Source organism: Pelodiscus sinensis, chromosome 1 (genome assembly GCF_052426305.1).
Source record: "Pelodiscus sinensis isolate ZL-2025 chromosome 1, ASM5242630v1, whole genome shotgun sequence".
In the NCBI taxonomy this organism is placed as follows: Eukaryota; Metazoa; Chordata; order Testudines; family Trionychidae; genus Pelodiscus; species Pelodiscus sinensis.
In genome coordinates this window covers 317,555,631-317,617,500 of record NC_143052.1, presented here as the reverse complement: position 1 = coordinate 317,617,500, position 61,870 = coordinate 317,555,631, and the positions used below count along the sequence as shown (strand labels likewise).

Below are 61,870 nucleotides of genomic sequence, written 5' to 3'. Positions count from 1 at the left end.
CCTGAGCTAAAGTTAACAGGGGCTGTTTAGTGAGCAAGGTTAAACACGGAGATTATAAAACTGTCCAGTGTACAAAAGGAAATTACTGCAAAAGAAAACTACAGTGATGCATTTCAGCAGTGTAAGCCAATCATGCATACATTCATTGGTAAGGTATTCTATCTAGAACTGATGAAAGGAAAGGGTTCTGAAAAATAAAAGGAAACACAGGAGATGAAGGTGTCATGCCTTTCATTAGAACATCTGAGTATGTTAAATCACAATTCTCTGTGGTTGAGAATATGAGTGATTTTTACTAATACACACTCTAGATATAAATCTCTGGAGTTTGGAGACAAGCTCTTTGAGGTCTTAAACTCAATACCTCTACTGGATTGTCTGAGTCTGCTGACTTTCAGGACACAGTGTTTAAATCAGACTCTTGCCTGATTGGCTATGGAAAGGATGGAAAGAGAGTTATTACTTGAAGGAGATAGAAATATTTGACAAAGGGAGCATCTATCCATTGAGTAGTTCTTATACATCTTGGCTGCGTCTAGACTGGCAAGCTTTTCTGCAAAAGCGTCCGCTTATGTGCAAAAACTTGCCAGCTGTCTACGCTGGCCGCTTGATTTTGCACAAAAGCACTGATGTTCTACTGTCCGAAATCAGTGCTTTTTGCACAAATGCTTTGACGTTCCTGTTTGGGAAAAAGCCTTTTTCCGGAAATATTTTTGCGCAAGAGGGCCAGTGTAGACAGCTAAAAACTGTTTTGCACAAAAAAGCCCCGATGGCGAAAATGGTGATCAGGGCTTTCTTGCGCAAAACCGTGTCTAGATTGGCATGGATGCTTTTCCACAAAAAGTGCTTTTGCGGAAAAGCGTCTGTGCCAATCTAGACGCTCTTTTCCACAAATGCTTTTAACGGAAAAACTTTTCCATTATAAGCATTTGCCGAAAATCATGCCAGTCTAGACATAGCCCTTAGGTGGTCAAATAGTTCATATTGGAATGCACACTGATACAAGTTAATAATTATACAATACCAAAACATGGCTCTCATGAGACATCATAGTTCCAGAGGGCAGTGATCTGTCTGCTAAACTGCAAGGTGGTTTTTTTTCAGTACATTAGTTCACATCTATAATTCCTATATTTAAACACATCATACAGAGCTGTAAATACTCCAGGAATGTTAGGATTGGAGTACAGATGACACCCACATCCCCATCCAGGCCCTCGACCACTGGGCTTCTGTGTATATTAACCAGAAGGGGTACTTCTCGATGGTCCTGCAGGCTGTCATGGACCACTGAGGCTAGTTCACAGACATATATGTCGGGTGGTCGAGGAAGGCGCACAACTCTGGCATCTTCTGCAACTGGAGTGTCTTGAAGTACCTACCCACCGGAACTTTTTTCCCCGACTGCACCATCAGGGTTGGGGACATGGACATGCCCATGTGCATGGTGGGAGACATAGCCTGCTCTCTCTTGCCCTGGCTCATGAAGCCCAATACTGGCCAGCTTGACCACTCTAGGGAACAGTACAACTACAGGATCAGCAGAGCTCACATGGTTGCTGAGGGTACCTTCAGGCATCTGGAGGTGCAGTTCAGATGCTTCCTCACCCTGCTGAACATCAGGGAGTGGAACATCACACATGTGGCGATGTTGTGTCCTTCAAAATATTTGTGAACTGAACGGGGAGGCATTCTTGCCAGGGTGAGGGGCAGAGCCTGACCCAATGAGCAGGCCTTCAAGTAGCTGTACAAAGCTGCCATCCAGCAGGCCCATCAAAGGGTCATGCACATCCGGGAGGCCCTAAGGGAGAGTTTCTCACAAGAACCCCAGTGACATTCTCCCCTGGGCCTCCCTACCAGAGGCTTGTGCATCACTCCTCTCTGCCTTTCCTCCCACAGCCCTCCCTTCATCCCCTTCCACCCTTCCCCTACAGAGACAATAAAAAAACTGTTTGGGGAAAAAAACGTTGTGTGTTTTTTATTTGGGGTAGAAGTAACTGGGAGGGACTGGGGAAAGTACATGGGTGAGAAGAGAAGAGAGAGGGATGGGGAAGGTGGGGGATGAGAACCTTGGAGGAGGAGGAGGGAACTGGAAGGGGGAAGAAAGGGGAGGAGAGGCTCAGATTTGGAGTTGGGAGTGGCGCTTGGCTCTGGTGATCCCGAGGTCAGGGAGTGGGGGTTAGGGGAAAAGAGGGAGGAGCAGGTGCAGGAAACATGCTGGTGACTAGGGACTGCACAGCTGTGCACATGGTGTGGCCCTGATCCAGCATCTCCCACCAGGTGTCTCACCACAGCTAGATATCTTTCTGCAGTCTGCAGTCCAGGGTCAGCTCCGTGCATCAGAGTGCACAAGGTGTTCCCTCTGGAACTCATCAATGGGTCTCCGGTGCCTGCGGGTCCCTCAGGTTCAGGAAGTTGCCCCGGGTAGTGTTGACTGCCCCTCTCTCACAGCTGGTCTGTGGTGGAGAATAAAAAGAGACGGTCACTCATCGGAGGAGACACTGTGCCTGAAGCCTTGCCCTCACCTCTGAGCCGAGAGCGACAGTTCTAAGCTCAGACGAAGGTGATGAGCTTGGAGCAAGACCGTGTGCAGTCTAGCCAGTGGGCCCTTCTTTGCAGGTGCACAGATGTCCAAGGTGGGGGAGCCTCACTACCTCCATATCCTGGGGATAAGCAGGCATGTGAAGGTGCCGGCCAGACTGGGATCCTGTGGTTAGGAGGGGGGCTATGGAGTGGCTGGGCTTCCCTCCGTGCCATGCACATGCCAGGTCCAGCAGTGGCGACATCCCACTGGGAGAGGACTTGTATCCCTGCCCAGTGAAGGAGGGGAGGACATTGTGTTGGGGGAGGTGTGTGTGAGTGGCAAATGTTCCTGTGCCTCGCTGCACTGTCCCCAGGAGTGGATGCTGCCCCGTCAGTGTGGGCATGTCCATGTGCAGGACTGCTGAGAGAGTGTAGGTGTGTGTGTGTGTCCATGTCCTCAGCCTCCTTCTAGTGGTGGCTGGTGGAGGGAGGGTGTCCCACCCCAGTGTCATGAGTATGGAACATCCTCTCCAGACACCCTGTGGCCAATAGCACAAGGGTCCTCTGGTGCAGCCTGCTGGGGCTGTGTGCCCTAGAGTGATGCTGCACCTGCTCCCACACACACAGGCTGCTGTGCGATCCTCTGGCCACAGAGGCCAAGCGACAAGTGCGCCCCAGCCCCTCGCTGCCCACCACCTCCATCCTGTGTGTGTGGGGAATGTGATGGTAGTCACCTGGTGTGGCTTCCCTGGCCTCAGACATGCCTGAGACACATCTGGGGTGTAAGGTAGTGGCTCCAGAGTCTGCATGGTCATGATGCTGGACTCGTCCGGCTCCTCCTCTTCCTCCTCTTCACTGGCTCTGTCCCCAGGAGGAGGATGATAGGCGACTTGAGCCCCAAGTCCACTACCGGGGGAGAAGGGACTGCTCCACACCCCCAGGATGTGGTCCACGTCCTCATAGTAGGGGCAGGTATGGGGTTCTGCCCTGGAGTGGGAGCTGTCCTCTCAGGACCTAGCATATCCCTGGCAGAGTGCCTTTACTTTCATCCACACCTGCTCCTGAGTGTGGAGCGATCTCATTTGCATATTTTCTGCTGATCTGTTTTGCGCTAGGGGTTTTTGCGCAAAAACAAGCAGTGTGGATGTTTTCTTTTTGCGCAAAACCCGCATTTTCCACAAGATTGGTATACCTCCGCACATAAGGATCTTGTGGGAAAAGGGGGTTTTGCACAAAAAGAAAATGTCCACACTGCTTGTTTTTTGCACAAAAACCCCTAGCGCAAAAACGGATCGGGAAAATATGCAAATGAGATTGCTAGTCATGGAAATGAATCCCTAATTAGCATATTTTTTGCTGAGACAACTCGCAGTGTAGATGTAGCCTCAGTTGCCCATGTAGACAAAGTCTAAGAGACAGAGAGGTGACATAAGAAGCACCCCAAGGAATCAATAACGGGTTGAAACTGACCAGACCGGGATTACTAGTTTTAGGATCCCTGGGCTGGAACCCAGAGTTACCTGCAGGCCCTACCAGCTACTGGAAAGTGACACAGAACCTAGAGGTAGACAGGCAGACTATCTGAGGCAACATTTGGACTGCTTGTCTGGTAGGACTTTGCTGCTCCAGAAGTGAAGACTGTACAAGAAGAGCAAGTTAGAAAGAGGGAGCCCTTCACTTTGCGAAAAGAGAGGGAGACCACAGTGCAGACAATGTAAGAGGGGGAGGGGTGCCATAGGGTGACATCTAATATTCAGGAAGGTGTAGCTGCTATGAGTGGAGCCCTTTACACCTGCACTGCTTAGCACAAATTGACAATTTTACTGTTTAAAAGTTTCAGTGGCACAGTGAGGAAGCAGAAACAACAGCATGTGACTTCACTAGAAAACCACACATCATAAATGCAAATTAGTCAAAGCGAACTATTCAGGAATAGCTCATGGGTTGATGTGTTTGCATTAGCTGTATGAAGAGTGAAGATATAAGAAATCAAAAGTCTATTGGTGAGTTATGAGCAATTTAAGATTCTGTAAGATGAACACATCTTACAGGGTCTTAGGACCCCTGGCCTGTGTATATCTGGGTAACCCTAGGCATATCTAAACTGGAAAAATTAGACTTGAGAATATGGCTAAGATTTATTGTGGGAAATGCACAGTCTAAGGGCCTCAGCTGCTCCCAAGAGCAGTTCAGGTGCCTTTTACAATTGGCTCCTAATTGGGGAAATGGCTGTTGCCTAATTTGTTATAACACAGTTGCACACCCATTGAAAACTGAGGGCTGGATTTTAATTATATTGAAAAGAATTGTTCATTTGCAAGGAGTTTCTAGTCCACTCTTTTGTTTCATCTTTGGTTTGTGCCTGTGAGGAGCTGTGATTATGTGCTTTAATCTTTCAATTAAAAAACACCAAACTGGTGTGTCCTATTTTCTTTGAATTATTTTTTTCTGGGGACATTCCAGTCACAGTGTAGAATCACATTGATCTGATTCTATTAAGGGTGACATTAGAACAAAAGCACTTAGGCAGCTGCAGGCTACATTTTATGCGATTCAGAAGCACAGCGGATAGAATGCATGTAAATGCAAATAAGTTTCCACAAATTGCTCCACTACAGACAGCAGGACACATCTTTGAATATTGACAAAATGCACAGGCAACAAATAAGGGGCCAGTACGAGAGGTGACTTAAATTTGTCCTTTGGATAGTCTTGGTCCTGCATATGCCATCCTCCCTGCACTTTTCAGCACTGCCTGAAATACCATTATATATGCCAGACTAGAATGGCCATAAGGAACTATAAACATTGCCCATGAGGGATATGGCTTAACCGTATCTCAGTTGCACCATTTTTTCTCCAACCACACCCCTGTTCCAGAAAGGGCATAAGACACAGAACTCCTGAGTTGACACTATGTCACTATAGGATCCTTCTTGTCCAGGATTGATCCCCCCGCCACAAGTCAGCTTTTACTGCCAAAGTACCCCAGGATCTGGACCAGTGCTTTTTACCTAATCACATTTTCACAGACAGGTATTCTCTGATTTTATAGTTAGAAAATGTTTTAAAGAGCATACACATTCACTCTGAACTGCATGAAAAAAATGCTCCTAACGAGCCCAACCATTTGGTATTTTTGCAAAGCCAGACCAATGCCTTGAAGCTCATGTGAACCAAAACCAGTGTTTCAAACAGCAGTTACACCCCTCCTCATCTCTTGTGACAGACCCCCTGGGATTCAGGACCCCCAGTTCTATCTTTGCTATCCCAAGGACATCACTCAGTCAGGAACTTACCTTTGTTTAGTTTATAAGCCCTGATGTGTTTATAAGCAGAGGAAGTGGATGAAAAGAACTTTAATTACAATTCTCAGAGAGGTAGCTGTGTTAGTCTATAACTAAAAAAAACCTTAAAACACAACAATGGTCCTGTAGGATATTTGAGACTAACAAAAATATATAAATAGTATCATGAGCTTTTGTGGGCACAACCCACTTCTTCAAATGACTCGTGACACTATTTATATATTCTTGTTAGCCTCTAAGGTGCTAAAGGACCATTGCTGGTTTTTTTAAGTTTTTCCATTACAATGTATTTTGGGATCCACCAACTCTTTCCTCTTACACATTGCACTATGTTCACTAGATTTCTCAATGTGCCCAAATTAACTGTAATAACCTTGTTCTGCTGTCTTCTGTGAACTCATCCCTCATTATGTTGAATTCAAGTTGTTCAGAGTCACTGATACCAGACTTCCCCATTAGTCACATGTTTTCAGTAGCGACTTCTTTCTCAGGGTTAAACAGATGCAAAGGACAGCTGCTCTAATACATGACTGATAAGTTTTCCTCTATCACTTTGGGTTCCATTCATTATGGTTATAATAATATTACTTTGCATGTTAATAGGCATTTAGGTACAGATACTGACTAATTCATTCTCACATCTCCCCCTTTGAGTTGGATAAAGAGATATTTCGAAATAACGCTGTAGTGTAAACATACCCTGAGAGAAATGACACACTGGGCCAACCCCAGTTTTGGGGTTAAAACACTCAAATCGCTAAAGATATTCAGGAGATTAATTTGGCCTGCTGAGATGTACTGATTTTCAGACACTTCACATTCTTCAGCTATGCTCATACCTTATCATGACTGACTAAAAGATGTGTCAATTATGTTGTGAGCAAATCCTTTGCTCAAACTGCCTACTACTTATGTAATTTCAACTATTAGTGTTTTGCTATTCTCTGAAAGTACTATTCTGTTTTATTGCTTATTGGATTAATTTCCTCCTTGCTAATCTCATGAAAAAGTGGCCTGAAATTCTACCTTCCATTGTGTGGTGTATTTACATCACATATTAACATTCCTAGATTTCTTCTATGTCCACTTGTCTGCCTGAGCTCTGCTGTTACTGGTTTGACAAAATGTTTCTTTCCACATGTTTTTTTAATATCTATTTTTTCACCAACTAAAATACAAATATTGCACTACTGTAAACTGTAGAAAAATCTATAATGCAGCATAATAGTCTGTCCATATATTGTAGGGTTTTTTTTAAATAAACATTTCTCTGACATTCTACTTGATTTAACTCAGTGTAGTTTATGTAAAGGATATTAAAATGTCAAGATACAATGCATAAAATCAGTATACGTTTATGGAGACAAGAAGGAACTATTGTAGGAAATCTCTGACAAAATTAAGGTCCAAATGCTGCAGTCATGTCAATAGTGGGTAAATTATACATTGGGACAAATCATTGCTCTTGATATGTAAAGCTGCCAACTTGTGCAGGCTGGAATTCTAAGACTAACTTCTGATTACTTGTTTTATACAGAATTTAAATATTTAACTCTGGATTGTATTTGCATATAATAACATCCAAAAATGTAGCTCAATCAGCTCTCTAACAGCAAATTGAGTGTGTGGCTACGGAGCTGCTTCTGAAGCTGTTTTCTGGCCAGTTTGATTCTGAAAAATCTTGTTATTGTTCATGAAAAATATCCTCAGTAGATCACCACTTCACCAACCAGATATGACAGAATTCTGGGTCAGTGTTTTACAAAATGTTTTCTCTTGGGGCTAAATTGTGGCTACATTATTCATGCAATGAATGTTGCTGACATCCCTTGTGAAATCATTAGAGCCTCGATGAGGATACATTTAGTCTAATAGGGTTACTTTAGTGATTAAGACAAGGAGAGTTGGCACTTTGTTGATTACATTTGCTAATTCTTTGGAGTTCTAGGTGTAGTGATACATTTCACTCCTTTTAGGTCATGATACCATTGTCTGTGCTAGCTTATGGGAAGAACTGATCTTGCTTAAGGAAAATGTTTTATATTATCAAGGTGTTTGTTCTTGCTTAGTCTAAGTAGTCAAAGTGTATCCATGACCCACAACTTAACACACTATGACTAGCCAGTAGAGTCCACTGGCCTCTATTACACAACATATTATGCACAATAAATTTATTGAATGTCATGGAGTTGCACCAAGGTGAATTTAGAACTATATTTTAACAACATAATTAAAATAGAATTAAAGTATTTTAAATAATTTGTTCTTTTGAACCTTGTGTGGTCATTTACACCTGTGCAAATTGAATGCACTACCATATCAGAGGTACACTCACATTTTGCACAGGTGTAAATGACCACATAAAATACAGGAAGTCTCCAACTTACAAACAGGGTGGTTTGGAACTTGGAAGTTGGTTTGGAACTTGGAATGCATTCTCCCATAGGATAGTTAGGTTCCCAGGCTAGCCCACAAAAGCCTATTTAACCCATACTGTAGCTGAAATACTATATATTTACAATGAAAAATAGTAGAAATAGTTTTTCATTTAAGCTTGAATGATGGAGCTTGAGGAAAGGCAAGTTTAATTAGAGGCAGTTAAGGAGGTAGGTGGAGATTCTGAAGGGGACTTCTGGGCATCCCTTGGCTGATATCCTCCTTCATGAGCTCTGTTCCATCTTCGGCCACCAGCCTTGCCAGACCTATCTCCCAGCCACCCTCCTTCCCCCATCCCCTGCAGGCTGCACCCAGATGTTGTTCACCAGGAGCATAGGCCTGAGGACTCCGGAAAAGCAGGGGAGGAGGCGTCATGCAGCCATCAGCTGCAAAGAAGCACTGGTTTCACCTTCAATGCACTGTTCCTCTCCAGTCATTGGCTTCACAACCATCGTCTGCTCCTCTGGAGTCTTCTGGCCAGCGCTTGTGCTGCCCACCACCACGTGTGTCTCTCTGCCTGTTCTCCAAGGCTACAAGTGAGCTCTTGTTTGTATGGATGGATGTTTTTAAGCCAGATGTTTATAACTCAGGGATTGCCTGAACGCAGCCCGGTGACATCAGGTAACAGTCTGTCATAGATTACATCCATACACACAGTGATGAAAAATATATTCATTACAAATGTAAAGGAAAATTAATGTATAGGAAAACTTGAGTATTGAAATTTCTCTGGTAGTTTGCCATTCATTGATCTTTCTAGTCAAACAGGGCTTGTTCTCTAATAGTTATGTAAGAATGCAAATAATGAAGTCACAGGGAAACAAAATGGGCCATGTTGCAAAGGCTGGGGAAAAGCTGGGGATGATCGGCGAATATCCTGCTTCCTGTATTAAACATTAATGCAGAGATCCAAACATAACTAAAGTGCAGTTGTTCCTGGTTTGTGGTCAGGGAAAAATAATCATCTTCAGAACCAATAGATGGCATAAAGATGGCCCATGGCGAGTAGATTACAAGCCAGCACAGCCGCGCAGCGCGGTCTGCACATGCGCAGTGTGCCGAACCGCACAGCTGGCGAGCGGGACTTGCTGCCACTTGGCGAGTCCCTGATTATGGTCCTCACTGTAACATTCATTTTCCTCACAGAGACAGTATAGGACCAGAAGCTCAATAGAATGTGTCATAGCAACATGCCTTACCTTACCTGGTGCCTTCTATGATATATGGTTTTGTCTGCCAGGTTGCTTTAGCCCACAGAAACAGAAGCCACAAAGGACATTAGAATGTATACCTCTTCCCAGCAAACCACATTCCACCCATGTTGAAGATAAAGAACCTTGCCTTATGAGACCCAACATACCATCATTCATTTGCCTGAGGCAGAGACGAGGAAAGAAAAATCTCCCATAGCCAATATGAAGACACAGAGGGTATGTCTAGACTACATGGCTGTTTGGCGGCACAGCATGGTAGTCTGGACACTCCGCAGTCGACAATGGAAGCCTTTGTCGACCACTCCGGTAAACCTCATTCCACGAGGCATAAAGGAGCAGTCAGCAAAGGCTTCCATTGTCGATTGCGGAGCGTCCAGACTACTGCGCTGTGCCACCAAACAGCTGATGGGCACAGCACGGCAGCTATTTTGATGTAAATGAAGCGGCAATTATTTAAATTGCTGCTTCATTTTCCTATGTCTAGTAAACTCATCAACATGGCTCCATTGACGAAGACATGTAGTCAAGACATACCCAGACTCTGAACACGCTGGTGATATTATGGAGTAATTATATGAATTGTGTGGCATGGCTCCAGGTGTATAGTTTACTGAGATAACTGACATTACAATCTGACCCAAATGTGTTAATTTTTGTAACTGATTCCACAGAAAGACCAACTATTCAAACGTCCCTTTCACTGACTTCTTTTCCATTAAAATTAGAACTTTTCATAGAACAATAGCTTCACAGTTGTGAATTATAGCCCAGTGCATTGTTATGTAGCCAAAGAAACATCCCTATTACTGAAGTGTTGCTGGAAGTGGTTTAATTGCAAGTGTAGACAAGATCTGTATTCTTGTGTGTATATTAATTAATTCTGTTAGCATCCAATTAAACATTCGGGTTTATTTTCAGCTCACTTCCATTGCTGCTTAAGCTGATTCTCTAGCAATCTTAAAACATCATGTAGGAGAGGTACCCTATAATATCTATTATTTGTGTTACTCTAGTGCCTAGAAACCAGTCACCCTGCAGGACTCCACTCTGCTACGTGTAGTATACAAAGATTGAGCTTGCCCCAAAGACCTTACCACATAAAAGGAAAGTTATAGAAGAACTCCCTTGTTGTTATGGCAATTAGCCACTTTGGTTGTATATGGATGCTTCTGCTCTGATTTTCTGAAATTTCATCTCCTTTTTTTTGTGACTACTTGATTTCTTTAGGGCCTGATAGTGTGGCCCTTGGACATGCTAGTGAGCAGTTACATACTCAGTACCATTGAAGTTAGTCAGACAGTCATGAATTACTGATAGAAATGTAGCCGTGTTAGTCTGGTGCAGCTGAAGCAAAATACAGGACTTTGTAGCACTTTAAAGACTAACAAGATGGTTTATTAGATGATGAGCTTTCGTGGGCCAGACCCACTTTTTTTTTTATCTGAGGAAATGGGTCTGGCCCACGAAAGCTCATAATCTAATAAACCATCTTGTTAGTCTTTAAAGTGCTACATAGTCCTGAGTATGAATTACTGTTTACTGTTATAGGGGCAAGTTGCACAACTACTCCCCAACTACAGTAGTTTAAAACTATGGCTCCAGGTAGTATTCCCTGGCCCACCCTTATAGAGAACAATGTGCCATCCAGAACTTCAGTGAAGAGAAGAGTCACTCTGAGTCGAGTTCATTTGGAGGGTTTTCTTCTTCATGCTCCTCTGCTCTCTCTAGAAATTCGGGAGTGAGATCTAGGAATCTTTCATTGGATGCTGATCAAATTAATGAAGCTGAATTTAGTTTTAGCTCCTCAATTTTCTAAAAATAAAAGCCCCATAGAATTTTTCAGAATAAATTTCACAACATGGTTGCCAATCAGGATAGTAGGATTAAAATAATAAATTAAAATAGTGTAACCAGATCTCCGAATGAAAAATCCTGCAGCCACATACTAAAAGTTCCATAGCACTGTCAATATTCACCTCAGCAAACCACACACTTCGTCTCTCAATAGTCAAGCCCAGATCCTCTAGGGTAGGAGTTAGGCCCCTACAGAACTTTCAGGCTTTGGGCCTCTGTGGCTGATTCTGACTATTCCGTATTTGCCAGAGTCTATAATTTATTTTTGCATTATTATTAATGGTATTGCGGTCATGCCTACAGCCCCAGCCTTAGCCCCCACTGTACTAAGCACTGTATAGACACAGAATCAAAAGGGTGCTCATGAGCCAAATAACATAGGGTATGTCTACACTACCCCCCTAGTTCGAACTAGGGGGGTAATGTATGCATACCGAACTTGCTAATGAAGCCCGGGATTTGAATTTCCCGGGCTTCATTAGCATAAAGCCGGCTCCACCATTTTTAAAAGCCGGCTTGTTCGAACCCCGTGCCGCGCGGCTACACGTGGCATGGGCTAGATAGTTCAAACTATGTAGCCATTCCGATCTATCTGTACACCTCGTTCCACGAGGCGTACAGATAGTTCGGAATAACTACGTAGTTCGAACTATCTAGCCCATGCCGCGTGTAGCCGCGCGGCACGGGGTTCGAACAAGCCGGCTTTAAAAATGGCGGAGCCGGCTTTATGCTAATGAAGCCCGGGAAATTCAAATCCCGGGCTTCATTAGCAAGTTCGGTATGCATACATTACCCCCCTAGTTCGAACTAGGGGGGTAGTGTAGACATACCCATACTGTCTTTATTTTAGACGAACAGATTTATTTGGACATATGTTTTCGTGGGCAAAGACCCACATCTGATGAAGTGGGTCTTTGCCCACGAAAGTGTATGCCCAAATAAATGTTAGTTTGTGAGGTGCCACAAGACTCCTTGTTGTTTCTGCAGCTACAGACTAACATAGTTACCCCTCTGAATCTTTATTTTGTAATTTATTTTTAATTACATTGGTGAAATTCCTAATGTGACTCTATAAAGACTAAGAAAATGCTTGCAACTTTTAAAATATGCCAGTTACTTGCTGTTTGATGCACAAAGCTATTTTTAAAAAATTCCAGTATGTAATAGGTACTTTCCAGGCAGAAAAGAAAGAATCATCCCTGCTCCAAACAGCTAACAGTCTAAGCTTAGGTTGATGGACAAATAGACATTGAATTATAGATTCTTTACCATTCCTGCCAATCCTTTTTTGTGTGGCTATTCTTTCTGCTTCCAAATCAAATTTAATACAACAAAAATTGCTTTCCAGAAAAAAAAATCTTATATAACGCTGGTATGGGTCTGTCACCATGAAATAAAGAGATTAGAAGTCTATGTAGATCAGGGTCTTGCCTTGATCTGGCTCCAAGGCTCAGGGTTCCCATCTTCCTTTTTTTTTTTTTTTTTTTTTTTTTTGCTTCTCTCTTGTGTGTAGTTCCCAGCTGGCTTTTCTGTGGGTCAATGGCCCCAACCCAACTGTAGATGATCAAGGAAGTACAAAATGAAATAGATAAAATATCAGATCTAGGTATAACGTAGGTAACATTTTCAGGAATGCACATCCTGTTGTGGTTTATTGCTTAATTTGATTATTGCAAAAAGATACTGCTGTATTTAGGCATTTTGTTTTATAGACAAAACTCACTTGCACTGCCATACCTCCATTAACAACAAATGACTGCAAATACGATAAGAAGATTGTGAATCCATAGGGTGAAAGACATTCTGCCCTCTTGCTTAATTAGTGAGGGCTCAAGTGTTTCTCCAGTGTCATAGTAACAGGAATGGTCTCAGAGAAGATTTTGGGGCCTTATTGCAATAGAATGTGCAGAAAGAGGATTTAGGGGAGGCTAGAGGATTTAGGGGAGAAGGCCTCCTTACTAGCCCCTAAACTAGGCAAAGGACAAGCACACTGGCCCATATTCTCAAGATATTTAGGCACCTAATTCCCATTGAAATCCAAGGGGAGTTTGGCACTTAAATATCTTACACAAGCTGGGACAGTGCCTCCAAGCCTTCTTGAGGGAAGGTGACTACTAAACACCTTTCTAGAAGATAAGGCATGTAATGTAGTAAATAATGATGGTGAGAGACCAGCATTGCACAACATCTTGGCTGCGTCTAGACTGGAAAGTTTTTCCACAAAACCATGCGCTTTTGTGCAAAAACTTGCCAGCTGTCTACACTGGCCGCTTGATTTTGTGCAAAAGCACTGACGTCCTACTGTCCGAAATCAGTGCTTCTTGCACAAAATCTTTGACGTTCCCTTTTGGGCAAAAGCCCTTTTCCGGAAATGTTTTTGCGCAAGAGGGCCAGTGTAGACAGCTAAAAACTGTTTTGTGCAATAAAGCCCCGATGGCGAAAATGGCGATCGGGGCTTTCTTGCACAAATCCGCATCTAGATTGGTACGGATGCTTTTCCGCAAAAAGTGCTTTTGTGGAAAAGCGTCCATGCCAATCTAGATGCTCTTTTCCACAAATGCTTTTAACGGAAAAACTTTTCCGTTAAAAGCATTTGCGGAAAATCATGCCAGTCTAGACGTAGCCCTTCAGCAAAGGATTCAAATCAGTCTTGAGCTTAATTTAGTTAGAGCACAATGACACTCTCTGGTTCTGCTGGCAAAACAGACTATAAAGTTGACACCCTGTTGTAACTGTTACTTGTCACCTACAGAATCGAACAACAGTAGAACCTCAGAGTTACGGGCACAGTCTGGGAATGGAGATTATAACTGAAATATTCATACTACTGAACAAAACAATATGGTTGTTCTTTCCAAAATGTACAACTGAGCACAGACCAGTATAACTTTGAAAATTTACTAGACAGAAGAAAAATGCTGCTTTTAATCATCTTAATGCACATGAACAAGCACAGAAACAATTTCCTTGCCTTCTCATTTTCTTAAATTTTCCCCCTTTATTGTTTTAGTCCTAAACATTTTTCATGGTACTAGACTGTATTTTTTTTGGGGGGGGGTTGGGGTTTTTGTCCCTTCTGCTGCCTGATTGAACAGTTTCAGTTCCAAATAAGGTCTGGGGTTTGACTGGTAAGTTTGTAATTCTGGTGTTTGTAACTCTGAGATTCTACTGTATTTCTAATTGTTAGATAGCTAGAAATGGGCATATCTGCTGAAAGAATGTGAGTCTGAGAAGACAGCTGTCTGAAAGCAGCAGTCCTTTCCCTCCCTGAGAATCCTTTGGTGTACAGTGAAAGTCACTGTTAAGTTAATTTTTTCCCCCAACATTACTATGAGGTGGTTTATACTAGAATATTAGATCAGTTTAACTTCTTCAGACAGAGGTGTGAAGAATCCACACTTCTGAGTGGAGTGAGGTGACAGAACTAGCTACTGCCTCATGGGAGGGCGGATCACCTACTTTGGCACGGTAATCCCTTTGGTTGGCATAAGTAGTATCTACACTTACCTGCTACAACGGGTCTCCTGCAGTGGTGCCACTATAGTTTAAATGTAGACAAACTATTTAAAAGTGCCTCCACACTCATCTGTTCTGTCAATCTGTCCAGTCAAAGCAATATTCACTTCCTTACTTCCCAAAATACATTTTTACCATCTTTAACACCAGTTACCACTGCAAAACCAATACAGATATGGGAGAGTCTAATGTGGCTGCCCTGGCTCATCCACTTCTAATGGAGCAGTTAATTAAGTTTCCTGTGCATGTGCTTAGCTTTTCCTTCCCAGCTCCAATAAAGACAATGAGCTTCTGTGGGTGTAACTGAACACACATATTGAAAACAATGGTATTGAATAAGTGTAGCAGAGTTATCATCAGACCTGCAAAGTCTTTATTACTGGAGACAATGAGCAAACTAGAAAGAACATAACCTGAGTTCCTATTCCAGGATAGAATTTGTATGGATGGCAATTAGGAAATAATATATGTACTCATAATTGGCATAAAACCGACATGAAAAACTTTTATTATTAACAACAGCATCCCAGTAATGCCTAGAGACCCCAGATAAGATCAGAGACTCATTCAAATAGGAATTGTGCAAGTATGGAAACTACACCTCGCCTGAGGAACTTTCAATCTAAATAGATCAGCGGAAGTGAGGGAGAAAAGAAGCAATCTGATCCCTATTTTACAAATAAGGAACTGAGGCAGAGTCATTTAAGTAACTTAGTCTAAGTCACACAGGAACTTTGTAGCAAACCCAGGCATCAAACCCGGAAGGCCAGGAACAATGATTTAACCACATGCTCAGACTTCTTAGGTAGATTCACCATACTGAAAAAATGACCCCTCCCACGTCATTTATTTTAAACATAGATTTTGTTCAGTTCCATAAAATCTATGTGGGTTCTTGAAAGTCATGAGCTTCCAAAGGCTACTTCTACACTGTTCGTTTTTTGCAGAAAAGGAAATGCAAGTGAAGTGCTCATTAGCAAATCTTGCACTCTCATTTGCACATTCTCTTCCGATCCTTTTTGTGGAAGAGGTTTTTGAAAAAAAAAAACAAAAAACCCCACAGTGAATAGGAATAAGGGTTCTTGCGCAAAAGGTTTTTTTTTTTTCAAAAAATGGCCCCATTTACACTGCATTTTTTCCATAAAAACCTCTTCCGCATATGCAAATGAGAGCGTAAGATTTGCTAATGCACACTTCATTTGCATTTCCACTTCTGCAAAAAACGAATAGTGTAGACGTAGCCAAAAGGAAGCTTAAAAACCTGTTAAAAAGGGAAGAATCCTATGCACTGGGGTTATAATAGTGGAGATGTTTGCAACAAAGGGAGACAGTTTACATAGAAGCTGAAGTTAACCTATGGAATTCACTCTTGCAAGAAATAAGTCTGATCACAGACTTCTCCCCACTTGCAGCAAGAAATGCAAACTCATTTATTTGACTGAGCTGCTTGTGACAGATGCAATAATCACAAACAAAAAACCCACAAGCCAACTAAACATTTTCTCCTAAAAAAAAGAAAGAAACATTTTGCATACTGTGATAAGGATTAGCTTTTCCTGGTGAATTTAATAAATGCAGATATGAAAAATATATTTGTCAGACTGAATACTCAGACAGCATAGCAAAAAGGATTGAACGTCTTAGCTATCAAAAGTCTTGTAATAACAGATGTACAGTATAATAAAGTTCACAAGTGGGCTAACAGAAACGTTTCTCATGATTTCATGACTTTTTATGGTAATTCTTTCTTCTGAGCATCAGCCAATACACTTGAGTCACTCTTGAACTCTTCATTAAGGACAGGGTCAAGTGTTGCCTAAAATACATGTATTCAGAACTTGTCTCAGTTCTCTCATCCAACACAATGACCAGTGAATATTCAACAGTGAATCACTAGATTCTACTTCACTTTTTCACATATCTGAAGAAGATTAAAAACACTGAATGACAAAATATAGAATGTATTGTATCAGAAATTATACATAGTTCCTAGTGCAATGGGGAAATGCTGATAGGCACTTTTGCCTACAGCACTAAAATTCCCTGCTCAGTCAGTGGGACTATTCAACAAGCATTGTTTCTCATAGAATGATTACTTACCAGCATAAAGATCCTAGGTATGAAGCTTTAGATGGCAAGGTCATGAGGTATTTTTATATAGTATTAAGATGCTTCATTGTGTGGAAAATAAATATTACAAAATAAATATTACAGAACAGCTCTTAGTCTAACATGCTATCGCTTTCAATAACTTTCATCTCCGAGGTTGAAATTTCCCAATTTGGGGCCAGACTTTCTATTGCCCTCAGTTTTCATTAAGTACAGCAGAGTGAGGGGTGCTAGTGAGCTGGTTGTGGCTCCCTGATTCTCTGGTTCAGCTTTGGCCCTTGCCCCTGTAAGAGAATCCTAGATGCTGCTCTAATTAGTGTGGGCTAGTCATGGGCTTCATTGACCTTGGAATTTTTCTGATTTGTATGAGGAACAAGATCATTTCCCTGAATGACATTTCCTCAGAATGACAGAGCACAACGTGGCTTACATCTGTCTTTTAAGTATCACCCATTTTCAGCTGTGCCAAAGCACAGCTCAGCCACAGGCATCTTTGTATTAGCTTCAGTCAGAATAAAATGGGGCCCTAGGGTCCCTCTTCTGCAGTTAAATACACGCTTAACTTTATGCATGTGAGTAGTTCCATGGTGAAATACAACAGATACCTCTTACGCAGTCACAGTGCCGGATACTGCTGGGAGGAGGGCTATTTCTCCTTGTGCTGCAGCTTAGCTCCATTGTCACTAAGCTGTGCACCCAAAATGCAACAGTACGCTGATATTTGGCTGAAGTACCCTATGAAAGAAATTCATCCATTGCTTGCTGTAGCATTCCATGGAGCGCAAATGAGGCCTGCTGCTCACTGAAATCCACCATAACTGAGTACGGCTCCTTACTCTTCCGTAGAAGCATCTGGGATTTTTTTCCACATAGGATAGTTCTAGCTCCTTTATTTTATACTAAATAATCCTTTTTAAAGACTGATTCATCAGAGCCTGCTCAGTCAGTTGGATCAAAAAACTTTAAGGGACTCCATAATCTTTCCACATATAGAAGTGGCCAGATTCAGAGCTTAGTTAAATCTGGACAAACCTTACTAGCATCACTAAATTTCCTCTGGATTTTCAGAATTTGTACTAGAATGCTTAAATAGAAACTTTCACACGGGCAGGTATTACAAAGCATGTAGTTTTAAGTGATTTCTCTCGCACGGCACTTACACTTATGTAGTCACGTCCTCTGCAGTCAATCAACACATGTAGACTAGATATCAAGCCAGAAGTGTGTTGCAATGTGCATTAATGGCACCAAGGAAATGTTGGAAAGCTGAGATTGGTCAGCAAGCAAATGTGTTGACTGAGGTTAAGAAAACTAACATCCCTCTGCCCCTGTGGTTTTTGCACCTGAATCATATGAAAGAGAGATAAAGAAAGTTGGCTGCCTGCTCTGTCACTGTGACATCAGCTGTGCTGTCATCAAAAAGTTAATGTTTCTTCATTTACATTTTGGAATAAAGACACCTTAAAAGCATTACAGCAAATAACAAAACCACAGAGGAAGCCTAAAAATGACTCATGAAATCTGTTACCACACACACACCAGTCCAGGCCTATATAAGCTTTATAGCTGTGACCATCAGACAGACACAGAAGACCTCAGATTTTCCTTTTTCAGCAGTGACCATCTGATAACACCATGAAATACATCCTTCTCTGCATTACACCGTTCTTGCCTGGAATACTTGGTCTCCCAGTTTCGCTTAAACCAGAGCCATGGAGCACCAACAACCAGAAGCGTATAGAGGTATGTCATGAATGGGCTATCTGTCAGGCTGTTCACCTAACCCACAAATATACTGCTTTTCCATTGTAAGTCTACATCTTAATTATTATATTTCTTTCCAGAGAGCAGGTGACATTGTATTTTATTTCAGTGGTATGTAGTTGTTACAAGTCAGTTGACAAAAAATAGAAGGTATAAAGTAAAATTTTGAAAGCCCCCTATGTGAAATTGCAAAAGTGAATTAGGACCAGGTATTAAAGATATAAAATTACCCAAAGATGAGAGAGAGAGAGAGAGAGAGAGAGAGAGAGAGATCATGGCTATTTTTAGTAAAAGTCAGGAAAAGCTTCCATCAATTTTTCTTTTTTGCCCATGTCCTCTCTGTGACTTTTACAAAAATGTCCATGACAAAATCTTATCCTTAATATTATTTATAAATGACAGGGTGGTATGATTCTCATGACCACTAAGGATCTTTTATAATACCAGATGGGTAATGTAAAGGGACATTACAACGAATGTAAATTTACACCCATTTTAAGATCCCTTTACACTACCAAAATGGTGTACAAAAGGCACTGGTGTAAATGAGAAGTAGGAGCCTAAGTTCTTAGGCCTGAAAAGGTCCAGGCATAAGCAATTACTCAAATCCAGAACTAACTAACCCTTGCACAACACTCTTTTGTGTATTTCATAAAAGACAGAATAGAGCACTGCAGCATTTTGATATGAAGTAAGATTAAGTACAGAGTTCTCAAAGGAGAAAGGTAGTGACAATTTTAACACAAATCCACATTGTTATTTTAGAATCATAGAACACTAGAACTGGAAGGGACCCCGAGAGGTCATTGAGTCCAGTCCCCTGCCCTCACGGCAGGGCCCAGTACCATCTAGACCATCCCTGAGAGATGTCTATCTAACCTGCTCTTAAATATCTCCAGAGATGGAGATTCCACAACCTCCCTAGGCAATTTATTCCAGTGTCTAACCACCCTGACAGTTAGGAAGTTTTCCTAATGTCTAACCTAAACTTTCCTTGCTGCAGTTTAAGCCCATTGTGTCTTCTCCTAGTGTTCATTTATATTGGAAAAGTGGTCTCATATCTGTCTGAACTGTTTCCCTTTTATGACAGAGTACTGTGATTTTCTAGGGACCTAGTAATTTAAGTATAGTCAAGGATCTGGATCTTATACTTGCCGACAAATTGATTCTTTAAGGTATAAGAGAACACAACTGGAGATGAACCCTGAATCTAAAGTTTCTTTTTATTTTCAGGATTATCTGCACAGGTTCTTTCCATCTATTAATAAAGTAGGTGGTTGGGACTTAGAAGAGAAAATTAAAGAGATGCAGAAATTTTTCCACCTGACTGTAACAGGAAAATTAAATTCACAAACAGAAGAAATGATGGCACGGCCAAGGTGTGGAGTCCCCGATGTATTAGATTACAGCACATTTCCAGGAACTCCAAGATGGAGGAAGAATGTATTGACTTACAGGTTGGTTATATGCCACTTTTGTGCATTTTGTTTTGTTTTAATGCTGTCATATTATTCCATGCCTTAAATGACAATAATTTCTTTTCTTTTGCTGTTCAAAGGATTCTGAACTATACACCTGATCTGCCTCGTTCTATGGTGGTGAAAGCGATCAAAAAGGCATTTCAGGTGTGGAGTGATGTGACTCCACTGAGATTTCAAAACGTTGCCAGGGGAGAAGCGGATATCCTAATTCGTTTTGCACATGGTGGTGAGACTACTGCTATGTTTTTAAGAATCCATGAATTACATTTATTTTAAGTTGAAGCTATACTTTAAAAGCTTACATGTTTTCATACCCAAAGGCTGAAGAGAGAACAATTATTTTCATTCTGAGTTCATCCGATCTTTATCATGTCCTGCAGTTTTATATTTGTGTATCAGTTTAACTAATCAACCATCACAAAATCCCTTGGAAGTTCAAACTGTAAAATGAGGAAAATAGTGTCAACGTATATGTGATTGTAAAAGTACTCCTCTGCTAAGATCATTATTCCTATATATGAGCAAACAAGGAGTCTTCACACTAGTGAAAGGTTTAAACACCTTGGTCATATGCCTCAAAAACATTTTTTTTGCCTCATTAGAGACAAACACAAATACAACAGGGCTTCTTTCCACTGTAGTCCAACGCAAGGGGGACTATTTTGGATTACAGTTTTATTTTAGGCTTCCAAGAAGTCTGAAAGGGGGAGAATGTGTGTGTATATGCACACATGCACATACTTTAGTTCCTCTCTCACTACAACTACAGGGCACCCCTCTTTCACAAAAGCCTATGCAACTGAAGCACCGATTAGCATATTGTCATGCTTCATTTGCATAATTCATTAGAGGCCATTTTTGCGCAAGAGTCTTTGTGCAAAAAAGAGCCATCTACACAGCTCCTTTTTGCACAAAAACACCCTCTTGCGCAAGAGCTATTCTTTCTGAAAAAATTGAGAAGAATGGCTCTTGTGAAAGAGGGTGTTTTTGCCCAAAAAGGAGCTGTGTAGAGGGCTACTTTTTGTGCAAAAGCCTCTTGCGCAAAAATGTCCCCTGATTAATTATGCAAATGAAGCAGGGAAATATGCTAATCTGCACTTTGTTTGCATAGGCTTTTGTGCTAAAGAGATGCAGTGTAGACATACAAGTGTTAGTCCTCCTCTTAAATGCTGTTTACACTAGATTTTTATTTTGATAAAGCTATGTCCCTCGGTCGGCCGTGTGAAAAATCCTGACCCTTGAGAGTCATCTATACTAGCCAGTGTAGACTAGTGCTAGGTCAAGAGGAGACTTCTCCCATTGACCTAGCTACCCCTTCTTGGGGAGGTGATATACCTCCACCAAGGAGAGAACTCCTATTACTGTGGGCGCTACTTATGCTGAAGTGCTACAGTGGTGCAGCTGTAGCATTCTGAGTGTAGCCAAACCCTTAAAGATTCATCCCCAAACATCCAATAGTACAATAATGTTGTACTGTCTTCCTGGGTTATGAATTTTTGACAACTGTCTTGCAAATCCTTGAATTCCAGCAAGAAATTGTAGCCCTTCTTATAGGCAGAAGAGGAGAGTCAACCTTTTCCATCCAACCTCCAGCTGAAGATCCAGACACCTCAGCCACTCTTACGGGAGATTCTAACAGAAGACACATTAAATTAGTTTACCAAATGAGAGGCTCAGTTTTTCAAAGCAGTGGTTCCCTAAAATCATTCACTTGAAGTAGCACAGGTAGTGCAGGTAGCATAATCTATCCTTATTATTGCCCAATGCTGTCAATTCTAGGACCTTGCCTTCAGATGCTTATAACTTTGCAAAACTTAAGCCAGACATTTTCTCACTTGGTTTCAGCCTCAGGCTGAAATTTTGGAAAGTTTCAGAGAAGATGATTCAGCCATTACTGAGAAAATGCCCTCCATAAGACAGAAGTCCATGGGAAAAAATAGTTTGCAATCATGGAATTAAAAACTGGACCATAATGTGCACACACATGGGAGCTGAGTTCATTGAACAGGCAATCTTAAGTGTGACATTTCCTACCTTTTGAATGTTTGACTTTGCAACCTTAACATCATTTTAGTCTCATTTTAATATATTATTATCTACAATGAATAAAAGCAAATTCTAAACTTCAAGATATGTAACTGTATTTAAAATGAATCATTGTGTTAATTGATGACATATTAATTTCCTTTCCTATGCAGCACACGGTGACCAGTCTCCCTTTGATGGAAGGGGGGGAGTACTGGCTCATGCCTTTGCACCAAGCCCAGGGATAGGAGGAGATGCTCATTTTGATGAAGCTGAGAAATGGTCACAAAATCATATAGGTAAAATATTTCCTGTGCCCTTCACAACAAATTCAGCTCCTTCTACACAAAGCCCTGGCGTTTTCTTCCTATAACTGTTCGTCCCTCTCTCTTATATATAATGTAACATACTTACCTTTGCCTGCCATAGCATATATATAAGGTCTGTATTCTGTGGAGCTTAAATCACTTTACAAAAGTGGGAGAGCAATATTATCCTGGTGTTTTTGTAAGTTAGACACAACTTTAAGTGATTTGCCTATGGTCAAAAGGTGGGCCATTAACAAAAGGAGAGTCAGGAATAGATTGCAGGTTTCCTGACTTCCCATTCATGGCCTCTGAAAAATTCTTACTAAAACATGGGAGAGCAGATAAACTTAAATTAAACCTATAGGATTTCATCACAATGAAAAGATGTGAATTCTCCTGCTTGTGATTCTCTGTTCCATTGTATGTTAACAATTCCTTTCCTCTTTTTTATATATGAAAAATTTAGGAACAAATTTGTTCCTTGTTGCTGCTCATGAATTTGGCCATTCTTTGGGACTGGGTCATTCAAATGTTCAAGGTGCTCTGATGTACCCTATGTATCGCTACTGGGATCCAAACACCTTTGTCCTTCCAGATGACGACAGACAAGGAATTCAGCGATTATATGGTAATTTCAGTGTCAGATGTTAATTTTGATATAAAAAATACCAAAAAGGGACAGATTTTGTCATACTTTAAGTCCCTTACTCAGACAGCCAAACTGGTTTGAATGGTCTACTCTCTGAGCAAGGTACTACTCAGTGAGAGTACCTAAATTTAGATCAAGCCAACATGATATACTTTATCCCTTCCGCCTATTCTTTCTGGAGTCTAAGAGTAAGCTGTCCATATCGCAAAACCACCTAATGGAGTTATAGACCGGGACTGACAAAGGGTCCCCTACACACCAGTGCTTTGCAGAAATCAATGATGACATGCTGCTAACCTAACTGCCAGTGAGTAGTACCTTGCTCTACCAAAGAGGATATTGAAAGCAGTATGGCTGCTTGCTGAATGTGAGATTGTGTAATGTGGCTGTGTCTAGACTGGCCAGTTTTTCCGCAAAATCAGCTGCTTTTGCGGAAAAACTTGCTAGCTGTCTACACTGGCTGCTTGAATTTCTGCAAGAACACTGACGATCTCATGTAAGATTGTCATTGTTCTTGCGGAAATGCTATGTTGCTCCCATTCGGGCAAAAGTCCTCTTGAGCAAATCATTTGCGCAAGAGGGCCAGTGTAGACAGCACAGTACTGTTTTGCGCAAAAAAGCCCCAATCGCTAAAATGGCGATCAGGGCTTTTTTGCACAAAAGCGCGTCTAGATTGGCACAAATGCTTTTCCGCAAAAAATGCTTTTGCGGAAAAGCGTCCATGCCAATCTAGATGCTCTTTTCTGAAAATGCTTTTAACAGAAAACTTATCCATTAAAAGCATTTCCGGAAATCATGCCAGTCTAGACGTAGCCTGTAAGTATGGCAGAATCTGGCCCTCACATCACTGTTCTCGGAGTCAGGACCTACTCATTCTAAGTTACAGTGGCAAAACTATGCTCTAAAACTATGGCACTTGTGTGTGAACATTTGCTTCCATCAGACACTTCACAAAGGGACAGCAATCATGGTACATATTTCTCTGCATTTTGTCTCAAATAAATACCTTATTGTTTCCGTATTTCTATATCACAGGCAGAAAAAGAGAAAACTTCTAAAGAACCATGGTGTTTTTAAAGAGAATGAAGAAGTCAGCAAGTGTACTTTTCTTTCACACCAGAAATGTTTCATTTTATTTCTTTAAATGGCAAATGTTTGAAGATCAATTTCTGCTCCTATACATTTAGGCTACGTCTAGACAGCAGTTCTATTTTGGGATATCAAAAGTATCCACAAATAGCTATTTCGCATCTTTAAATGCACCCATTACTTCGAAATATATTCCGGTGTCCCTGTAGCCCTCGTTCCATGAAGGTTAAGGGACTTGCTGGAATAGCGCTTTATTCTGAAATTTCAAAATAATCTATTTCAAAATTAGATTGAAATAAGATATGCAATTTGCGTAGCTCAAATTGCGTAGCTTATTTTGACCTACGGGTGCAGTGGAGATGCACCTTTCCTGAGATTTGAAAACCTCTTTAAATGTATTCAGTAGTTTCTATGAAAATAAAAATTCTCCCAGCACTATTCTGCCATCCTACATTCCTGTCTGTCAAACGCTGGTGGTTTGCATTTCACTGGGGGGCTCGGTGACTACTATATGGTCAATGCATGCAGGACAAAAATTGTCAGGTGGGTGCTTGAAGTGCATCTAACATCACGATTTAGGCTCTCTGTTCCCAGCCCATCCCCTTCTCCTCCTTACTGCATATACATACCCAGACTCTGAGTACCCTCCACAAGGCCCAGAGAAAGCATGTAAGGCAGTGAGTGGTTCACAAAGTGTGGGCTGCAACCATCTTGCAGGTAAGCTGCAGGCTCTGGGTTCACACACCCCTATACTGGGGAACCTACACTGGTGCTCCAGCTCTGCAGCTCCCCTCTTGGGGGAGGATCCTCATGGGCCAGATCTAGCTCATGAGGACAGGAAGCAGCTCCATGCACTCCCACTCCTCCTCCTCTGAGCTGGGGGATTGGCAGTCCAAGAAACTGTTCACCTGAAAGCTTTCCCTGCTGCTTCCATTGGCCAGATTCATGGTGCCTGAGAGCGACAGGAGGTACAGAGCCAGGTAAGTGTCGTCCCCTCCGCCCCACCTTCATATCCAAACTTCACACTCCCATTCCCGTCAGGCACCATTCCTTTTTACCCTGCAAGGTAAAGTAAGGGCTGGCAGAGCCTTGAGAAGATTGGATGGGTGGCTCACGGACTGGTGGTGTTATCGAGTTAACATCAAGTCAACTCAGGGATGGTCTAGACAGTATTTGGTCCTGCCATGAGGGCAGGGGACTGGACTCGATGACCTCTCAAGGTCCCTTCCAGTGCTAGTATTCTGTGATTCTATGATTCAAGCCTGAGAAATTCTTCCTCTTGCTGAAGGGGTAACAAGATGAGTCAGAGCCCTAGGCACTCCAAGAAAATGACATACATACCCCTGTAAGCTCCTTTTCCTCCTCCGTGTCTTGGCCAAACCCACATACGGCCAGACCTTCAAATATGTTCAAACCATGTTCATATATGTTATGGACTGTTATAAAGAGAATGTGATCAACTGTTCTCCATGTGGACTGAAAGTAGGAGAAGTAGCAATCAGCTTAATCTGCAGCAAGGGAGATTTAGGTTCAATATTAGGAGAAACTTTCTAAGTAACTATAAAAACAGTTAAGCTACGGAGTAGGCTTCAAAGGGAGGTTCTGGAATCTCCATCACTGCAGGTTTTTAAGAACCAGTTAGACAAAAGTGTGTAGGAATACTTGGTCCTGCCTCAGCACAGGGAGCTGGACTAGGGGGTCTTTCTAGGTCACTTCCACCCTGCATTTCTATGATTCTCTGTAGAGCTTAACTGGTGATCATCACAGCGAAACTGACCCTCCAGCCTTCACCCAGCTCCCGTCCAATGTGAATTATTAACAAATGAGCTGGTCCCTGATATAGAGAAGTCATAAGACCAGTGAGCCTAGCAGCCCTGTCAGTGATATCTCAGGACAGCCATTCCCTCATAGAACAGTGGGGGAAGCTAGGGGATCCAATCGTTCCTCCCTGATAAAGGTCTGCAAAGCACAAACAGGGACTTAGCTTAAAAAAGCAGAGATGCCTTCCCTCAATCACTATTACAGGCACCTATCCTAAGTCTGTAAGTAAACACATGGGCTACGTCTACATTGGCCCCTTTTCTGGAAGGGGCATGTTAATTTCAGAGGTCGTAATAGGGAAATCCGCGGGGGATTTAAATATCCCCCGCGGCATTTAAATAAAAATGTCCGCTGCTTTTTTCCAGCTTTTAGAAAAGACGGAAAAGAGCGTCTACACTGGCCCCGAACCTCCAGAAAAAACACCCTTTTCCGGAGGATCTTATTCCTACTTATTCAAAGTAGCATCTACACAGCCAAACTGCTATTTCGAAATTAATTTGAAATAGCGGAGCACTTATTCCAAATTTGGTAAACCTCATTCCATGAGGAATAAAGCCAAATTCAAAATAGCTATTTCGAAATAAGTGCTGTGTAAACACATCAAAATAGGGGGCCTCCAGCCTTCCCAGGGTGCCCTGGTGGCCACTCCAGCCTCAACCAAGATCACTCCTCTCCTTCCTCCCTCCCCGGAGCCTTTAGGGGTTGACTCTGGCCACAGTGTCTGTGCCAGTTCCAAGCCTGCCAGGCCAGAGCCAGCAGTCACTACCCCTGACCCAGTGGCCCCCAAACATGAGCCAGCAAAGACTGGCAGCCAGCCCTCCACCACTCGCCAGGAGCAGTCTGCCAGCTCCCAGGAGCCTGACAGGGGCTGGAGAAGGCGGGCGCCTTCCTGGTCCAGGGTGGAGATCATGGACCTTATTCAGGTTTGGGGGGATTGCCCCCAATGTCCATGATCTCTGCGCTAGAGAGAGGAATGCGGCCATCAATGGCAGGATAGCTGCCAGCGTGGCACTAAAGGCCACATGTGAACCCAGGAGCAAGTTTGCGTGAAAATCAAGTTGGTCTGGAGAGCCCCCCCAACCCTGAGCCTTGACCTTCCCCTTCCCTTTCTTCCCCTTGCTTCCTCCCCCCAAGTTTTCACCCTCCCCTCTCCCCCCCTCTTCTCCCCTCTCCCGCCTCCTTTCCCCAGTCTCACCAGAGTTTCATTCTCCCCCCTCTCCCCCGGGGTTTTGTTAAATAAAGATAGTTTGTGTTCATGAAAATACGTGTATTTTATTTGACATCAGGAAGGGGGGTTAGGGAGAGGTCAGTGGAAGGACGTGAGGGAGGAATGAGGCACAAGCCCCCAGTGGGGCAGACCAGAGAGGCTCTGAGGGCTCCTCAGGATGGAAGCTCGCCCGCAGGGCCTCCTGGATACTGACAGCCCCCTGATGGACCTCTCAGATGGCAGCCTGCAGAAAGTTCAGACAGGTCCGCAGCAACGCGTCCATGAAAAGCACCAGAGTGCCCAGAGGCAGCTCTGGCTTCATGTTGCAGAGTGCTGTGATGTCCCGAGTGAAGGCAACCAGAGCACACAGAGACAAAATGGTTTCCTGTCCCTCATGGAGGTAGGCAAGCAAGCAGGGAAACCTGAGAACTGGCTGTCCAGGGGGGTGCCTTTAAGCACAGGCCTCAGACAGCCTCAGGCAGCAGCCACACGAAGTAACTCCTGACCTGATGCCCTGCCGGACCTGGTTCTGTCCGGCCTTAAATGCGATTCACCGTCCACTCAGTGTGGACGCTCTATTTCAAAATAGCAAAAGGCTATTTCACAATGCATTTCGAAATAAGATATTTTGAAATAATGCTGTAGTGTAGACATACTCTGAAAGAAGAAATCAGGCCCCTGAGTAATTGAAACAGATACTTCAAAGAGTTTAATTGGAAACATGTGCACAGTAAATACAAACACTATATTATTTACAGGGGAGGGTTATTTACAGGTGACTGTTTGTGACACACAGCATGGCCAGCACCTGAGAAATAAACTTAAAGAGTCATCAGCATTTGTACAATGCCCCTTAATAAATATAATAACATGGGTTGGGATTAAGCTGCTGGATATGGAATGGAAAACAATCTCCAAAACAGGAAACACCACAAGATTAGGGGAACTCCTATTACCTAATATAGTGAATTATCAGAAAGTGTCAATTCAACAGGGGAAAACACTGATCCCCTTCCCATATTCAGCCATCACAGGAAGATTCTCTCCCCACTGAGAACCACAGACAATGATATCCCAGACCCCCTCAGCCTTTTACCCTCCTTTGCTAACTGTTGTCTGGTGACTCCTCATAGGCCCAGAACCCAGGAGGGCAAGAGTAAAGTGCTGAGAGAGACTAGAAACCTAACTATTCAGGAAACTTTTTCTATAAGGTGGAGGATCATAGCCTCTAAATTTGGAGGACGAATGATATGTGCACAGTAAAAACAAACACTATATTATTTACAGGGGAGGGTTATTTACAGGTGACTGTTTGTGACACACAGCATGGCCAGCACCTGAGAAATAAACTTAAAGAGTCATCAGCATTTGTACAATGCCCCTTAATAAATATAATAACATGGGTTGGGATTAAGCTGTTGGATATGGAATGGAAAACAATCTCCAAAACAGGAAACACCACAAGATTAGGGGAACTCCTATTACCTAATATAGTGAATTATCAGAAAGTGTCAATTCAACAGGGGAAAACACTGATCCCCTTCCCATATTCAGCCATCACAGGAAGATTCTCTCCCCATTGAGAACCACAGACAATGATATCCCAGACCCCCTCAGCCTTTTACCCTCCTTTGCTAACTGTTGTCTGGTGACTCCTCATAGGCCCAGAACCCAGGAGGGCAAGAGTAAAGTGCTGAGAGAGACTAGAAACCTAACTATTCAGGAAACTTTTTCTATAAGGTGGAGGATCATAGCCTCTAAATTTGGAGGACGAATGATATCTGCTGAGTACCTTCTTTGAAGGGCAGAGTGTTCTGAACTCCCAATAACATCAGAGGGAGTTTGAGGACACTCAGCAACTTATGGGACTGGACAATACAAGCACAGTTAAAGGCCCTGGATATCTAAAGGAAATCACCAAAATCCACAGTTAGATGTTTAAATGCCAATTAAAGCCACCCTTAGTGAATTCCTCCCGCATGTGTAATCCCCTAAGTAGTATAAGGGCCCTACCATCAATCAAACGTTAGCCCTGCCCCCTGCCCCCGGAAGTCCCGCCCCCTGACCGCCAGAATTCCCTTCTCCCCTGTCACCGGAAGTCCGGCCACTGGATGGTAGTACATCCGGGTCAAGAGGGACAGCTGACCGGGTGTCATGTGACCCCCGTTAGGCCCGTCCCCTGTCACCGGAAGTCCCGCCCTTGGGGGTAATACATCCGGGGTCAAGAGGGGCAGGTGAGCGGAAGTAAGGAGTGTCATGTGACCCCTCTAAGGACTTGCCCCACCTCCCTCTACCAATCAGGAAGGGTTTTTCCCCTGTAGGACCGCCCCGCGAACCGCTTTGACCAATCGGGGGGGCAGTTCTGGGATCCGATGACTCGCCGAGCAGTGGGTCGTGTGACCCCTCTAAGAACTTGCCCCGCCGCCCTCTACCAATCAGGAGGGGGTTTTTCCCTGTAGGACCGCCCCGCGAACTCCTTTGACCAATTGGGGGGCAGTTTTGGGACCGGATGACCCGCCCAGCAGTGGGTTGTGTGACCCCTCTAAGAACTCGCCCCGCCTCCCTCTACCAATCAGGAGGGTTTTTTCCCTGTAGGACCGCCCCACGAATTGCTTTGACCAATCCGGAGAGTGCAGTTCCGGGACCCGTTGACCAGACCGGAGGCGGGTCGTGTGACCCCTCTAAGAGCTTCCCGTGACACCCTTTGCCAATCAGAGCATAGAACTTCCCCGTAAGTTCTAGCACCACACAAAAGAGGCCCTCTTGTTCCAAGAGCGCGTGTTTCAGAGAGCGTGCAAACGCTGAGCGGAAACATGGCTTCTTTCACCAACTTTGTTTTGGTGCCGAGAAGAAAGCGCTACATCAGCGACAGTTCCGAGGAGGAAGGAGAAGTTGAAGGGAGCCCTTTGGCCCAGCCGCTGATGGATACACCAATATCTGACGCCGAAACCCAACCGCTCACGATGCAGCCAGACAAGCTAGATGGCCTGGAGGAAGAAGGTGCCCATGGCTCCCAGGAGTCGGACAAGACGCATGGAAAAGAAGCCAAATAGGTAAATGAAAGATCGAAGTTGGGGCATCATGGGGTTAGGAAACCGGGATTTTGAAAACTTTAAAAAAAAAATGACCAGAGCGTCTTACATTATTTCTTTCTGGCAATCTTTTGACAGCTTGATGATGCCTTTCTAGCTGACCGTCAGACCCGGGACAGCATTGCATCGGACGAGGAAGACGAACCGGGCCCACCTTGTTTTTGCTCAATACTGATACAAAGCATTGAAGAGAACGCCAAGGATGATACTGGTGTATCCAATAGCAGAGGGGGCAAAGGGCCCCTTTTCGCCTCTCCCTTGTCCTCGGAACTGTTGCTGATGTGGCGCTTTCTTCTCATGTGGTGGAAGGCCCTCGTCACCAAAACAAACTCCAAACTTCTGGTGGGGGTGGTGAAGGAGTCCATGTTTCCGCTCAGCGTTTGCACGCTCTCTGAAACACGCGCTCTTGGAACAAGATGGCCTCTTTTGTGTGGCGCTAGAACTTATGGGGAAGTGCTATGCTCTGATTGACAGAGGGTGTCACGGGAAGCTCTTAGAGGGGTCACACGACCAGCTTCCGGTCTGGTCAACGGGTCCCAGAACTGCACCCCCCGAATGGTGAAAGCGATTTGTGGGGCGGTCCTACAGGGAAAAAAACCTTCCTGATTGGTAGAGGGAGGGAGGGTGAGTTCTTAGAGGGGTCACACAACCCACTGCTGGGCGGGTCATCCGGTCCCGGAACTGCCCCCCGATTGGTCAAAGCAGTTCACGAGGCGGTCCTACAGGGAAAAAACCCCTCCTGATTGGTGGAGGGAGGTGGGGCGAGTTCTTAGAGGGGTCACATGACCCACTTCTGGGCGGGTCATCCGGTCCCGGAATTGCCCCCCCATTGGTCAAAGCGGTTCACGGGGCGGTCCTACGGGGAAAGCCCTTCCTGATTGGTAGAGGGAGGTGGGGCAAGTCCTTAGAGGGGTCACATGACACCCCTTACTTCCGGTCACCTGCCCCTCTTGACCCCGGATGTATTACCCCCAAGGGCGGGACTTCCGGTGACAGGGGACGGGCCTAACGGGGGTCACATGACATCCTTTTTACTTCCGGTCACCTGTCCCTCTCGACCCGGATGTACTACCCTCCAGGGGCGGGACTGCCGGTGACAAGGGAGAAGGGACTTCCGGGGAGTCGGGGGGGGGGGGGAACTTCCGGATTCAGGGGGCGGAGCTAATGTTTGATTGATGGTAGGGCCCTTATACTACTCCCTTACCCCATAGAGAGCTAGCAGATATATCGTTCAGTCACTGTAGCTGGCCGCATACCACCAAGCTGAAACAGAAGCTGGCACAGACAGAGCACATTGTTCTCCAGAAATCCCCACTGAAGCAATGGATGTGACAAGGTAGCAGGAGCTCTTCGTTCTATTTGTCTGTGCTTCATTCCCCGAGCACTCATCCAGGTCAGATGTCTCTTAGGACCTGAGTTGCCACCAGCTGGACAATGGGACTTGGGTCATTCTGTAGGACCTGGAGAGCTGGAATTACAGAGAATATGACTCACTTTTCATATAGTCACCTATGCCTGCAGTAGCTGGAGATTTAGTACCAGTGAGTACCAAGCTACAGCAGCTCTCTGTACAAACAAAGCTTTAGGTTCCTCCATTGGGATCCTTCCAAGCTCCAAACTGAGATGGAGGAGGGGGGAGAGGGGAGACCCTGACCCTACCAGAAACTCATCCAATTGGAAGGTGCTCCATTGACTCAGTAGCTTCTGCTTTTAAGTTATTTTACATCTCCTGACAGAAATAAATCTGATGGTGTGGAGTTTGGGGTAGCAAAAAGTGGCTCCCAGGGAGCCGATGGAGCCCAAAGAGTGGATCACACAGGTTGGGAAGAGGCATTGCCAGGATAGCCAGGAGATGCACTGACTTATATCACACTGGCTGCAGTTTCCTCCAGGTACGTCTACACCACAAAGTTAATTCAAAATAACAGCTGTTATTTTGAATTAACTTTAATAGCATCTATACATGCAAACCGCTATTTCGAAATTAATTCGAAATAGCAGAGCGCTTAATTCAAATTTGGTAAACCTCATTCTACGAGGAGTAACACCAAATTTGAAATAGCTATTTCAAATTAAGTGCTGTGTAGACAATTAATTCAAAATAGGGGGCCTCCAGCCCTTCCCAGGGAGCCCTGGTGGCCACTCTGGGCACAACCAGGAAAACTTCCTCTCCTCTCCCCCTGGCCCCAGAGCCATTAAAGGAATAGACCCTGGCCCGTGCCAGATCCAAGCCTACCAGCCAAGAGCCAGCAGTGGCCACCGGGGCCCCTGAGCCAGTAGCCACAAAACGTGAGCCAGCAAGGCACTGGCAGCCAACCCTCCACTGCTCCTCAGGAGCAGTCTGCCAGCACCCAGGAGCCTGACAGGGGCTGGAGAAGGCGGGTGCCTTCCTGGTCCAGGGTGGAGATCATGGACCTTATTCAGGTTTGGGAGGGATGCCCCAGCATCCATGATCTCCGCACTAGACAGAGGAACACGGCCGTCAATGGCAGGATAGCTGCCAGCCTGGCCACCAAAGGCCACATGCGAACCCAGGAGCAGGTTTGCATGACAATCAAGTTGGTGCGGTGAGACCCCCAACCTTGGGCCCTGATCTTCCCTTCTCCTTTCTTCCCTTTGCTTCTCCCTTCCAACTTCCTCCTCCCAGGTTTCACCCTCCCCTCTCCCACCCACTCTGTTCCTCTCTCCCACCTCCTTTTCCCAGTCTCCCCAGAGGTTCACCCTGTTGTTCAATAAACCCAGTTTCTATTTTTGAACATACATGTCTTTTATTTGACATCAGGAAGGGAGGCTAGGGAGGAGTAAGTAGATGGACGTGAGGGAGGAATGGGGCACGAGCCCCCGGTGGGGAGGACCGGGGTGGCTCTGAGGGCTCCTCGGGGTGGACACTCTCCTGCAGGGCCTCCTGGATCCTGACAGCCCCCCGATGGACTCCCCGGACGGTAGCCTGCAGCAAGTGCAGCTGGGCTGATGGCAACAACCCTACGAGACGCACCGGTGTGCCCAGGGGCAGCTCTGGCTCCATGTGGCCGAGCGCTGTGGTGTCCCGAGTGCAGGCACTCAGGGCACTCCAAGACAGGACTGCTTTGCTGTCCCTCATCGGGGTAGACAAGCGAGCGGGGAACCCAAGAACTGTCTGTTCGGGGTGGGGGTAGGGTCCCGTGAAGCACGGAGCTCAGTTAGCCTGAGGCAGCAGCCCCACACACTATGTCCTAACCTGATGCCCTGCCAGCACTGGTTCCGGCCAGCCTGAACTTCGGTTCAGGGTCCACTCAGTGTGGACGCGCTATTTCAAAATAACAAAATGCTATTTTGAAATAGGTTTTGTGTATAGATGCATAATTCGAATTAGCTTATTTCAAATTATCTATTTCGAATTAAGTTAACTTGAATTAACGCTGTAGTGTAGACGTACCTCTTTCAGAGCAGACTAAAGCTGAATCTGTCCTTTGATGTGTGGCTGATGCACTTCACACCTGTGGTATCAGTTACTGCTTGCTTGTCAGCTAAATTTCTTTATAACTCACTAATGAATAGGATTTCACCTGTATTTGTTACTTACAGGTCAACAGATGTTCCATGTCCAGCCATTTCATATTCTTGGTGTCCGTATGTTCCAGGATGATGCCTAAATAAGCAGTGTAAAATAAACATCAATAAAAAACCTTCTCTTGTTAAGTGCAAGGTGATAACATTGGCCCTTTGGCTTCTATTGTGAGTCTAAGGTGAGCTGTAGGCAAGACAATACTAGAAAAGTTTAGCATCCACACTGAAGAGAATAAGAGAAAAAAATTAAGAATGTTTACATAAAACCTCATTTGCTTTAAACAATCTATGTTCCTCTTGCCACTGCTGTCAGTTATTGGAGATATACTAGGATAGTGTATTAATCTAGTGGTGTGAACAAAGGGGCTGGGGCCAGGAATAAGTGCGTACTAAGCAAGGATCTCACCTGGATAAATTAATTAGGCCACAATGCTTGCCTGGCTTGCATGGGTGTGCTAAGGAAAGGATGGCACAGGGCCAAAGGGGAGGAATCTAGTGCTTCCTGGGCAAGGCAATCAGGAACCTGCAACAGCAGGCACTGTGTGGCGGTGGGCTGCCTACCTCCCAGTGATGAAGCACCAGTAAGGAACAGTGAACAACACTGAGCTTAGGTCTATAGTTTGAGTCCACACTAACTCTGACTACTAAAAATAGAGTGCAGGTAAGATGACAGAAGCAGTCGGAGGAGCTAGCCACCTTGAGAACAGACTTTTGGGTTTGGATGGGCTCATCCTTGGAATAGTTAACCCCTCCTGCTACTCCTGCCACAGCTACTCTACTTTTAGCACACTAGTTTGATCGGAGAATAAACATACCCTACGTGACAGTGTGCCAGCCTCTGCTACTAAATGACTGCGCCATCTCAAAGCATTCTATTGCAAATTACAAATTCCTCCTAACACCACACTGGAGAAGTAGGAGAACATTAACATCTCCATTTATGCATGAGAAGTCACAGCACGGAGAGATTAATAGTAGCTCAGTGCTGCACACAGGGACTTTTTCTGTCTACCTCAAAGGGAATACCAAAAGGGACACGGCACACTTTCTCTCACCAGCTAACTTGGCTGCAACTGCCCGGATCTCTTCCCAGCTGCTGCGGAAGTATCTGATGGTGCTTTTGTAAAAGTTCTCCAGTAGCTCAGCCTTCTCTTTGGCCTAGAGAAAATCAGGGACACATGAGCTCTCTCTGGCTAGAAATGCCCTTTGACTGCCAACACATGCCTTTACAAACCACAAGTAAACAGTGTGTGTTCCTCTTGCCACTGCTGTCAGTTATTGGATTCACTCAGACTTTTTTTTTAATTTAAACAAGTAAATAAAAGAAAGGACAGGAGGCTGTGTAGAAGTGGGGAAAGTGGGAATCTATGGCAGATTTACATTCCTCTCACCCTCAGTCCTGTATCCCACTCTAATAGGGTACGTCTACACTCCAACGTTAATTCGAACTAACTTAGTTCGAATTACTTAATTCGAACTAAGCTAATTCAAACTAACGGATCTAGACTAAAAAACTAGTTCGAATTAGCATTGTACTAATTCGAACTAGCATGTCCACATTAAGTGGACCCTGAACCGGGCTTAAGGATGGCCGGAAGCAGTGCCGGCAGGGCATCAGAGGAGGACTTAGAGCGTGGAGATGCTTTCTCAGGCTAGCCGAGGGCTGTGCTTAAAGGGTCCCAACCCCCACCCCGGACAGACAGTTCTCAGGGGTGCCCCGCTTGCAAAGCAGTCTTGGCTTGGAGTGCCCGGAGTACCCACACTGGGCACATCACAGCACTTGGCCATCAGACCGGCTGCACTTGCCGCAGCCTGCCATCTGGGGAGATGGGGCAATTGGGGGGCTGCAGGAGAGCTTCCACCCCAAAAGCCCGCAGAGCCAGCCCAGTCCTCCCCATCGGGGGCGCGTACCCCATTACTCCCTCAACTCCTTCCCCTTGCCCTTCCCTAGCCCCTCTTCTTGATGTACAAAATAAAGGACAATTGTGTTCAAAAATGGAATCTGTCTTTATTGAACAAAACTGGGGGAGACTGGGAAAAGCGGGTGGGAGAGGGGAAGAGAGAGGGTGGAAGAGGGGAGGGCAACTAAAATGATCAGGGGTTGGGAACAGGTCCCATATGAAGAGAGGCTAAAGAGACTGGGACTGTTCAGCTTAGAAAAGAGGAGACGGAGGGGGGACAGGATAGAGGTCTCTAAAACCAGGAGTTGGGTGGAGAGGGTGCATACAGAAAAGTTCTTCATTAGTTCCCATAAAGAAGGACTAGAGGACACCAAAGGAAAGGAATGGGTAACAGGCTTCAAACTAGTAACAGAAAGTTGTTCTTCACAAAGCACAGAGTCAACCTGTGGAACTCCTTGCTGTAGGAGGCTGTGAAGGCTACAACTAGAACAGAGTTTAAAGGGAAGTGAGATCAAGCCGTGGAGGTTGGGTCCATGGAGTGGTAGTATCCAGGGGGTAGGAGAGGTGTCCCTGCCCAAAGTTTGTGGAAGGCTGGAGAGGGATGGCACGAGACAAATGGCTTGGTCACTGTCTTCGGTCCATCCCCTCCAGGGTCCCTAGGGTTGGCCGCTGTCAGCAGACAGGCTACGGGATAGATGAACCTTTGGTCTGACCCAGGATGGCCATTGTATGCTCAGGGCTCAGGGTCGGGGGGGTCTCAGTGGACCACCTTGATTTTCATGCACTCCTGCTCCTGGGTGGCCAGGCTGGCAGCTCTCCTGCCCTAGCCGGCCACCTTCCTGTGCCTAGTGCGGAGATCGTGGACGAGGTCCACGATGTCCGCACTAGCCCAGGAGGGAGCCCGCCTTTTGCGGTCCCGGGCAAGCTCCCAGGACCCGCCAGCCTGGTCCCGGGAAGAGGGGGAGGGCTGGGGGGCATCGGGTGGGTGGCTCGATCCGCACCAGGTGCAGGGTCTGCTGGCTGGGTGCTGGCAGGCTTGCACCTGGCACGGGCACCGTAGCCATCCCGTGCCCCTTTAAGGGGTCCGGGGCCGGGAGGGGGGCATAGAGTTTCCCTGGTGTTGGCCCGAGTGGCCACCAGGGAAACCTGGGGAGGGCTAGCCTCCCACTAGTTCGCATTAAGGGGCTACACAGCCCTTAATTCGAACTAGTAAGTTTGAACTAGGCTTAATCCTCGTGGAATGAGGATTACCTAGTTCGAACTAAGCGCTCCGCTAGTTCGAATTAAATTCAAACTAACGGAGCGCTAGTGTAGCGCCTATGAAAGTTAGTTCGAACTAACGTCCGTTAGTTCAAACTAACTTTGTAGCGTAGACATACCCATAGATACTTACATTGCCCATCACACATTCCCCCTGCTTCTACATCACAAGCCTATGCTGTCAATAATCTCATATAATTCTATAGGTCACTCACAAGGTGTCTGCAGATATCCATCTGGAGCTCCTCAGGGTTCAGCTCGGTTCTCCAACTAAGATGCTCATTAAGTATAGTTTGGAGCCTCTTCAGTCCCAAAAATGGGGCACAGAGATGAAATGTAGCTCTGCACTCCTGAAAAAGAGGGTTGCACCAGTGAATTGTTCCATAACACGTATTGTGCTCATTCAAATGGAACTCATGTCCTTGACTGCTCATCTACCCCAAGAATAAAAGGGATTCCCCTGAAGTAATAGACAGAAAATATGCCAGCATGACTTTAATAGGGGGAAAGGGATTCTACTTCTGGAGTATTGCATCCAATTCTGGGCACCCCATTACTTAAAAAATGTTGATACATTGGAGAAAGTCCAACGGAGGCAACAAAAATGATGAGGAGGCTGGAACACATGATTTACAAGGAGAGGCTGAGGGATTTGGGATTATTTAGTCTTCAGAAGAGAAGAGTGAGGGGAGCTTTGATAGAAGGCTTTAACTACCTGAAGGGGGATTTCAAAGAGGATGGAGAGAGGCTGTTCTCAGTGGTACTAGATGACTGAATGAGGAGCAATGGTCTCAAGCTACAGTGGGGGAGGTCTAGGTTGGATATTCGGAAAAACTATTTTACTAGGAAGGTGGTGAAGCACTGGAATGGGTTACCTAGGGAACCTATGGTTCTATGATTTTATAATACTGAAAACTGGAGATAGCAGCAATGTTTTTTCAGAACAGATGTAGCTATGAAAGCTGCTTCACTAGGCATAGCTGTGATCTTTCCTCTGTTGTGGGGAGGCAGGAACGTGGGGTGCAGAGATAGGCAGGAATGAACTCTTGGGATCAGACCCATGACCTATCCTGAACTCCAGTGAGACAACCCTGGCTGCTAAGGACCAGCCTGTCTGGGATTGACTCCAAAGGAGGGCAATGAACTGAGGGAAGAATTTAGGTCTCCACTGCAGGAAGGACTAGCAGAGCTCCCCTGGCATCAGGAGGAAGATTCTTTTTGCTTAGTAATTAAGTCACTGTCATTCTTACCATTGAAACTTCAGGGCTTGGATCTTGCAGGTGCAGCAGAAGCGTGACCCAGCTCTGTCTAACCTGCTTGGCAAAATAGTCCTTCCATTTTCTCTTTGCAGAGCCGGCCAGGATACCAAACAGGACAAAGGCCAATGCACGAAGAGTGTTGTCCTTCTATAGCCAAGAAAGCCACACAGGTTGGTAACGAAGAGATAACCACATCATGTATCTAGCACAGCTGTCTCTTCTACATTAGAGTAGAGTGATTCCAACTACAGAAGTTTAGAAGAACTGGAATTAATCAAGTTTGGGCCAAATGTGTTGATTCTTCAAAATACTTTGAAGACAGTTCAATTTTGACAAAATTCTTCCAGAAGCCAAGTAGGGGTACTTGGTCAGCTTCTTGGTGACCCATCTAGCAGGCTAACTGAGATCTTGGGCTTCCTGGCCCTCACCTTCAGAACAGCCTGTCTGGCAGGCTGACAAGGAGCCAGGAAATGTGTACCCTGGCACCTCTAATTCCCAGTGTTTCCAGGTTCCCTGTCTCCAGCATAGTCTGCCAGTAGACTGCCCTCAGGCAAGGCTCCCAGTAGAGCTGGGTTGAGAATAGTATTACTGTTTCACAAAGAGATTTGAAATTTGGGCTGGGGGGGTGTGTCCCCCAAATAGGAACAAAACCAAAATTTGAAATCTCAAACTTCTCTGCAAAATGGAATAATTTCAACCAGGTGACATAAAAATCGTATGGAGCAGGCCCAAAACAGTCTATTACACCCTGTATGCCCATTTTCCTTGTTATGCAGCTACCTAATCTAGTATTCATACTTCCTTTGCCATTCTCATTGGAAATAAAGATGAACAGAAGGGTGAGACTGAAGGAGCAGGGATGGCATCCTCATTTTCTTAATTCTCTGCTCCGCCATAAAACACATCTCTTCCCTAAGGCCTAAAATCACTTCATTCTGACATGAACAATGCCCAGTGAGGACACATCATGCATTGTAAATGGAGCCTCATCAATGTCAGCTGAACTGGGGTTGAAGGCTTCTGTTCACGTACATTATCGAAGTACTTCCGGATCTGTATGGTGAGGTCTCTGAAGGAAGAACCTATGTCCTTCCCTTTCAGCTCTTTCAGGACTTTGGCCAGTGCCTTCATGCATTCGACAGTGATTTCAAAACTGTAAGTGTCTTCTAAAGTCCTGATCAGTGTCTCCAGAAGAAACTTCTTGTACTTTTTCACCTGTTCAGACATATGACATTAAAAAACACTTTCCACTAACCACATTTCTAATATGTTTTTTTAGCAATTATGAAGCAGTGGGAATTTCATCTGCCCCCTAGTGACCTATAGCTATATTTTACATCAGGTACTAGCTACAATAAGCCAAACTCTGTGCCATATTACACCTATGTAATCCTATTAGATTTCTAATTACTTAGATTTGAAGGCCAAAAGGGACCATTGTGACCTCCTTCGCAACACAGAACCTCCCCAAAATAATGTCTGTTTGACTAGAGCACCTCTTTTAGAAAAACAGCCCATCTTGTTTTTAAAGTTGCTACTGATAGAGAACCCACCACAACCCTTGGTAAATGGTTCCAATGATTAAAATTACCATTAAAATGTATGCCTTACTATCAGTCTGAATTAGTTTAGCTTCATTCCTCTCCCCCCTCCCCCCCATTGAATCTAAAGGCACATTTTCTAGCCCTTTGAAAATTCTTGTGACTCTTCTCCAATTTATCAGCATCCTTCTTGAATTGCAGGCATGATCCTGACATAGTATTCTAACAGTTCTCACACCAGTGCCATAAGCAGAGGTAAAATAACTTCTTTATTCTTATTCAGAATTCCTCTGTCTATGCCTCCGAGGATCACCTCAGCTCTTTTGGTCACAGCTTTGTACTGGGCGCTTACGTTCAGCTGATTATCTATCATGATTTGAGTTTTTTAGTGTCTCTGTTTCCTGGAATAGAATCTCTCATCTTGGAAGTATGGCCTACACTCTTCATTCCTAGGAGTATACATTTACATATGATCATATTAAGTACATATTGTTTCCTTATGCCCAGCTTACCAAGGGAACCAACCTGCTGTGTATTGACTGCAAAGAGGTTACAGGGGTATGAGAGAGCAGAAGTTGGCCTAGTGCATTGTGCATGGCCTCTGTAAATCCTGAGCAATTGTTTCCTTTAGTTTCTCTAGTTATGCTGCATTGTATTCAGTATTCTATCTTACCTTCTCAGGTGCCCCATAGACTACATTTCCCAGGCCTCTTACAGCCATTCGACGGACAATCCAGTTATTGTCCTGTAACCTTTCTTCTAAGATGTGTAAGACACACTTAAGCAACTTCTTCTCCCTGAGTATGGGATCAGTCATTAGCTGAAATAAAATCAACATGTCCATTAGCTCTAATATGTTCATTAAGATAGCGACTATAATTTGAGGAGACACGTAATAGACTGTAATTTATTATTCTATATGAATGAGTACTGTGTTAAAAACATGGATTTTTCCTTTTAGGCACTATAATGGGTGATTGCTCATCCCTTGAGAGCCTCTCAGTGACTGCATTTGATACCACAATCCTTTTCTCGCCCAGGTGCATCCTGCCAGTCGATCTTAGTGAGTCTTCTTCCATGGCTCAGCCCTCTGGCCAAGTCCCAAAGTCCAAACAAATGCCTTTTAGGTCCTGTTGCCCTCACTAGGGTCTTCAGCCCCAACTCTGGACCCTTTATATTCTGTTCTTTGTTCAACCTCTCCATAAGCCCTGTCCCCTTCATCGGGTTTATGCCACTGGGGAACCTGGGCCTGCCCACTACTCTTGGTTCCAACCTAGAAATAGCAGCGAGTCATTGCTTCATTTCAGTTCATTGCTACTTTTTCCTTGGGTTCTTCCTATGGGGCCACTTTCAGTTTCTCCCTCTAATTATATGTTTAAGGCTCGTAAGGACTCTCTCTCTGCAAATTCAGCTTCAGAAAATGCTGCCTGAAATAAACCCCTGTGAATTGGTTTGGCCAGAGAATAGCATCCTTTCTTGGCCCTCCACTTCCTGAAAGGAACTGACCTAATAAAGCCCTGTAGCTCCATATATCTGAGCCAGCTGGCAGCTTTCATGAGGCCTCTCTAGGCAGACCTTGAAAACCCACGTTTGTGACTCCTTTCCTAGGTGGGGTGTAGAAAGATTTTGGGGCACAAACAGATTCCTAGAACCACCAGATGAGCCTCTAAAATAGCGACTTAGCGTAAATGTGAAATATGACACAGACGTTATAGCAAGGCTGTAGAGAGGGAGGATGCTCCAGTAGTTAGCAGCCTAGGACTTAGGAGGTTCCAGTTCAATTTCCTGCACCCTCAAAGACTTCCTAGATGATGTTGGGCAAGTCACTTAGGCCTTCTGTGCATCAGTTTCCTGTTTGCAAAATGGGACTAATAGTGTTTCCCTGCCTCACAGGGGTATTGTAGGGATACATACTTTTAAAGAGTTTTGAGGCACTCAGATACTACATTATCATTTTGAAGTACTCAGATAATACAAGTTTCTAAAAGGATGTTTTAAGGAAGATGGAGAAAAATTGTTCTCCTTGGCCTCTAAGGATAGGATAAGAAGCAATGAGCTTAAATTACATCAAGGGAAGTTTAGGTTGGACAGCAGGAAAAACGTCCTGCCTGTCAGGGTGGTTAAACCCTGCAATAAATTGCCTCCGGAGGTTGTGGAATTTGCATCACTAGAAATATTTAAGAGCAGGTTAGACAAACACCTGTCAGGGATGATCTAGACTGTGCTTGGTCCTGCCGTGATGGCTGGGGATTGGACTCGAAGACCTCTCAAGATCCCTTCCAGTTCGAATGTTCTATGAATCTATTATTCTACATTAATGCGAATCTAAGATAGATGTTAATGTATTTGTATGTTGCTTATTTTATAGTATTAGGACACTAGATTCATTTAGAAGATTTGCTGAGCTAGGCCAAAATCAGGAGCTGTTGGTTAGTATTAGCCCTAGGAATTGTCAGAAAAGGTCTAGTAACTCAAATTCTATGGCTACATCTACATTGGCATGATTTTGCGCAAAAGCAGCTGCCTGTCTACACTGGCGGGGAGTTCTTGCGCAAGAACACTGACATTCTAATGTCTAAAATCAGTGCTTCTTGCGCAAAAACTATGATGCTCCCGCTCAGGAAAAAGCCCTCCTGTGCAACTGTTCTTGCGCAAGAGGCCAGTGTAGACAGGCCACATTAATTTCTTGTGCAAGAAAGCCCAATGGCTAAAATGGCCATCGGAGCTTTCTTGCGCAAGAGAGCGTCTACACTGGCACGGATGATTTTGCACAAAAGCGCCTCTTAGCGCAACAGCACATGCCAGTGTAGACTCTCTCTTGCGCAAATATTCTAACGCAAAAACTCTTGCGTTACAAGTATGGGTATGTCTACCCTATAAAGTTAATTCGAACTAACAGCCGTTAGTTCGAATTAACTTTAATAGCGGCTATACATACAAACTGCTAGTTCGAATTTAAATCGAACTAGCGGAGCGCTTAATTCGAACTAGTAAACCTCATTCTACGAGGAGTAACGCCTCGTTCGAATTAAGTAGTTCAAATTAAGGGCTGTGTAGCCACTTAATTCGAACTAGTTGGAGGCTAACTCTAATCATGTTGCCCTGATGGCCACTCTGGGCCAAACCAGGGAAACTTTTCTGCCCCTCTCCCAGCCCCAGAGCCCTTAAAGGGGCATGGTCTGGCTACAGTGCCTGTGCCAGTGGCAAGCCTGCCAGCACCCAGCCAGCAGACCCTGCACCTGGCATGGCATGAGCCAGCCACCCGCTGCCACCCAGCCCTCCGCCTCTTCCCAGGACCAGGCTGGCGGCTTCTAGGAGCCTGCCCAGGGCCACGAGAGGCAGGCGCCCGCCTGGTCTAGTGCGGAGATCATGGACATTATCGAGGTTTGGGGGGGAGGCCTCCAGCGTCCACGACCTCCACACTAGGCACAGGAATGCAGCCGTCTAGGGCAGGATAGCTGCCAGCCTGGCCACCAAAGGCCACATCCAAACCCAGGAGCAGGTTTGCATGAAAATCAAGTTGTTCCAGTGAGACCCCCCGACCCTGAGCCCTGCGCTTAGAACATAAGAACATAAGAATGGCCGTACTGGGTCAGACCAAAGGTCCATCTAGTCCAGTAGCCTGTCTGCCGACAGCGGCCAACACCAGGTACCCCAGAGGGGATGGACCGAAGACAATGACCAAGCCATTTGTCTCGTGCCATCCATCTTCAGCCTTCCACAAACAGAGGCCAGGGACACCATTCCTACCCCCTGGCTAATAGCACTCCACGGACCCAACCTCCATGAATTTATCTAACTTCTCTTTAAACTCTGTTATAGTTCTAGGCTTCACAGCCTCCTGTGGCAAGGAGTTCCACAGGTTGACTATAAGAAGAACTTTGTGTGAAGAAGAACTTTCTTTTATTAGTTTTAAACCTGATGTCCATTCATTTCATTTGGTGTCCTCTAGTCCTTATATTATGGGAACTAATGAAGAACTTTTCTTTATGCACCCTCTCCACACCACTCATGATTTTATAGACCTCTATCATATCCCCCCTCAGTCTCCTCTTTTCTAAGCTGAAAAGTCCCAGTCTCTTTAGCCTCTCTTCATATGGGACCTGTTCCAAACCCCTAATCATTGTACTTGCCCTTTTCTGAACCCTTTCCAAGGCCATATCTTTTTTGAGGTGAGAAGACCACATCTGTACACAGTTCTGAAGATATGGCGTACCATAGGTTTATACTTCCCCTCCTCCTTCTTCCCCTGGCTTCCCCCTTGCAGCTCCCTCCTCCCAGGTTTCCACCTCCCCTCTCCCACCCTCTTTCTTCCCCTCTCCCACCTTCTTTTCCCAGTCCCCCAGAGGTTAATCCCTCCCACCCCCAGTTTTGTTAAATAAAGAGAGTTTCTATTTTTGAACACGTGTCCTTTATTTTTTACATCAGGAAGAAGGGGCTCGGGAAGGGTAAGTGGAAGGAGGTGAGAGAGGAATGGGGCACGAGCCCCCGATGGGGAGGACTGGGGTGGCTCTGCGGGCTCCTCGGGGTGGAAGCTTTCCTGTAGGGCCTCCTGGATCCTGATAGCCCCCTGATTGACCTCCCCTGGATGGCAGCCTGCGGCAAGTGCAGACGGGCTGATGGTCGAGTGCTGAAATGTGCCGAGTGTGGGCATTCAGGGCACTCCAAGACAGGACTGCTTTGATGTCCCCATCGAGTTAGACATGCAAGCGGGGAATCCTGAGAACTGTCTGTCCGGGGTGGGGGTCAGGTCCTTTTAAGCACAGCCCTCGGCTAGCCTGAGGAAGCAGCTCCACACCTTAAGTCCTAACCTGATGCCCTGACGGCACTGGTTCTGGCCAGCCTTAACTTCGGTTCAGGGTCCACTCAATGTGGACATGCTATTTCGAATTAGCAAAATGCTCATTCGAATTAGTTTTTAGGTCTAAATGCACTCATTCGAATTAGCTTATTTCAAATTAACTAATTTGAATTAAGTTAATTCGAATTAGTGCTGTAGTGTAGACATACCCTATTTGCGCAAAATCTTGCCAATGTAGACGTAGCCTATCTATATCTTTCTCACTCTCTCTTAACCACCAACTAGAATAGGCAGCTAGGCTAGGCTGGTATAGGCCCCAAAAATAACAAAGAGAAAATGATTAAGAAAGGTGTAATGAAGTTCCTTATGAGATTTCCTTATAAAGGACACATTCTACTATCTAAAATTAATTCCTATGAACTGAACTGTACAATTCCTCAGAGAAAGGTAAACAACAGATAACAGCCTAATGGTGGAACTGCTCATACCTGAGCAAAGAAAGCTGTGCTGGTGACTCGCTGGTTTTCTGATGGGGAATTTACCCAGGGAAGGAGGCTCTGTATGATCTCCACTGTTATTAGGCCAGATCTTTGCAGAACCCTGGAAGACAAAAGGAACCACTTATGGGGCAGACTGTGCACTTCAATAGCTTAGCTGCTATGACCATACAACTCTAAAACCTACGCATGGAAGCTCTGTGTTTCTCACCCAGGGCACCCCGCACAAAGCTATACCTGAAAGTTCCCTGTCAGTCACTCTATTTGTTGCCGATCCCTGAGGATGAAGTGCTGTCTCCTAGATCTCTTACCTCACCAGCAAACACACCCCCTCATGGTGAGTCTGCAGATTTTCAAGAAGCATCCAAGTTTTCTGCTTCCAGAGAGTTCTTATCAGCTTCTCATTCATAGCCTTGAGAAGCACAGCCTCTAATGCTTCAATAGAACGCCTGGGGGAAAAGAGGCACAGAACTGTAGTAACCAATAGAAAGGCACAGCCTAAGCAGTCAGGAAACCCCAGTTACTTGTCAGGTCTGTTGTTCATTGACAGTTCATCCATTGACAGTGTCCTGGGGACCACTGTTTTTGGAAGGACTTAATTCCAGGAGGTATTTCAGTCTCATACATCTCATATTACTAGTGTTGCTATGGACAATATTTTGCAGTCACTTTCTCCTATCTGCAAGGTGTATGGGCACTAGCACAGTACAGTAATATGGAAAAAATACACAACCAGACCCCAAAAGCTGGGACACAGAGAGATTAGTGATCACTAATGGATATTTTGGGGCCCTATGTCCAGCGAGATGTGACAGGGTGCTGAGAGCTTGTACTTGGGGTCAGCACTCTGGTAACTACTAGTACTAATTAGCTTCCCCAGAGAAAGCCTAATTGGATAGAAATGTACCTGATTGCCTGGCTAGAGTGGGGCTATAGAATCAACAAACCTATTATCCCATTAATAAGGAATCTGCCTAAAGGGACATCCACAGGACTGTTTGAGGGAAACAGAGAGCAAAAGAGACAAAATGCTAGAGGCATCTAGATAGACTTATGTGTAGTGCTGTGGAGGAGCCGGTGGTCGTGGTACATGTAGGTCTCAATGACATAGGGAAGGGTAGGAGAGATGTCCTGGAGGCCAAATTTAGGTTGCTAGGAAAGAGACTGAAATCCAGGACCTCTATGGTGGCATTCTTGGAAATGCTTCCAGTTCCACGCGCAGGACCAGCTAAGCAGGCAAAGCTTCAGAGTCTCAATGCGTGGATGAGACGATGGTGTGGGGAAGAGGGGTTTGGATTTATCAAGAACTGGGGACACTTTTGGGAGAGGGGGAGCCTATACAGGAAGGATGGCCTCCACCTAAACCAGGGTGGAACCAGACTACTGGCACTAAACATTAAAAAGGCCGTAGAGCAGTTTTTAAACTAAGAGATGGGGGAAAGCCGATTCGTGGAGAGATGCACGTAAATCGCAGGGAGACTTCTCTTAGAGGAGAATCCGTTGATAGAGATTCTCTAAGTTGTAGTCAGAAAGAGAGGACAAAGAGACTGAGGCCTGAGGAGGCCTAGATAGTAGTGTTTGTGTTGCCAGAGCTTGGTGGTTTCAGGGAACTGACCTATAGCAAGCACAAACAAGACTTTCTCATATTAAAAGCAGGTGATGGTAAGGTGCCTCATAACCCTGAGAACTCCTGGGGAGTGTCACACAAATGGACTGGGATTCTCTTTGTTTTGCTCCCTTTCTTCTAATTACCTGCAAGGGTTGCCCTCACGTAGTTGTTGTCCTTTTCTAAATAACCTCTTTCGGCTGCTCATCCTGGGCAAAGGCATCTTTTGTCCTAGGGTTTGGCTGATCTGCTGCAGAAGAACAGTGAACAACTCCGGGAACAGCTCCTGCACAGTTTTGCTCAACTGCAATGCTGACACCACTTCAAAGATGGCACATGTTGCCTGAAAGGAGAGCATGGTAAAAGAAGAGGTCTCTTCCTAACACTATCACACTCTCTCCCCTTCTGATACCTGCTGGACTAAATTCTCACTCCTGTCACTAACTTGATGAATGACCGAGAGCAATTCACTCCATGTGTGCCTTAGCGTCCCATATCTGTAAAAATGTGTACGACCTATCAAGGCATGTTATGAGTTGCACAAAACATTTGCAAAGCACTGTAAGAAATCTGATTCAAAGACTTTCTAATTGCCAGATATTATTAAGTGAATCAGCCACATACTCTAAATCTGCCATCTGTTGTTCCACAGAAAGCACAGCTGGAATCCAGGAAACAGTACTTCAGAAAAGAAGTGCCCATATGACAATATTATACCACTCATCTAGCTTTCCATCAGCATGTTTGTCACAAGGCAGAGAAATACATGTCTGTCGTCTAACTTACTGTGAGAGGTTCAGCAGCTGCTAAATGCAGGTCAGTTTCTGTCTCTGAGGTCATGCTTCCTTCTTGGCTTGTTGGAGTCTTTATTCTTTCTATTAGGACCTTCAGGACTTGAGGGGCGAGCAAGGGATCTTTCCCCAGAGATCTCCACAGCTCAGTGGTGTCACTGCAATTTAACAGAAGTTATATGTGACCCCTGGAGACTTTTGTGGCTCTGACTATATGCATCATATTCAAGTAAAGAACACATTTTCTCCTTGACTATGATCAGGGCTCACCAGCCGCACTGTCCGGCGATCTGCGCATGCACAAATCGCCCGAACCCGGCTCTTCCAGGTTACAATCTACACGCCATGGATGAGTAGATTGTATTATTTGTCAAGCCCTGCCTATGATGAGCAAGTTCAGAGTGCTGTCCTCCTTATATGGTCCTCATGTTTTACATATTGAGTTTCTAGTTACAGAACTAAGTTAAGTTACATTTCAGGTTACATTTCTACAGTGCATGACTATTTTGGGATCCTGGAGGTATCCCGAAATAGCTACCCCACATTTACACAAGCAGCCCGTTATTTTGAAATATTTTTCAAAATAATGGGCACACTATTTTGCCATCCCAAGAAACTTTGTTGCATGAGGGATAAGGGATGGCTTGAAATAGCACATTATTTCGACATTTGGTGCTGTGTAGAAGCGCCACATTTCAAAATAGGCTATGCAAAATATGATACGCAATTTGCGGAGTGCAAATTGTGCATCTTATTTCAAGTTTAGGGTGCTGTATAGACACAACCTTAGCCTTACTGCACCATAACCATTAATGCTAGACTTCAGAAGGAAAGGACACAGAGCTCTAATCACAGTTCCTGTTTTCCTACTTCTCAGTAGATATGGAATCATGAGCATGTGATGCCCAAAGATCTAGGGCCTGGGAGACAAGTTGAAGAAAGAAAAATGATCTTCCTACTAACTGGATGTACAACTATGAGAACAAATATTTGTGGCTAGCCCATGACCTCTTCACAAATGGCATTCCCTGGCCTCTATTTGCCAGAATGGGCATGTTCTGTTCACTCCCTATGGGGCACCTGGCATTGGCCACTGTCTGAAGACAGGATCCTGGGCTAGATGGACATTTGGTCTGACCCACTACAGCTGTTCTTATGTTCTTAGATTCCAGCACAGATGACTGATAATTCAGCTAGGGATGTTTGAATGAAATGATAGATATGCTTACCGCCCTGTCTTTAAGTACCAAGAATGACAACTCCATTCCAGCAGCCATACCCTTCCTGATACCAAAAGCCTGGTGCCCTATCCTTGCTAATCAGCCAGGAATTTGGATTTGAAGCTTTCATGCTACCAGAAAACGAACAGTCACTGGCAATTTCCAGGGTGATGTTAGTTCAGGGGTCTGGAGAGGCAAAAGTCCACTCCAGTGATGCCAGTAAAGGGAAGTCTTTAGGATGCCAAAGCAACTATTAATTAATGGAAACAGAATGAAACTTAATTTCTCCCTGCACCCACCTTGACATGGTCTTGGACCTTTCTGCAGAAAGACCCAAGCTATTAACCTTTAGGAATTATCTCAAACTGTCTGTGGCTTAAATGAAGCCTTACATCTTCCAGTGAAGCCGTGGGATCCATGGTTACCAAAATGAACACTGTAAGGAGCAGTATATACCTGTCCATCGGCAGAGGTTTGATGAGGAGGCTGAAGATCACTGCCTCTAGGTGATGGTGAGCAAGAATGGACACTGCCTCCACCAGGAACTGCCTCAAGCTACCCTGCTTGATGGTAGGCATATAATTATATATTCTACTCAGGATATCTGGCACCTGGACAGAATAAAACCAGAAAAAATGTCCCTTTTCCATTCTCTCCATTCATTCTGCAGAGCCAAAACGTTTATTTAGTCGTTTAGCAATTTGCTGTTCTTGTAGAAAATCCTCCCTTCAAAAAACAAGTATTTAGACATGGCTGCATAGATTTAACCCACAAACATTATGCATATCTCTGCCCATACCTGGCTGCAACACCGGGTTAAGACATGCTGAGGCCCTAAGCTATGTCAAGTTAAAGAGGCCTCATTGCATTTCCAAAAAAACATGTATTATTCTAACAGAAAGGACAATGAAAATAGAAATAATAAAGTTATCTATCTATCTATCTATCTATCTATCTATCTATCTGTACATAGGCAAAGAGGCAAGTAAAAACTAGTAATTTGGGGGTATTTTTAGAGACCCCTCATTATCTGAGGCCCTAAGATGTAGTTCACTTAGCTTGTCTCTTGGGGCCAGATATTCTCTTTTTGCATTTTACTCGGAGTCTAATTTTTCCAAGCCTTTCATGGCTGGAAACTGTGACAACAAGATAGACAAATAATCAAGCATCTTCCTTTTCCCTTGGGGTACGGCTACACTAGCTCGTTAGTTCGAGCTAGGTAGGGTAATGAGGGCAAGCAGAGTTGCAAATGAAGCCCAGGATTTAAATATCCCAGGCTTCATTTGCATGTTCCCGGGTGCTGCCATTTTAAAATCCTCCTTAATCTGAACTCCGTGCCCGCGGCTACACGCGGCACGGAGTAGGTAGTTCTAATTAAAGATCCTAATTCCATGAGGAGTAACGGTAGTTCGAATTAGGATCTTTAATTTGAACTACCTAGTCCATGCCGCATGTAGCCGCGGGCACGGAGTTTGGAGTAAGGGGGATTTAAAAATGGTGGCGCCAGGGAACATGCAAATGAAGCCCGGGATATTTAAATCTCGGGCTTCATTTGCAACTCCGCTTGCCCTCATTACACTCCCGAGCTCGAACTAACGAGCTAGTGCAGATGTACCGTTAGATTATCTCTGTCTTCTGCTGTTGATTCCCCCATTGCCTGACTCAGGATAGGAACACAGATGGAATTAACTTCCAATCCCAGGGGGAGAAACAGCAAGACTTGTGTTCACTGCAAATGATGGCAAAGATCTGAAAGCCTGCAGGTTAGCCAGAAAAACCTCTCCAGCTTCTATTTTACCTCATCCAGCATGGCACCTCCACACTCCTTCAGGATGATCTTCATCCACAGACCGGCTGCTGTGGCACAGGAGGGGCTAGCAGACAGCATACCATCCAGTATGGCCTCAATAAAATCTGTGGCTTGTTCAGAGGGAAAGTACTTACTAACCACCTGTGGACAGATCAAAAACAGGAAAGATTGCAATGATAGTCGGCTCCAGTACTTTTAAGAAAGGAGGCCTAAGAGCTGTATTGGAAAATAATGTATTCATCAGCAAATTGCTAATTGGGCTCATATCTGGCAAGGCAGTTGCAATTAAAATTTTCTCTCTAATCTTTCTAGCTACCACATCTCTATTCTACACTAATAATATCAGGTTAGATCTTAGGTTGTACAGTTAGCACAACATTGTATGGGACAAACAGGATGTAAATTTCCAGTTTATATTCTATTATGTACATGACATCTTTTCACAAAATATAAAAATATGCAAAGAGATGCATGCACACAAATATAGGTTCAGGTAAACACACAAGGTGCCAAGACTGGTTTCTCAGCTTGATGTCCCGCTCACATATTTTCCCCCTGGATGGATGGATGGATGGATGGATGTGCGCGCGCACATGCATGGGCATGTTCATGCAACTGTCTGGAATCTGTTTGTTTTTTACATGGCATTCATAGCATATACCTATGAAAAGCATGTTACTGATTACCCATGAATGCCTCACTCCCATAGCTCGCTCCAAGTGTGGAAAGACATCACAAAAGCATAAAACAATCACAGAATCATAGAATACTAGGACTGGAAGGGACCTTGAGAGTTCATCGAGTCCAATCCCCTGCCCTCATGGCAGGATCAAATACTGTCTAGACCATCCCTGATAGACATTTATCTAACCTACTCTTAAATATCTCCAGAAATGGAGATTCCACAACCTCCCTGGGCAATTTATTCCAGTGTTTGACTACCCTGACAATTAGGAACTTTTTCCTAATGTCCAATCTAAATCTCCCTTGCTTCAGTTTAAGCCCATTGCTTCTTGTTCTACCCCCATAGGCCAAGATGAACAAGTTTTCTCCCTCCTCCTTATGGCACCCTTTTAGATATCTGAAAACTGCTATCATGTTCCCCCTCGATCTTCTCTTTTCTAAACTAAACAAACCTAATTCCTTCAGCCTTCTCTCATAGGTCATGTTCTCTAGACCTTTCATCATTCTCGTTGCTCTTCTCTGGACCCTCTCCAATTTCTCCACATCTTTCTTGAAATGCGGTGCTCAGAACTGAACACAATACTCCAATTGAGGCCTAACCAGCGCAGAGTAGAGCGGAAGAATGACTTCTCATGTCTTGCTCACAACACCCCTGTTAATGCATCTCAGAATTATGTTTGCTTTCTTTGCAACGGCATCACACTGCTGACTCATATTCAACTTGTGGTCCACTATAACCCCTAGATCCCTTTCTGCCGTACTCCTTCCCAGACAGTCGCTTCCCATTCTGTATGTATGAAACTGATTGTTCCTTCCTAAGTGGAGAACTTGGCATTTGTCTTAAACTTCATCCTATTTACCTCAGACCATTTCTCCAATTTGTCCAAGTCATTTTGAATTAGTGACCCTATCCTGCAGATTAGTCGCAACCCCTCCCAGCTTGGTATCATCTGCAAACTTAATAAGCGTACTTTCTATATCAATATCTAAATTGTTGATGAAGATATTGAACAAAGCCGGTCCCAAAACAGACCCCTGTGGAACCCCACTTGTTATGCCTTTCCAGCAGGATTGTGAACCATTAATAACTACTCTCTGAGTATGGTTATCCAGCCAGTTATGCACCCACCTTATAGTAGCCCCATCTAAGTTGTATTTACCTAGTTTATTGATAAGAATATCATGCGAGACTGTATCAAATGCCTTACTAAAGTCTAGGTATACCACATCCACCGCTTCTCCCTTATCCACAAGACTCGTTATCCTATCAAAGAAAACTATCAGATTGGTTTGACATGATTTGTTCTTTACAAATCCAGGCTGGCTGTTCCCTATCACCTTGCCACTTTCCAAGTGTTTACAGACGATTTCCTTAATTACTTGCTCCATTATCTTCCCAGGCACAGAAGTTAAACTAACTGGTCTGTAGTTTCCTGGGTTGTTCTTATTTCCCTTTTTATAGATGGGCACTATATTTGCCCTTTTCCAGTCCTCTGGACAAGGGAAAATGAATGGTGCACAGCCACTAGGACAGTCACCTAGTGTTTGTTACCTTAGCCATTTTGGAAGATGCTTGAAACAGAGCCTCAGGGTCTGGAGTTGTTAGTGCCTCACGGAGACAACTCAGCTCCTCCTCTGCTGACCCCAGGTTAGTGCACTGACCTAGGATAGAGAAAAGGAGAAAAAGTATGGCAACATTAAATAAAACTGAACCTCTGATCCATAGATAATCATACAGGAGGATCTATGGGGTATGTTATTACCAGCTGTGTGTGAAATTTTGGCCCCACTAAAGCCAATGACGAAATTCTTATTGACTTTAACGGAGTCAGAATTTTACCGTCAGGCTATGTCTAGACTACATCCCTTTTTCGGAAAAGGGATGTAAATTAGACGTATCGCAATTGCTAATGAAGCGGGGATTTAAATCTCCCCTGCTTCATTAGCATAAAAATGGCTGCAGCTTTTTTCGGCACGGAGCTTTGCCGGAGAAAAGCGCCAGTCTAGATGCTGATCTTGCAGAAAATTAAGCCTTTTCCGAAAGATCCCTTATCCCTCCGAAAAAGGGATGTAGTCTAGACGTAGCCCCTATGTCTGAAAGTTAACAGTAATGGCATGTGATTCATTGTGATTCATACAGGATTAAACAGGCACTGTATTCTGTGTGGAGCATCTTTCTCTGTATATCTGGTTTCAGTAGCCACTCTGCTCTCAGTATTTAAATCTAATCTCATAGTCAAGCACAACTCATGTAGATTGATCTGAGGTTCTGATTTGGAGGAGAATCCCTCCACTGAACTCTCATTGTAAAAGAGATGGGGCTGACCAAAAGCTTAGGTAGGAAACCCAGGATCTTCGCTCACTTCTAAATCATGAACTGTCTCTTTAAGGGAAAGCTGTCCTGCTCTGTCATCTCCCTCTCCCCACCCCACTCTGCAGAGCGGGGGCATATGGGCATATGGCGGGGGAGAGAGTGTGTGTGAGACAATGTGTGTGTGTGTGTGTGTGTGAGAGAGAGAGAGAGAGAGAGAGAGGGACATGCTGGCTGCCAGAGAAATCTTAGAAACAGTGCCTCTTTAGATAGGCACTCCGTTACTCACCATACTTCAGACTGGAGCAGCACTACTGTATGTGTCCCTCTCCCCAAACTCTGCTCTGCAGAGATGATGACAGGGGCAAAGGGGTCACCCTGACTTCTGCACGTCTCCCTGCTCACCTCCCCTCCACACACCACTAGCAGCAGATAGGATGGAGCAAGGTCGGAGAGGGGCAGCTGAACACATGCTGCTGGCATGCTTGCTAATCAGCTGAGCGCTCCAGACAGAAATTCTGGGGAGAAGGGCAGATCTGGCCTGTGTGCTGTATTTTGTCCACCCTCTAATATTTGCAGATTATTTATTATTTGTGCAGTTCTCTTCCAGCAATGTACTTACAAGGCCCCAATCGTTCTGTTATATAAGTGTCGCTAACAAGACAGAAAGAATTACAGATGGAAAAAATGGTCATTACAACAATGAAAGAAAGTGAAGAGTTACTTACACCTGCTCATGGTCTCCTCACCTTGTATATTGAGAAGACAGTTGATACAGTCAACCACCCTCTGACGCGATGTCGTAACTGAAGCACAGGTATATGGTGCTAACAGCCCAATCAGAGATCCAATGTGATGAAAAGTTTCCTGAGGCTAATTTTAAAAGAATGAAGAATGAAAGTTCTCCGGCTATTATTTGCCTTCCTTATTGTGAACTCCATTACTGTACCTGGGTACGGCACATTGGAAAACATAATCCTTGTTGTACATGCAAATTGATGGGGTCTAAATTAGCTGTAGCACTCAAGAAAAATCTCAGAGTCATTGTGGATAGTCCTCTAAAAACATCTGTTCAACATGAGCTGCAGTTAAAAATGCTAATGGTATGTTAGGAACCACTAGGAAAAGGGATGAATAATAATATGATAAATATCATCATGCCACTGTTTCAAATCCATGGTACACCCACACCTTGAATATTGCAAGCAATTGTAGTCCTCCAACTTAAATAAAGTTAGGTTATAATTGGAAAAAGTTCAGAGAAAAGCAACAAAAATGATATGGGATATGGGACAAGTCATACAAGGAGAAGTTAAAAGGACTGGGACCATTCATCTTAGAAAAGAGATGCTTACAGGTGGGTATGATAGAGCCATATAAGATGATCAGAGATGCATGATATGGGTGTCCCTATATCTCTGACTGCCTGGGGCTGGGGCTGGGACTGGACAACAGGGGAGAGATCACTCAACAATTGCCTTGTTCTGTTTGTTCCCTCTGATGCATATAACATCCACCACTGTCAGAAGACAGGCTACATGAACCATTTGTCTGGGGGATCCAGAATGGCCATTCATGTTTTATGTTCTTATCTGATTAAATAGAAATAGAAATTCAACTTTAACAGCGATAGAAATGTAGCTGTGTTAGTCTGGGGTAGCTGAAGCAAATGCAGGACAATGTAGCACTTTAAAGACTAACAAGATTTATTTATTTTTATTTTTTTTTAAGATGGTTTATTAGATGATGAGATTTCGTGGGCCAGACCCACTTCCTCAGATCAGGAAGTGGGTCTGGCCCACGAAAGCTCATCATCTAATAAACCATCTTGTTAGTCTTTAAAGTGCTACATTGTCCTGCATTTTGCTTCAACTTTAACAGCCTGAGAGTATAGGAATGCATCTATGACACTGACACAGGCAACCTATGTGTGACCACAATAACTTAACAAGCGGCACTGCAATTGTATCAAGAGTCTATTTATAAAAAAGATGTGCTTCCTTATACAAGAGCATTTCACTGAAAGATTGTGTTGTCAGAATTTTCACTGACTTGCCCGAGGTCTAAGGAATGTAGGTCGCACTGTCAGATGTAAATATCCAGAATCAGATTCTGGTCTCTGTTCCACTTGTGTAAATCCAAAATAATGCCACTGAAGTCAGGGGCATTACCCTGGCTTTACACGAATATCACTGATCAGATTCTAGCTCTAATCCTTCAGTCCAGCTGCATCCTTGAGCATCCAAAGCTCCCACTGAAGTCAAGGGGAACAATCAGCATGCCAGAATGGCAGAACTGAGTCCTAAGCGTTAAGAACTCTCCTTACCAGATTTCTGGTGGACACATCGAGCTCTCTGAATACATAGGCGACCATATCCCCTGCTGCACAATTCTCCACACTTCCTGAACTGAGCAGCTTCAGGACAAAATGGAGAGCTGCCATCCTCACCTGCAAGGGTAGAGATTATGCACGAGTTATTATTATCTCTTCTGCATGCAATATGAGACAGGATATGAGAGTCCTTTTGCTTTTGCTTTTATCTCTTTGGAATAGTGGCTGAAGTACAAATGATTAACACATCTGTTATGTAAATTCCTTGCAACACTGGCTACAGAAGTACCATGCAAATGCCAGTTTTCACTTTCAGGTGACACTGTAATTCGGAAAAAGGCAGCATTTTCTCCTATAAATGTAAACAAACTTGTTTGTCTTAGTGTCTGGCTGAACAAGAAGTAGGTCTGAATGGACTTGTAGACTCTAAAGTTTTACATTGTTTCGTTACGGTTAACAAAAAATATCTACATTTGTAAGTTGCATTTTCACGCTAAAGAGATTGCTCTACATCACTTCTATGAGATGAATTGAAAAATATTATTTCTTTTGTCATTTTTACAATGCAAATGTTTGTTATAAAAATAATATAAAGTGCATAGTACACACTTGTCATTGTGTTGTAATTGAAATCAATATATTTGAAAATGTAAAAAACCACAAAAATATTTAATAAATTTCCATTTTTAATCACATTAATTTTTAGTTAACTGTGATTAATTGAAACCCTATTAATAATCTCAGCCTAAAAATGTGTCTCATTGCCAGACTCTCCACTGAGTGAAATACTTCCCAGATATTAACAGCAATACCACTATTCCACACACAATCTTACCTTAGCACTCTGATCACTGAGAGCAGATTGCACTGCCTTCACAATCAGAAACTTTCTAACTCTTGTCTCAGGCACTGAAAGATAAGGAGAAGTGTGCAATATAGTATATCTTTGTTCCAAACACTCATGCTCCACATTAGAATGTGTCCTGTGCCCTATTTAAGAGTGCTACCAAGCTTCACTCATATACAGAATCAGCGGGGAAAATATAGGACCAGACTCTGATCTCAGTTACACCAGTCTAAGTCTGAAGTATTTCCACTTCTGTAAATAGCACCATCATACTATCCTGATGGAAATATTGTAAGAGAGTTAGACAAATGGAGGTCAGTGAAGTTAGTCTGTGTTTACCACCAGTATAGCAGAATTCGGAATCTATTCTAGAGTGTCTAATACTTATTCAGTCAGGAGTACTATTTTGTTTTTATCTCATTATTATTAACATGCATCCGCCACAAGATTACATTTGTATTTGTACCTTGAAAATATTTTAGGCTACATTCAGCACTTAATTAACCCTGTTGATTTCTGCGTGACCACATGGGAGTAACTTAGAGCAGCACTGGGTCCCTTTAGTGAATTTCCAACCCTCTGGTGAGCATGCATCTAAAAGGGTGTCACAAGGAGAAGGGAGAAAAATTGTTCTCTTTGGCCTCTGATGATAGGACAAGAAACAATGGGCTTAAATTGCAGCAAGGGAGGTTTAGGTTGGACATTAGGAAAAACGTCCCAACTGTTAGGTTGGTTAAACACTGTGAAAAATTGCCCAGGGAAGTTTTGGAATCTCCACCACTGGAAATACTTAAGAGCAGATTGGATAGACACCTATCAGGGGTGATCTAGACAGTGCTTGGTCCTGCCATGAGGGCAGGGGACTGGACTTGATAACCTCTCAAGGTCCCTTCCAGTTCTAATAATCTATGACTATATGACTCTATGTGTTGCAGCAGGGGCAGATGACCGTTTTGCGGGGCCCCGGGCAGCATAATTCCGCGGGGCCCCCCCTTTGCCACGGCGCATGCACAGTGACGCCATGCTCATGCACGGTGGCACCACGGCGCGTGCGCGGGGCTTTTTGAAGCGCGGGACCCGGGGCGGCCACCCCGCTCGCCCTGCCCTATATCCGCCCCTGTGTTACAGATCCTCTGTGCCCCGTTTGCAGAGATCATGAGTATGTTATAGCCCTACCATGCCTGCAAAGCCTTGGTTCTTTAGATCAACCTATAGCAGCTCATGCTTTTAGCTCTGGATGTCCCCAACTCAACCCCCAGCACGACGGCGATGATCGCAGCAGTCACAGTTACTCCTGTGTTACTTACAGTCAGCACCAATAATAGCTGTGAGCAGATTCAGGGATGCCACACGAACAGTCTCATTCTCAATCTTCAGCTGCGAGTGCAGATATGCTATGAGGTCATCAGGAGAAGAACGGGCTGCAAAGGAAGAAATCACATCCTCACTAACAACTGAAAGCTCATTCTTACCACACCTACAAAAGAAGGAAGTTACAAGGAAACGACTGTGTAATTTGGAGTCTCTTCCCCTACCTAGCAGTAGGATACAATAGCACAGCTCCATTTGATTTTCCATGATGAGCTGCTGAGTTGGAGAACAGATCTGTGGGAAGAAGAGAAGTGATCAAAGGAAAACTAATCAGAACAAGCAACTGAAAAGAAGATGCTCAATTAATTTCTAAGCACTCACTTCCTACCTTTCCAACCAAATAGAGCTCTGAACCCAAAATAAATGGTACTGACTGCACAACAAGAATCAGAAACAATGACCGATACACTGGATAACAGAAGTTCCTGCTTTCAAAGTGTTTTTAGCAGCAGAGCTAATTGAATCAAGACTTGACCCTTGGTAACTGGTTCAAATGGTTAATTATTCCACCATAAAAATGTAGGCCTTATTTGCAGTCTGAATTTGTCCAGCTTCATTTTCTAGTTATTGGCTCACGTTATGCCTTTCTCTGCTAGATTATTACATATGTTTCCCCACATAGATATTATAGACTGCAATTAAGTCACCCTGTCACAGGATAGGTCCTCCCCATTTGGATGGGATCCGTTTTTACTATATAACTCTAACTCCCTCTAAGAACTGGCTTATGCTAAAATTGCTTTACAAACTGAGCTGGATTTTAGCTAATAAAATGAGACCACTATCTGCTTATTCTTAAGCCAGCAGAAACCAATAAGGCATGAGAAGGTCTCCGGGCTCTTCACTAGCATTCAAAAGATGTTTATTCTTAATATGCTTCAGATCTGCTGTGCTTAAGCTCAAGTGATACAAGAACAAGTTCCCCTCACCCGGTCGTGCAGAGCACTGCAGATGGCTTGAAATTTCCCTTCAGGTAGAAGGATCTTATATTCACCAGAAACTTCCAAGAGCTGCCTCAGACTCTACAACAGAGGGTGAAAGTTAGAAGGTGGGCATACAAAGGAGCAATATGCAATGACTGAAGCAGGTTCATGGAATTCATAGATTCCAAGGCCAAAAGGCATGATTGTCATCAACTAGTCAGGCCTTCTGTATGACACAGGCCTTAGAAATTGCCAAACTAATTCCTAAAGCAGAACTTTCAGAAAAAAATCCCATCTTGATTTTAAAATGATCACCTTGACTCTTGGTAAATGGTTTGAATGGCTAATATCCCACCACTGAAAAGGTAGACCTTATTTCCCATCTGAATGGATCCTGTTTCAGTTTGTAGCCACTGGATCATGTCATGCCTTTCTCTGCTAGGTCATTACATAGATTTCCCCATGCAGATATTATAGACTGTAAGTAAGTCACCTGTCGCAGGGTAGGTCCACCCTGTTTGGATGGTATCAGGTTGTGGAGGAGTTAAAGAACTAAGGCAGCCCAAGTGACCTAGTCTCCCCAACCACCATAGCAGGCCTGGTTCTTAGAGCAGCATTGCCTAATAGTCAGGGTCAGTGCAGCAGCCCTTTAAGGAGGCTCTTCAGCTCAATGACCCAAGCCCTTCTAGGTACGACCGTGCAACCTAGTGCTCAACCACCCTTTGGGGCAAACCAGTGTTGCCTAGTGGCCAGCCCTTCTCCACCAGGCTCTACCTACTCCACAGGGTCCCAGCCCAGGGCCTTGTCTTGCAGCTCAATGGGGTTTCTTCCAAAACATGCAGAGTCAAAGCCTAATACCTCAACTCAATAATGCTTAGTTCACATAGATTACTTCCCACCATTCTTCTGCAGCAGGTCATCTCAGTAACTCCGTGGTCTCTCCTCCATCTGTGGCATTGGATGGTTGTGGGGGGGTCAACTGGAACCACAGGCTGGCTGGTTTCTGCATCCTAGGGCACTGGCAGTCCCTCCACAAAAGCCTGCAAAGCACCTCTGCTCCCTTCAGCTGTCAGCCTAGACAGAACTGAGCTGCTCCCTTTTCTATCCTGGTTCCAGTTGGAGTATTCCCAGCAAGTATGAAGGGGCATAGCCCACAGATCATGATTAGCCCCCGCTGAACCATGCATGGTGGGTATCCTCTGTCACAAACACTCCCCCTTAAGAGGGTGTCCATTGGTGGACCTTCCTCTTCATCGTCTCCTTCCACTTGGGAGAAGTCTGTGTTTGCATGAGCCTTCCCTGGCCCAGTGTAACATACAGAAGTCATAGGGCTGGAGCGGGAAGTACTACCTCATGATTCAGGCACTGGTGTCCTTCATGTTATTAATCCATCTGAGGGGTGCATGGTTGGTGACCAGTTGAAAGGGCTTCCCCAGTACAGAATATCCCAGGGTATGTCTACACTACAGCGCTAATTCGAACTAACTTAGTTCGAATTAGTTAATTCGAACTAAGCTAATTCGAACTAATGCATCCAGACTAAAAAAACTAGTTCGAATTAGCGTTTTGCTAATTCGAACTAGCATGTCCACATTAAGTGGACCCTGAACCGGGGTTAAGGATGGCCGGAAGCAGTGCCGGCAGAGCATCAGATGAGGACTTAGAGCGTGGAGCTGCTGCCTCAGGCTAGCCGAGGGCTGTGCTTAAAGGGACCCGACCCTCACCCCGGACAGACAGTTCTCAGGGGTGCCTCTCTTGCAAAGCAGTCCTGACTTGGAGTGCTCTGAGTGCCCACACTGGGCACATCACAGCACTCGGCCATCAGTCCGGCTGTACTTGCCGCAGGCTGCCATCTGGGGAGAGGGAGCAATTGGGGGGCTGCAGGAGAGCTTCCACCCCCAGAAGCCCGCAGAGCCAGCCCAGTCCTCCCCATCGGGGGCTCGTACCCCATTCCTCCCTCACCTCCTTCCACTTACCCTTCCCTAGCCCCCCTTCCTGATGTAGAAAATAAAGAAAAAGTGTGGTCAAAAATAGAATCTGTCTTTATTGAACAAAACTGGGGGAGACTGGGAAAAGGAGGTGGGAGAGGGGAAGAGAGAGGGTGGGAGAGGGGAGGGCAACTACAATGATCAGAGGTTTGGAACAGGTCCCATATAAAGAGAGGCTAAAGAGACTGGGACTTCTCAGCTTAGAAAAGAGGAGACTGAGGGGGGATAGGATAGAAGTCCATAAAAGCATGAGTGGGGTGGAGAGGGTGCATTAAGAAAAGTTCTCCATTAGTCCCCATAATAGAAGGACTAGAGGACACCAAAGGAAAAGAATGGGTAGCAGGCTTCAAACTAGTAACAGAAAGTTGTTCTTCACAAAGCAAAGATTCAACCTGTGGAACTCCTTGCTGCAGGAGGTTGCGACGGCTAGAACTAGAACAGAGTTTAAAGAGAAGTGAGATAAAGTGATGGAGGTTGGGTCCATGGAGTGCTATTAGCCAGGGGGTAGGAGTGGTGTCCCTGCCCAAAGTTTGTGGAAGGCTGGAGAGGGATGGCACGAGACAAATGGCTTGATCACTGTCTTCGGTCCATCCCCTCCAGGGTCCCTAGGGTTGGCCACTGTCGGCAGACAGGCTACTGGGCTAGATGGACCTTTGGTATGACCCAATACGCCCATTGTAAGCTCAGGGCTCAGGGTTGGGGGTCTCAGTGGACCACCTTTATTTTCATGCACACCTGCTCCTAGGTGGCCAGGCTGGCAGCTCTCCTGCCCTAGACGGCCACTTT

At 44.5% G+C, this 61,870-nt stretch overlaps 2 protein-coding genes and 1 long non-coding RNA gene across 5 annotated transcripts; 1 reads left to right on the top strand and 2 right to left on the bottom strand.

Moving 5' to 3' along the window:
- The first annotated feature begins 4,441 nt into the window (after positions 1-4,441).
- On the top strand, positions 4,442-23,204 carry MMP7 (matrix metallopeptidase 7). Of its 3 annotated transcripts, none has more exons than XM_089775652.1 (5): positions 4,442-4,526; positions 18,578-18,703; positions 19,958-20,181; positions 20,283-20,431; positions 22,404-22,853. In XM_089775652.1, exons 2-5 carry the CDS (start codon positions 18,596-18,598, stop codon positions 22,601-22,603), a joined length of 681 nt encoding a protein of 226 aa, XP_089631778.1. In that variant the 5' UTR covers positions 4,442-4,526; positions 18,578-18,595; the 3' UTR covers positions 22,604-22,853. The 3 variants fall into 3 exon arrangements, with proteins under 3 accessions (XP_089631778.1, XP_089631777.1, XP_089631779.1); XM_089775651.1 differs by having other exon boundaries at positions 4,448-4,526; positions 18,575-18,703; XM_089775653.1 differs by lacking the exon at positions 4,442-4,526 and adding an exon at positions 23,005-23,204 and having other exon boundaries at positions 18,391-18,703; positions 22,404-22,529.
- Positions 23,205-31,518: 8,314 nt separating this feature from the next.
- On the bottom strand, positions 31,519-35,209 carry LOC149525903 (uncharacterized). The gene is made up of 3 exons (XR_016348909.1): positions 34,998-35,209; positions 33,959-34,024; positions 31,519-31,864 (listed from the first exon to the last, which is right to left on the bottom strand). It is a non-coding gene; the product is annotated as an uncharacterized LOC149525903 (long non-coding RNA).
- Positions 35,210-45,508: 10,299 nt separating this feature from the next.
- LOC149525902 (maestro heat-like repeat-containing protein family member 2B) lies at positions 45,509-56,080 on the bottom strand. The gene is made up of 8 exons (XM_089778142.1): positions 55,950-56,080; positions 54,373-54,496; positions 52,865-52,974; positions 50,617-50,769; positions 49,275-49,429; positions 47,594-47,756; positions 46,954-47,150; positions 45,509-45,650 (listed from the first exon to the last, which is right to left on the bottom strand). The coding sequence occupies exons 1-8, from the start codon at positions 56,064-56,066 to the stop codon at positions 45,509-45,511; spliced, it is 1,161 nt and encodes a 386-aa protein (XP_089634268.1). The 5' UTR covers positions 56,067-56,080.
- Between the last annotated feature and the right edge of the window lie 5,790 nt (positions 56,081-61,870).

What these genes read in the sequence shown, in the direction of transcription:
- MMP7 (XM_089775653.1), top strand. Translation starts at nt 18,596, where the DNA reads ATGAAATACATCCTTCTCTGCATTACACCGTTCTTGCCTGGAATACTT. An exon ending in ACAACCAGAAGCGTATAGAG is followed by an intron (nt 18,704 to 19,957) that starts GTATGTCATGAA and finishes TTTTATTTTCAG; the next exon opens with GATTATCTGCACAGGTTCTT. An exon ending in AATTCGTTTTGCACATGGTG is followed by an intron (nt 20,432 to 22,403) that starts GTGAGACTACTG and finishes TTTCCTATGCAG; the next exon opens with CACACGGTGACCAGTCTCCC.
- LOC149525902 (XM_089778142.1), bottom strand. Translation starts at nt 56,066, where the DNA reads ATGGCAGCTCTCCATTTTGTCCTGAAGCTGCTCAGTTCAGGAAGTGTG. An exon ending in ATGTGTCCACCAGAAATCTG is followed by an intron (nt 54,497 to 55,949) that starts GTAAGGAGAGTT and finishes TTTTAAAATTAG; the next exon opens with CCTCAGGAAACTTTTCATCA. An exon ending in GAGGTGCCATGCTGGATGAG is followed by an intron (nt 49,430 to 50,616) that starts GTAAAATAGAAG and finishes TATTCTGTCCAG; the next exon opens with GTGCCAGATATCCTGAGTAG.